General features: G+C 33.6%; 3 protein-coding genes and 1 non-coding gene across 4 annotated transcripts; 1 reads left to right on the forward strand and 3 right to left on the reverse strand.

Moving 5' to 3' along the window:
• Positions 1-10,476: 10,476 nt before the first annotated feature.
• On the reverse strand, positions 10,477-12,129 carry LOC133797740 (anaphase-promoting complex subunit 13). The gene is made up of 4 exons (XM_062235760.1): positions 11,941-12,129; positions 11,344-11,463; positions 11,202-11,255; positions 10,477-10,757 (listed from the first exon to the last, which is right to left on the reverse strand). The coding sequence occupies exons 2-4, from the start codon at positions 11,417-11,419 to the stop codon at positions 10,696-10,698; spliced, it is 192 nt and encodes a 63-aa protein (XP_062091744.1). The 5' UTR covers positions 11,420-11,463; positions 11,941-12,129; the 3' UTR covers positions 10,477-10,695.
• Positions 12,130-29,631: 17,502 nt separating this feature from the next.
• Positions 29,632-29,738, forward strand: LOC133799101 (small nucleolar RNA R71). Its single transcript, XR_009876304.1, has one exon. It is a non-coding gene; the product is annotated as a small nucleolar RNA R71 (small nucleolar RNA).
• Positions 29,739-40,738: 11,000 nt separating this feature from the next.
• LOC133795597 (uncharacterized) lies at positions 40,739-45,682 on the reverse strand. Its single transcript, XM_062233051.1, has 2 exons — positions 45,580-45,682; positions 40,739-41,292 (listed from the first exon to the last, which is right to left on the reverse strand). Exons 1-2 carry the CDS (start codon positions 45,680-45,682, stop codon positions 40,739-40,741), a joined length of 657 nt encoding a protein of 218 aa, XP_062089035.1.
• A 3,797-nt stretch (positions 45,683-49,479) lies between these two features.
• Positions 49,480-49,926, reverse strand: LOC133795599 (uncharacterized). The gene has a single exon (XM_062233052.1). It carries the CDS (start codon positions 49,924-49,926, stop codon positions 49,480-49,482), a length of 447 nt encoding a protein of 148 aa, XP_062089036.1.
• Positions 49,927-72,089: the final 22,163 nt, after the last annotated feature.

Consider the following 72,089-nt stretch of genomic DNA (forward strand, 5'->3'; position numbering starts at 1 on the left):
CCTTTTATCACAAAGTCATTTCAAGATCCTGTCACACGAAAGGTTCTGGGGTATACTCGTGATCATCTTCTTCTCCAATCGATCCCATCTCAACCACTCTCTCACCCACTGTGACCACAGTATACGAAAATATGGGGCTCCATAGTAGTGAATTTAAGAACTTTAAAAAAAAAAAAAAGAATTATTACTATCATGCAAATTGTATATGCCGTCACCAAATTTAAATTTGTGTAATGTAATCTTTCTTTTCTCCAATGTAATATCACATATCATCATCATCATAATCGCTCTGTGTGGTTGTGGGGTACCTACTGCTACTACTAATACTGGCCCAATTGATAAGAATGCCAAAACCGAAAAGACAATGAATGAGACGCCAGGCATGGGTTTCGAACGACGTCGTTTTTGGAGCAGAAACGGTCTCATCTGGTGACGCGGTCCATGGACCCAAGTGGACAATTAACACATTACGCAGTGTGCGCATACCTGTTTATCAAAGCTATTGTAGTGTAGTGTAGTGTAACGTATGTGATAAGTTGTCTAAATAAAAATTTTAAAAAAATCATAAAAGAGATAACACGTGTGTCCCTGGGACGACACGTGGAGAAAACGAGAGGTCTTATAAGATAAGCACGGGATTTGGTGCGGCGGAGAAGGTGGGGGCAAACGACACGTCGCAGGGTGTGAAAAAAGAAAAGAGGGAGAGAGAAAGACACTTTGTGGCGCGAACATCAACGGCTTCAACTCTTTTCTTTTTTATTTTTTATTTTTCGAACAATGAAGGGCTTCAATTCAACTTTTATTATGACCTGACTGAAACTGTCAAAATTGGGTGGAATTTGATTCCAGTGTTTGTGACACCTACGTATTAGTTTGGTCTCTACACTATACAGCTCTCCACTATTTATGCATGTTCTTTTTCTTTACTTTTCTTTTACTATATATTCTGATTTTATTATCTATGCTAGTGGATCGCACCCCTAACTAAAAGAGAAGAAGGAGAATGAAGAAGAAGAAGAAGAGGGTATGTGCTGTTCATTCTATTTCTATTTTATAACAAGTTGGTATACAACCAAGATTGATAAAGCATTTTATAATTTCCTATTCACTCAACTCAAGAAAGCACACTCCCAATCAAGCCCAAAATTAAATTATAAGAATGTTAAAGAAAAAGTGAGAAAGAGAACTCAAATTCAATACTCGACAAGAAAAATAAAAGGACATACAATCTTCTCAATCCATCATATCTTCTGTCTTTTCTAAACTATGTTTAACAGAGTAGAAAAGTGGGGAGGATAGAAAATCTAGGAGAGAGAGTGAAAATAAGCATGTTTTTTTATAGAGGAAAAGTAGAAAAATAAAAAAGAAGAATATGAGACCCTCAAGAATTTATTCTTCCAAAACAGAAGAAAAAACTCTATTAAATTACTAAATTAACATCACTAAATAATGATTAAAATGAAAAATTTATGAACAAAATAGTAATTTAGTATAAGAAGTTCTTTCATTCTTATCTACAAAACAAGATAAAAAAATAGTATTTTCTCTTCTTTACTTTAGTTTTTTTTTCTATATTTTTCTATTCCTCAGGTGGGGTAAATATTTATTTAATATATTATGTTTTATCGAAATACAAAATTATTATCTTTTTCTGATAGTTATCAATTGATATTTTTATATTTTATAATTATTAATTGATATTTTTTTTTTTGTAAAAATTACATAATTCGGTTTAATTTTTTAATATTTACATATTACCCCTCATTTTGATAATTTATTTGCTTTTATTATTTTAAAATATATTTTCTGAATATATCACTTGGTTTCAGTTTTTATCTCATTAATTTTAATCCAAATTTTAATAACTTAAATCTATTTTCTTCCCCATCTTTAGTTCATTTTCATTTTCTTCATCTGGGCATAGAATTGAAGGAGTGCAAGGGGACATCAAAAGGGGCATACGACGAGTTGGACAAAATGCAGATGGATTTGCGACGCGAGTGAGCCTATCATTTTTATGTACTGGGATTGGACAGAAACGGGGAAAACGAAGTTGGGGACGAACTCCAACAGGGACGCGGGGATGAGGTTGACCTGGGCTTAGACAGATCTACATATGGGCAGGCTTTGATGGGTGCTAAGCGAAGGCGACAATAGGTGACTATTGGGTTTCATGGGGTCTGAGGTCTATGATAGAAGGAGAGGAATAACTTCGTTGAGGGTCGTATAATAGGGAGAAATCTTCCACGGGGTGGGGGTTGATTTTCCACATCTGTAATAATTTTTTGTGGTAAGATTTGTGATTTTAACATTTTTATGGTGTAGAGATATGTGTATCTTTTGTATGTATTTTAAAGCACAAGATATCAGAGGTACTAAGTTTGTATTTTGATAAAACAATATACTGTACGGTCATTTAATCTTCTAAGTGTGAATTAAGCTTTTAATAATATTTGGTATGAAAAATACTAATAATATATAACATAAGTTATGAAACATGACATAAATTTTTGTGTGGTTAGTATAGTAACTATTTGTAGGTTAAATTCAGGGGACCTCAATATATCTTCCACAAAACTTCAGCAGAATCGGATCGAAGAAATGTTATGATCAAGATATTAACAAAGTTTGATTGTAAATTAGTTTTTTCCTTAAAAAAAAAAATTGGTCAAAGCACTTATGTTTTGGTATTCATTGTGCTCACACAATATAGTCACTTCAAGGGTTAATCAGATTTGTTGACCCCATTAGAGAACACAATAAAGCTATAAATATATATATATATATATCTATTAGTAAATGGTGGTTGTTTGAAATGACATGAAAATATCTAACATTGAAGATTAGTGCGACTTTTTTTAGAATTTGATCATATTGTTTTTTCTAATTTTGTATTAATTTAGGATAATTTTCCTGTATAGTTTTGCATTATTATGAGATGGATGATGTGTTTAATAGTACTAATCTAGGTCAAATAAAAATGTGTAATAGTTGATTACTATTCCACCAAACGTGTTTAAGATAAGATATCCATGCTAGATGTCAATATTTAAATGGGTCAATCTCAACATTGATATATCTACTTAAACTAATATAAACGTTAATACTTTAACTATCTTGGTAGGCAATGAAAGTTAAGACAATGGGCTAAATAGACACCATATATAATTTTTGTAGGTAATGAGCTGCATTCGATTATTCCAAATTCCAATTATCTTGCTTCTTATCTTTGAGGATCAGAAAATAAATAAATAAATAAATAAAAACCTCCTTGTATACACCTAGATGTATATAAAAAAATAAAATAAAAATAGAAAAGACAACAGTTCACAATCTTTAATTTAAAAAAAAAAAAGAAAAGTATTTTTAGTTTCAACTCCTAACATCTAGTGATGCCACACACACTACAATGATCATACTTAGCCTAATTTCTCACTACTTGTGTGAAAATGCATCATTATCCCTTAGAATAGATAACCACCTTAGAAGGTGTGCCTTTAATTTAAATAAAGAAATAAAAGTTTGATGGTAAAGAATTGAAGTTGTTAGTTAATTCACATATAAGATGAGCTTGCAGTTAGTTAGGTTGTTAGAGATAAAAATGGGCATGTGATATTGGTTTCAAGCGATATATTGGCTTAGAAAACCATTATGCTTAAGGCTATTAACAAGGGTTGGACATTGACGCAATTCTCTACAAAAGAAAAAAGAAAGCTATACATTAATAGTTGTTATCAAAATTTGTGTTTTAATATTATATTTTAACATTAAGCACAAAAACCAATATGATTAGCCACTAAAAAGAGATCAAATAAGATTATGTATGACTTATTTAATGATTTTGGAGTATGGAACTACCGAACCCACCAATAAAAACTGACAGAATATCTTTTGTATAAATGTATGTAAATATATTATTTTGTATGCTTTTTCTATAGCCTTATGCCTTATGAACACATCGATATATTTTATTGTAATTTAATTAGAGAATAAGTTGTTTGACATTGTTAATTGGTTTTAAAGAAAAAGTTATATGGCGTTAATTTATTTAAATATAATACTTTGGTAATATGGCGAATTATGCTCTTTTTTTAAGTTAAATGATCATATATTTGAACTTGAAGGATATTTGAAAAGTTCAAGATTATCGAACTTGAAGTCTACCTTTAATGTGTTTATTTTTTGTTGATTTCAAAATATTTATATACCAACCATATAAAATGTTATTTTATATGATTTGATTTTAAAGCTGATGACATACACCAGTGAAAGAAAAAATCAGAATATTCTTTGTTCTTATTACTCTGGGTCCTACTACACACACACACATATATATATATATATATATACTGTAAATTTTATTAACTTAAAGAACAAAACTCAACAAACAAAACTAAAGATAAGTATAGCAACATGATATGGTGGAAAGAAACACTTACAATTGATTACATTTTTTTAATTATAATCAAAATCTTCTAAAATAGTATATGTGCACTAAAATATGACTGATCTCAAATGTAGATATATATAAATATATATATGTGTGGCTCTGAAATATTCACTAATCCACCACACACCCCATAAGATATATATAATTCCATGATAACATTTATACTAACCAGAACAGAAACACAAGAGGTTCGTTTAGAAAGCAAATAGATTCTCGAGGACATTACAACATCATCATCTTCTTCTTAGTCTGTCTTTTTTACTCTACTTCAGGTTCACAAAGCCCTCTAATTGGCCAAATCTCTTTATTCTCCCATTTTATTTTAACCCTCTCTGTACACTTTTATTATTTTATTTTAATTTTTGGGGGTGTATTTTATGATTGTGTTTGATCAGTCTCCATCGATTCTATCCAAAATGGATAAAATTGTCTGCCAAAGAGCACTGTTCCCACCCATTGTCACTTGTCAGCCCTCTTATTTAGGGCTGCAGCTGCAAGCTAAGCTTAGGCTAAAATGGCTATGGATTTATCAATATATGGCTATTATCAGGCCATGGCATGGGCACAATCTTATCAGTTCACCACCAATTAAAACAAAACAAATATCTTTCATTTTTATTTTTTTTTGGGTTTTTCTTTTTTAAAGATTTGGGTCCACATTTTGCTTCCCCAGAATCTTAAATTGTTTCTTTTTAGGCCCCCAATGCCTGCTGTATCCATCACGTTCATAAAACTAAGTATGATATTAGCACATCAATCCCCCCCTTTTCTGTTTAGTTTCACACAAAAAAAATAAAAAGGCATATCTTTCCCTTTTTGCAGGAATTTGGTGTTTGTATGGAATTGAAAATGGTACAAAATATTCAGCAATATTTTCTTTTGAAGGTCTAAGTCTAAAGAGCCAACCATTTTTCATTAAAATATTATCAAGTTTCGCTTACCTTCCACTTGGTATAAATCCTTTTTATTTTACTGTCGGTTTGTCTATCTAATGTGATAAGAACAAGCAACAACCATTCAAGTTTTAGTGAATGACAGACAAAAAAAAGAAAAAGTAATTGACTAAATATTCAAGTCTCATGGTTATCAGGTCATGGGCAATTATGTTATTGTGAATTTTATCAGTAAAACTCTCTATTCCCTTCTTTTATTTTCACTGCAGTTGTATTAAAAAAGAGAGAGGATAACCACCAAGTCAATATGCTGCTTTTAAATGTCATAAGGGATAATTGTACGTCAAAATGTCAAATCATTAATTTGTCACTGCCATTATAAAAGTGTGCTACAATCACAATAATCAATCAACATAATAACATTGCAACTTTTTATGATATTTTCACAAACGAGATATATATATATATATAAATATATATACCAGATACAAACACGTTAAGCGTTTATTTAATTTTATTTATAAAATTTAAGGTTTATAATTTATTATTCCTTATATTTTTTCCCATTATCTTTTTGGATCATGTGTTTTAACAAAATACTTTTTTGGACACTATATTTTATAAAATAATTAAAATAGAACCATAAATTTGATTTTGATCAATATTTTCTCAACTAAAATAACAAATTATTTACCAAACTAACAATTCAATTCAGAACAAAAATAAAATTATTCTGCTTAAAAACTGTACTGTTATATTCAATTTTTTTTTCATCAAAATTGAGTTTAGAGTTCTATTTTAACCATTTTACAAAACATATGGTCCAAAAAGTAATTTGTTAAAACACATGGTCCAAAAAAGTATAAACCCTAAAATTTATTAATTATTTTTATTAAATTTATATTAATATCATATAAATTTCAAATAAATATCATATTTTAATTAAATAATTTATTTATTTTGATTTAAGTTTATGTTTGTTCTAGTTTTTCAAGTTGAGAATGATAATTATATATTATATGTCTAATGTAATATTAAATATTATATATGTATTTTAAATTTAAGTTTCTTGTTAGTTTTTTTTTTTTTAAATCAATTTGTTACTAATTGACAGTAGATTATATTATATATTTAATATGATATTATTCTAATAAGTGAGTCTAAGTTTAATTAAATTTTATTTAAGTTATAAAATAATGTTATTATTTTTAAATAATTATCATTGTAAAGTATCTCAAAAATATTCTATTTTAATTTGTTTAATTATTTATTATTTTTAAATAATTATCATTGTAAAATATCTAAAAAAATATCATATTTTAATTTGTTTAATTATTTATTATTTTAAAAAAATTATCATTGTAAAATATCTCAAAAATATATTTTTTTAATTATTTTATTTAAATTTAAGTATTTACAAACTACCGTTAAATATAAGAATATTATGTTAAATATATGAATATTATGTTAAAGTTAACATTAAAGAAATAAAAGACCGTTAAAACCAAGAATTTCCGTTCTCTTCTATATAATAAGTGTGTATATAACGGAAATTCTTAGTTTTAACGGTTTTTTATTTTTTTAAGGTTAACTTTGACAGAGTATTCTTATATTTAACGGTAGTTTCTAAATACTTAAACTTAAATAAAATAAAATAAAATAAATAATTAAAATATGATATTTTTGAGATATTTTACAATGATAATTATTTAAAAATAATTAATAATTAAACAAATTAAAAATAGGATATTTTTAAGATATTTTACAATGATAATTATTTTAAAATAATAAATAATTAAATAAATTAAAATATGATATTTTTCTGATGTTTTACAATAATAATTATTTAAAAATAATAAAATCATATGTTTTATAACTTAAATAAACATTTAATTGAACTTAAACTCACCTATTATAATAATATCATATTAAACATATAATATAATCTACCTTGAATTTGCAACAAATTGTTTTTTTTTTAAAACTAGAAAGAATTTTAAATTTAAAATCCAAGTATAATATTTAATATTACATTAAACATATAATATATAATCTCTTGTTATTACTCCAAAATTCATAAACTAGAACAAACATAAACTTAAACAAAAATAAATAAATTATTTAATTAAAATATGATATTTATTTCAAAATATGATATTTAATTAAAATATAATATTTATTTCAAATTTATATGACATTAATATAAATTTAATAAAAATAATTAATAAATTCTATAAATAAAACTAAGCAAACGTGCAATATGATTGCACATTGCTTTAATCTAATATATATATATATAAATATTCACACACGTACGTTCATTGTTTTATGATCCAAACAACTCATCAAAGATTTACACAACAAATTATTTGGCCTGGTTGGAATATCTTTTGGATTTTAGCTTTAGTAAAATCTCTTTTATAAGAAGTTACTCTTTCTTATTATTTTTTATTTTTATTTTTATTTTGTAAAAGTATTTTTAAGTAAAAAATATTTTTGACTAAAACACCCAAATATATCTTCTAAAGTGCTTTTGAATATTAAAAGTTAAAAAAATACTAATAAGTACTTTTGGGAAGTGTTTGGAAACAAAAATTTAATTGTTTAGTCAACTGTCAATAGAGAATTCAACCAAATATCCTACCTAAGACTATTGGATTTATTTTTCTTTCCCTTTATGTAGGTGCAAATTTCATTGTCCAAGTAGCATGAACTAAGAAAATGACAAATGTATTTGAAATCAGCAAAAATAAATCAAAGAGGTCGAATGAAAATTCAAGGCAAACCAACCACACCTGCCAGCAAAAACAAATGTTTTCTAAGAGTCATATGTTTGGTCCTAATCTATGGTTAGACCATCCTTAAGGGACAATCACCCTTACTCGAGTATCCAAACCCAAAGAGAAAGAGACAGAAAATGAAAGAGAGCCATCATTTTCAAATGGTTTTTTTCTTTTCCCCCAAAAAGAAAAAAAAACTTTTTTTTAACTTCTTTTATTAATCTCTATATGCTTGTCACATGGTCTCCATCTATTTTACTATCATTTTTTCGAACCGATATCTAACCTTAGATACTATTTGGATTTTTTAGCATCCAATTTGACCTTTGTCCCTGTTGTTTCTCTCTCTTTATGTTTGCCAAGTGGTTATTTTGACCATTATCTATCATTTATGTTCTGCCCATCTTAAGATTCTGACATAATCTCTTTTCTAAAGCATAAGTTCCACCCCATTATTGATTTCTAATGCGAATTTAAAACTCTTTCTTATAAAATGTCATGTGGTCAAACTACAAAATTAATGGGATTTGCAGATTATGCTTAAACAATGAATCATCCTTATAATAATGGAAGGTAAGATTTTGTATCATTAGGTATCCAAAATTGACCAATTTATGTAAGAATTCTTAGACCATGACCATACTATTACACCAATGTTTGTTTTTTCTGATGAATTCTAAACTTGCACGCCTATGATCACATATGTCATCTCTTGAAAAAAGTTATTTCGCTATTTTTTTTTCTTCCTTAACTTGTAACATTACTACTAGCACTAAGCTAGTTTTCTGAATTTAGTGGTTTGATGGATCAATGTTTTTCGGTCTTTGGGCTTCCATATATAGAAAACATTGGGGGCCGACCTATCAATTTTAGATTCCAAACGAAACAGAGTTAATGAGGTAGGATTTTGCTCGTACTATGATCACATATGTCATCTCTTGAAAAAAGTTATTTCGCTATTTTTTTTTCTTCCTTAACTTGTAACATTACTACTAGCACTAAGCTAGTTTTTTTCTGATGAATTCTAAACTTGCACGCCTATGATCACATATGTCATCTCTTGAAAAAAGTTATTTCGCTATTTTTTTTCTTCCTTAACTTGTAACATTACTACTAGCACTAAGCTAGTTTTCTGAATTTAGTGGTTTGATGGATCAATGTTTTTCGGTCTTTGGGCTTCCATATATAGAAAACATTGGGGGCCGACCTATCAATTTTAGATTCCAAACGAAACAGAGTTAATGAGGTAGGATTTTGCTCGTACTAGTACTTCAAGTCTGATTTTCCACTATCAATGGGTGACTTTATATGATAGCTTGGGCGAGAATCAAAACCATTATCGCCCTACATTTTTCCCCCGAATAAGATAGTGATTGGGATGCCCAATGTTGGTGGTGCTATCGTCTATTCCAGTGTCAACTTTAACTTTTTAAATTCAGAACTTCAAATGGATCAAATATTTTCTCTCGGTGGATATTCAGAGTTTCAATACCAAGTGGACGTTCGGAGCCTATTGCATATCTAAGAATTGAAATTTAATCAAAGAAACAACCTGCTTTATACTTTAATGTTAACGTCTTAAAAGACTTACAAAATAAGAATTAACAAAGCCCATTTAAATCAGTATCATTTTCCCCCTCTCTTATTCTCCTTTTTTTTTCTTTTATTTATTTATTTTTTTTTTATTATTTTTTGTGTGGTGGGGGGAGGGAGGGAGGGAATCTAAATTTTGAAGTTAGTACTCGAGTACAAAATATTGAATGATATCCATCCAATCTGAAGTAATTGATTTATCATTGGAGTTTTCAACTTCACACGTATCTATTTCCTACATTTCATCTTCATTTGTAGTATAGCTAATGACTTACATGACCAAAACTACTCACACATATGCACAATAAACATGCCACAATAGGTGCCTAGTCAATTTCATTTCATCAATAAAAAGGTGATCTTTTATTGATTCCCGATTCTCCAATTGTAAGTTTGGTGAGATCACCTTATGCTAATTTGGGTAATGTGGTAGTAACAATAAGCTTGTACAAAATTGTTCAAGTAGATAACCAGCAGTTAATTTTCTGCAAGTCTAGTCTTTTGCTGGGTGGTAAATATCATGCAATGGGAAAATTGAATAGACTTTTCATTTCTGATTAAGGATCAATCATAAATGCTAATCAGTGGCTAGAGTTTAAAGTTGATACCCCTAACAAATACTTGATGCACATCTTAGTCTAAAGTCATTTAGCTATAGAGTTCTAATGCATTGCATCTTCTCCCCATGCTGCTATTCAATTAGTATATTTATTATTCGAGTAATCTCCAAGCTAGAATCACCTAATAGCGATTTAGAAAAGAAAACACAGAACAAGGTTTCTCTCATTAGGAAATTAAGCAGACCTGTTTAATATAAAGCAACTATATTCTGCCAAATGATCATATTAGAGGGGTACTCATATAAATAAGTACACTCCAAAAGGCAACACTCATATAACAGACAAATACAGGTTCAATTACATTGAAAGAAGCACCACGAATTTGCAACTTACCACCAGATGTTAGACCCCCAAAAGGTTCACTGATTGCCCAGTGCAAGATCATGCCAAGTATCCCCATTAACTTGTCGAGCTTCCGGATCTGTACAATAGACAAAAACAAAAAGGAATAAGAGCAGAGACTTTTTTTCCCCTTAATCAAATAGAGATAAGACTTCAAGAAGATGCCTTCTAAAATTACATAATAGAACTTTTTTAGTGGGAACAGTAGCAAAAGCAGCAAATTACAAAAATACTGATTAGCAAACACAGCTGAATTAATAAATGGATGACATAACAAAATCAACCACAACAAATAAAATTATAAATCATCAAGGCATGCTACTCTCAGCTTTCCACCTTCCAAAGTCACCAATCGAAAGGGAACGGAAAATTTTCTTGGTAAATTTCTCACATTGCCAAACCATCACATGTAAAATAATCTTGAGATAAAAGGAACTGCAAGTCAGCCATGCTAATAAAGAAAGGACACAGTTCTTTGTATGAAATGAAACTAAACAAGTGTTACTGAATCAAAAATTCATACTTGAATCCTCAGTGTCATCAGTTCGGACAACCATAACTGGTGGTAATGGAAGATCTGAAACAGCAGAGCACAAATTTTATAATGTCATGGGAAGAGCAAAAATGAGGAGTAATTCATCAAAATACAAAATAAACGTATATACCATCATCAGGAAGAGTGTCTCTCATCCATCCTTCGTCAACAATATCAATAAGTATACCCAAGCTTAATTCTGCCATTTTCAGTTTAGTATCACAGGCAAAACTCCAAACCCAGAGTTTATCTGAAAGGTAAAAGGGAAAAAAATGGAGCAAGAGGGTCGGTTAATTCACCATTTCAATCTTGTGAACTGAAAAAAGTAGAATGGCCATTAATTAACTACAAACAAAATCAATACAGAAATCAAATTATACACGACGAAATTCATGTCCTAAAACAATCCAGAATTATTTCAAAAGAACACAATGAGGACTAAATTAACGATTACAAAGCTTAACAAAACTGTGTGTGTGTGTGTGAGTGTATATATATATCACAGCATTGAATTAAGAAACAAAATTCGATAATCCAAACATACCAGAAACGAAAAACCCCAAGTTCAATTGTAACTAACACTAGCCCTAGCTTTAATAACCTTGAATTATCCATCACTATAAACTCTTTTCATGGATGCTAAAGGGCCAATTTCGAGAAAGGAAACTGTAGATTTTAATATTTTATGGTAATGTACCAATTACGAGCTAGGGCCATGGAGAGTTACCAGTTTGCGATCGAAATCCCAAAGTTTCGTGAGGCTTTCTCACCAGCGACAAGTTAAAAGGACAGGCCTCAACCTTTCACGAGTTCAATGGAACTGACTCACCGGTTATGGAAGCTCCGGTGGTGACTGTCTGGCAGTGACGATCGGCGATAGTGACGAATAGTTAGGATGATCGGTATCAAATCAACATTAACATTTGTTTCGGGTATTCAACAAGACGGGCTGTGGGCTAGGCCTCAATGTCGTAAGCCCAATTTACTGGATAAACAAGACTAGGTTTATGGGCTTTTCATAGACGTAAAATTCATACCCAAAATGACTTTTTTCAAAAACAATTTAGAAGAAATTACATTTTATATGGCTTTTTTAAGAAAATCTTCAAAAATATGGATTTTTTTTTTACAAGTATTATTTTATGGCTTTTGATACATTTTATTTACTATTATGGGTTTTTTTTCCCATAATTTTGTATTAAGTTATCATTATGCCATATTTTGATTACTAATGATATTTTATAAAAGCAGAAGGGTAATCATGTAATTTACATGTTATTTCAAGTATTTTAAATTGGCTATTTAGTTAAAAAAAAATTCAATGTTCAGTATTTTAACTTTTTAATTGATTTTATATTATTTTATATATTAAAACATTTTGTTTTTATTTACTTTTTACAAAACGGACTCTTTCAGTTCTTGTTTTCATTTACTTTTTACAAAAGCTTCATACCCATATGTGGTGATTTGGGGCTTTCTGCAATATTGGGGCAATCTGGCCACGAGCTTGAAGGCGGGCGACCATCGGAGTTGAGTGCAGGCGAACAAAGGTTGGTGAACGGAGGCGAGCTGTGGTCTTCATAGTCGTCGATCGGAGCCGACTTACTTCGGCATACAGAGTGCTGCAGCTTCAAAGAATGGAGGTTTTGAGAGGCGAATGGCAAATGCCGAGATGCCAAAAGAACTTGATACTCAGTTGCTTCGCCAAGACATTGCTGTTAGCTTGTATTTTCATGGGAAGAAGAAACAAAAAGATGGATATTTGACTAACAATTGAGTTTAGTGAAAAGCTTTTGGATAAGAGGCAGAAGAGAAGGAAGACTACTGCATAGGTTATTTAGGAAGCTTTAGGAAATGATATTAGACTTTTTTTATTTTGTCTATACTCTAGACTATATCAGCTTTTGGAAATGATATTTGACTTTTGGAAATGATGACAAATAGTTAGTTGGATACTAGTATGTGTTAAATTGCTACTATTGTAAGACCTTGGTTACTTAAGACTATTTTATATATCTTTTGATCTTTTTTGTGTTCTTTATCTGTATATATTTAATTAGTTTTCAGGGATATTTTAATGGTAACTAGGTACTTTGTCTGGTCTTCATCTTATATACAAAAGGGTAGCTAGTTACCTTTGATGCTTGATGTTTTTGCTATTTTTTTTGTGGCAATTGTCAGAGAAAAGTATCCAATTTCTTGTTTTTTTTTTTTTTGTATTTCATGTTTAATAACTATATATTATAATATTCCACTTTTTAAAGCAACTGAGATACTTTAATGGTAACCAGGTACTTAGTTTGGTCTTCATCTTATATACAAGGGGTAATTGGTTATCTTTGGTGCTTGATGTTTTTGCTATTTTTTTTTTTTTTGGCAATTGTTAGAGCAAAGTGCCTAGTTTCTTGTTTATTTTGTTTATGTATTTCACGTTTAATAATTATATATAATATATATTTCACTTTTTAAAGCAACTGGGATATATTAAATGTAACCAATTACCCAGACTATTGTGTTTAATTTTTAAAAAACACGTTTTTCAGGTGTTGGTGGCATAAATATATAACAGGCAACAAAAAAACCAACAATTTATTCTAAAATGAATTTTATATGTTTGTGTAATCATTCAATGTATGTGAATTTATAACAGACTTAATATAATACTCAATAACAATTTATGAATATGAAAGTCACTCTTTTAATGAATAAAGTTATGATATGATTGTTTTGTTGTAAAATATCAAGCTATGTCTTTTGCTTTTTCTAATTGTTAAAATATCAAGTTAACATATTTTCATTGATGGAAGCATTGCTTGCTTGCATTAATAATGTCCCCACCTCCATTTCTTTTGTTGTAACTTTCTGATTTGTTAGTAGAATAAGGTTATTTTCATTACTTAATTCTTGATCTATAGTGACACACAATGGTAAGTTTGTTATTTTTGCAGCAACTTTTTTTCTTTATTTCCATGTAGAACAACACTTAATTGTGTGTTTCAACCTTCATTGGTGGTGTTCCTTTGGCTACTTGATAATAAACTTCAATAGTTGATCTTGTTTCCTTTATATCCTCTTTTATCAAATTCACCAAGTTGTCAAGAGAACAATTTGGTGAAATCAACTTCCCAGTCATTGTGTTCCCTTCGTACTCGTTTTTTTCAATCCACTTGCCTTCAAATTGAACCAAAAAAGTAGTACTGTCCATACCTGCAAAATTTGGCAAATTTTTCAAGAGTTAATTGGTTGTAACTGGGGAAGGTAACTGGTTACCTTAGTCTGTAATCACATACCCTACTGAAACATTTAATTGAAAATATTGACTGTTTTTCAAGGTAACTGGTTACCTTGTTGTTACTGAATGTTTTTGCAGTTAAAATTCACACCAATATCGAATGAAATTTTTATTGAAAAGACAAGTTAGAATCTAAAATTTTCATAGTTCTTGTTTTTTGTCTATTTTTTATCAATCAATGTACATATATCAGTAGGACTAAATATTTTTTTTTTTAAATTTAGTTTATAAATTGTTTGTGTTTTTAAAAAGCACATCATGATCATCACTATTATCATTATAGTCAAGATAATAGTTACAAAATAATTTCGAATTTTTATGCAAACAAAATAGATTTATGTAGAACATTTAGGAAACTAATAGTTTTGAAATAGAAGAAGATGATAATAGAATATATTAAGGTAGCTGGTTACCTTAGTCTGTAATCACATAAACTACTGAAACACTTAATTGAAAGTATTGACTGTTTTTCAAGGTAACTGGTTACCTTGTTGTTACTGAATGTTTTGGCAGTTAAAATTCACACCAATATCAAATGATTTTTTTTTATTGAAAAGACAAGTTAGAATCTAAAATTTTCATAGTTCTTGTTTTTTGTCTATTTTTGATCAACCAATCTACATATATCAGTAGGTTTAAATATATATTTTTTAATTTTTTTAGTTTATAAATTGTTTGTGATTTTAGAAAGCACACCATGATCATCACTATTATCATTATATTCAAGATAATAGTTAAAAAATAATTTCGAATTTTTATGCAAACAAAATAGATTTATGTAGAACATTTAGGAAATTAATAGTTATGAAATAGAAGAAGATGACAGTATAATAGAATTGAATATATTAAGGTAGCTGGTTACCTTAATTTGTAATCACGTACCCTACTGAAACACTTAATTGAACATATTGATTGATTTTCAAGGTAACTGGTTACCTTGTTGTTATTGAATGTTTTGGCAGTTAAAATTCATACAAATATCAAATGATTTTTTATTGAAAAGACAAATTAGAATCTAAATTTTGTATAGTTCTTATTTTTTGTCTATTTCTGATCAACCAATGTACATTTATAAGTAGGTTTAGGAAATTAATATTCTAAAATAGAAGCAAATGACAATATAATAGAATTGAGAGAGGTGATGATTTTTGCATACCTTGTTTCTTGATTGTATACCAGAGATGCAAGTTTTTGGAAATGTCAAAGATTGCAGCAGAACTGATTGGAAGATTTCTTGAATTTGAATTGATTTCTGCAGAAGATGATCACCAATTTTCTTACAAAAGTGACCAGATTTTCTTGAAGTGTTTTTGCTTGAGATGAGTTCGAAAATAACTATTGTTGATCAAATGTTGAGGTAGTCGTCAGAGATAGAAGTTTTCGCCGGAGAAGGAAGGTATCGCTGGAGAAGGAAGCCGGAGATGGAAGAAGAAATTGGATAGAGTTACGGTAGAGGAAAGGCAATGTCACACTAATGAGTTTGATTGATTTTCAGGAGTGTTGTGTTATTTATTACGATTCTACCCCTCCATGGGCTGATTTGTCTTTGCTTAAATTTTAATTACCATATGTAGTTAGTTTTCCCATAAATTAACTTTTTGTTGATTAAATTTTTCCATACAAATTAGGGAAAGTTTAATTCTCATATTTTTATACAATAATGGCTAAAAAGCCATATTTATGAAAAAATCCCAACAATTTATATATGATTTTTTTTTACTTTGCAAAATTTTATGAAATTGACATTTTAAAGTCAAATATATTGGAATTGGGATTTGTCTTCCCATATATGTGTAATTTTCTGAAAGAAAATCATATATTTTTTTAAAAGTTTAGAATCAATTAGTTTAAATTTATTTTAAGGGTATTGATATAGTTTTATATATTTTTTTTATAAATTGCGAGTTTTTTTTCCTCCACCTTTTGCACACGTGGTGCTGATGTGGTCAAGACAAGTCAGCAAGTTAAGAGTCAAGTCAGTATTCCATTAACCATATGGAATGAAACTTAACAAAAGTCCTACTTTATAATACTGTGAATATTTTAGGGTTAATTTTTAACGGCCTAAAAAAATTAGGGGCGCAATAATGTATAGATCATAATCTGGTGAGCAAAAATCATAAATAACCTAACATATATTGTGATGTCTTTTCCAAATTTAAAAATTATTTATTTAATTTACTTTTGTTTTATTCAAGTAATAGGTCACCTAAATAAACGAGAAAATTGCTTATTGGTTATTGGGACGTTTTAAAAAAAAAACAAAAAATTATCAACTTCAAAGTTTAATATTTTATAGTTTCTAAGTGTTTTTTTACATGTTGAACAAATAAACAAAAGTATATGAAAGATTTAGCTAATTAAATTAATACTAACGAGAGCAAATAATGGTTGCGTTTGATAAAATTTTTATTTTAAAATTTTTTTAACTCAAAAATAAAAATATATTTTTGTTTTATGATTATTTTTTTTTTATAAAATAAAAATGCGCCAAATAACCATTTTTGTTTTCTTTTTTTTAAATAAAAATAAAAAATATGTTTGGTAATTTTTATTTTTATTTTTATCTTTTGTTTAAAAAATAAAAAACATGTTTGGTTAACATTTTTTTTTTAAATGTTTATTTTTATTTTTATTTTCTAAAATAAAAAATATTTTTTGTGATCACTATTTATTATTTTAAAATAAAAAATAAGAAAATTATTTTAATAATATCCAAGTAATCTCAAATTTCAAAACTTAATATCTATACACGAGATAACACAAAATCAATAAAGTCTATATAATAAAATAAAAACGTATAACCTGATAATTGTCTAAACTTAAAGTAAAGTATTGAACAAGTCATAACAGTTAACTAATGTATTTACATAAAATGAAATTACATTGATAAAATACCAATACCTATTAAAATAAAACAAACATAAAATTCAATTTAAATAATTAATATCTGAATAAGTTTATCCCAAACTTCATCAGTCGCACTAACTTCTCCGATCATTGCATTGTAGTCATGCACAAGACATATAAGCAGCTTCAATATGCATTCATCTAGCCACTACCACAAGGTCAACTTCATAAATTATAATCTATCTAGCTTCAGATTTCACTACATCTTAAGACATCACATTCTTCTTTCCTTTTAAGTATAGTTATCAAATTAATCTATATAATGATCATATTACCTCAAGACCAACAACTTCTACAAAAGAACATCAAATGTATTTAAAATGAAGTTGTAGGTTTCTCCCCTGTGACTAACAGTTGGTCTCACTATTTTAGCAGTTAAGCCTTTGTTTGTAAAAATTATACTCTCTTGGTCACCAGATGAACCTCTACTTCTATTCTCCTCTGGTTTAATTTTTTTTTTAATATATCATACTAATAATGCAACGAAGTATGTAATGTTCTGACATTTTCATGTATTTTGAGATTTTTTAAAGAAGAAGAAAAAATTCACCTGATGTGCTAGGTTATGAATTAGAAGAATACTCTGAGCATCCTTGTAAACTCCATATGGTCTATATTTCGCTACCAATAGCCTAAACCATAATACAAATAATGGTCAACACTCCAGCAAAAGCTAACTATATTGAGGAGTCTCAAATGAATCTTAAGGGTACACAATGCCCCTCGAAACACATTACTTGTGCATTAAAAACAGACATACATTAAGAAAAGGAAGCAGAATAGACAATCCAAACAATGATAAAAAGGAATGTAATCATTTAGCTAACTATTAGTTCTGAACAGGCTGTAAGATAATTGCAAAGTGAACCAAAATTATAAAACCAAATAAGAATACAACTCATCGTTAATGGCGAACAAAACAGTACGCTACTTCATTGATTTTTTCCTACTAAGCTAATAATATAAACAATAAGCATGCCTGGTTATCACCAAAAGCACCATAAATATCTCCATAAGGATTTCCAGGTCTATGGTATGTTGGATGATCCACAAACACTTGTATCAAGGAAACAATTCATCATGATAAAACACAATCTCCCAATTGAAAAGAGTTGCGAAGAACCAAACAAGAATAGCTTTGATAGAAATAAATCAGTAACCTAATATTAGCCTGCAGAGTTCTTACCCAGTCAACACCTTCCTTGTACTCATGGAAGAAGCCAACCTCTAGTTGTAACGATCCGAATTTGCTAATCAGGCTTAGGGCCTTGATTAGTGCGCCTGGAGGGCAATAAATGATTTAATATGCTAATACGTGGGGTTTATGTGTATATATGATAGTGATGCATGTTTAATTGAGTTAAATGTGCATGTGGGCCCCGTCTGGATATAAGGGGCATAAGTGTGATAAATGTTATATATGTGATATGTCTGTGCAGCACGATCCGAGACAGTCCTGGGGAGCGGTTAGCCAGAGAGTCACAACGGGGTTGAGATTCCGACTCGGGGCGAGTCGAGGGGTAATTTGGGTACTAGGTGTGTTATGGGATTATCGGGACATGAAAACAAATATTTGGAGATATATTTGAGGATAGAATGTCTAGGTGGGAATATTGGGGAAATTTACCATTTCGCCCTCGGGGACGTTTTGGGTACCCCGAGCCTTGAGGTAACCACATAGATTTAAGTGAATAAAACAAAAAGGGAGAATTGTTTAGAAGTTTTAGAAACCGACATATATTTCCTCCCAACTGAAGATAGCTCTTATTCCTTTCTCTCTTTCATTCTCTAAGACATAACAAAGGAGAACTTTGGAGGAACTAGTTAGGGAATTGAGGACTTTGGGCTGTGAAATTAAGGAGCTAGGAGCTTGGGGATTAAGGTTCAACTTCAGAGGTTTAACTAAGCAAGAGGTAAGCTTTACCATGGAGTTATGCTTAAATTTCAGTTGTGTTTCTAAGCTATGCATGTGGGTAGAATCTAATTTGTTCTTGGGGGTTTCAGTTGAGTTTTGGAGTAGATTTTGATGGGTTTTGATGTTGTTATTGAGTTGTTATTGAGCTGGAATATATGTGTTAATTATCTGGGTTTGATAGATGAGTTTTGGGTGAATTGGCTTGAGGAAAGGTGTGTAAAAATGGTGAGAAAATCTGGGTTTGGTGTGAGGGCCGCGACCCTAGGAGGGGCGCGCCACGGCCCGTGTGCGCGCGCGGCCGAGGGTGGCCGAGAAGTTCATGCGCGCGCCGCGGCCCGTGTGTGTTGCAGGGATGTGCTAGCCTCTGTTTTGAGGCTAGCCGCGACTCTTGAGGGTGGAGCCGCGACCCTTAGCGCCAGTTTGAGTTTTTAAGGGTGTTTAGGCTTGGGAACTCAATGGGTAAGGCTCGGGATGGATTTTATCACCCGGATTGATAGAATTCAAGGTCCCGGAGGTTAGGGTTATGGCTCGGAGATATTTATTGGATTAGAATTTGATAGATGGATATTGTTAATATGTTGTGACTAGGGATTCGGAGAGGCTCAAGCTAGAGGATTGTGCTCGGGACATTGGTGCTCGGAGAGCTCGGGAATTAGGTAAGAAAACCCTTGTTCCCATAGAGCTTGTGTGCATGGCTGAGCCCAAAGTGTTTGAATAGAATTGGTATGCAAGGCTGAGCCCAATATGTTAGAACAGTGGGGCGTAGCCCTTTAACTGAATGCTAGAATTTTGTACTTGCTTACTATGCTATGTATGTTATGATGTGAATGGTCGGCAAGAGCCGGGAACGGTGTGGGCCGAGAACGGCGAAGGGCCGGGAACGGCGTTAGGCACGTTGAGTGCAAGGCCGAGAACAGCAAGGGGCCAGGAGCAGCGTTGAGCACGTGGAGTGCGAGTTGCCAAGGCGAGTCCCTAAAAGGATACCTGGGATATCCTCACGGCGTGGTCCGCGAACCCAGGGCTTCGTAAACGCCTGGGACAGCTAGGTCGTATGTGTTTAGCCCATTGGTGGCCTGTTTATATGCTTGTTATATATGTTGCATATGTTATCTGTTTGTGGGTTTTCTTGCTGGGCTTCGGCTCACAGATGATCTGTGGTGCAGGTAGGGGTAAAGAGAAGGTCAACCAACCATGAGTACAGCACGCGTGAGGCAGTATGTACATGTTTGGCCAGCCTGGCTGCCACGACCAGAGAGTTTTGGGAGATGTTTGTAAATAAACCTAGATTTTGTCGTTTAGTCGACTTGGTTCAGGTTATGTGTTGTAAATATTTATAAATTGTATTTTGGGATCCCAAGTGTAAAGTTTTTATGATTTTCTATGGAAATGGCTATCTTCTAAAGTTTTTCTTTTGTTTATAGCTTAATCACACTGTTTGATCTAAAACCTCGATTAGCGAGTTGAAAACACGTTTTTAAACTCACTTAGTAACGGCTCTAAGGAAGTAGGGCGTTACACTAGTGCTCCTTCAAAGCAGAATATGCTGGCACGAGAACTAGTATCAACAACACCAGCAAAGTTCTTGTCTGCAGCAGTACCATTTTGATATCTAAGAGAGACAACCATGACACGATGGCCACGGGAAGCAAGTACAATAGTGTTTAGCGCCCAAAATGTGACAACCACTAAGCAGTGGTTGTAGTATAATCGGGTGGTCGATCCACAAGGAGGTAACCTAAAATCAAAAGATTAGTAGGAAATAACACAAAAAGTTAGTAACAAGAGGTAAATAAAATTGTAAATGGATAGATGTTTGAGATTTTGGTATTGTATTTTTGATAAAGTGATGAAATGAGATAAGTGAAATAAAGGTAAGATATAATCAAGAGTTTGAGAAAATGAAAGGTTTCAAGAATCATCCATATACTTGTTTAGTTACTTGGTTATTTGATTTACAAAAATACACAAGTAAATAGTTCACATCCCAACATTTACTTGGAAAATCTAACATTAAAGTCCATAGTTTTTTCTAACAAAAGTTCATTTGAGTTATAAAGTTCTTTACTTTAAAAGCACAATGTTAATCTTATGAAAAATCTAAAAATGACAAAATATCCAAGGGCAATAATGCAATAGAAGATTAGACATAAAAGTATGTATCAATATTACTTTTACTAATTAGAAGCACATAGAAAGAGCATGACTAATCCTATATACTATTAGCATAAGTAAATAAAGATAGAGATGAAAGAACATAAATAACTCAAATATATTACATTAAGAACATAGTAAATCAAAGTAGCAAAATAACATCACTTGCATATGGAATCATCCCTAACCTTCCTAGGAAGATTAGGCCATTATGCTCATGATTCTCACAAAATTCTAAGAAGAAAATATGAGAAGAAAGTGAGTGGAAATTTTGCTATAGTTTCTCTACTCTAAAAATTACATACTAAATGTGAAGAAAGTGTCCCTATTTATAGATGGGGAAAAGAACTAAAAAGAAATTAAACAACAAAATGAGGTTTACAAAATAAATCTGAAATATTAATAATAAAATATGATTTTGAAAAATCAAATCTTATTATTAATATTACCCTAGCTATTTTTGTGTATAGTCAAAATGCTCTTTTTATAAAATACCACAAAAACATGATCTATAAAGCTCAAAATAGCAATTTACAAAGCCCAATACCCACAAAACATGGCTGGTGACACAAGAGGGTTTTGACCCATTTTCAACCAATGAGAGAGTGCCACGTAGGCAGCCTAGGCTGAAGAATTAGGCTGCTTCAAATGGGCCTGCGGGCAGTTGGGCCTTCGTTGGGAGCTTGCTGAAGGAGCTTCTGTTGGGCAGTTGGGTCACGTTGGGCTTGGTGAAACAATACATGCTGGGTCAATGCATTTGGGCCTTTGTTGGCTTTCAGTGCATGCTGGGTCAATTGTTGGATGAACGTGAGGGAAATGCTTGATGGTCACTTGCTTTGGAGGAAAGGAGCGGACACGTGGCGCATTAGAAGGGCGACACCTGGCGGTTGGGGCAAGAGGAAGCTGCTGCTGGGCTTGGGCCGAAAAGTGAGCTTCTTCATTTAAAAAATGCCACATTTCCATTTCTTTCTTCAATTTTATTTATTTATTTTTTCTTTGTTTCCAAGTGCCAAAATACCAATTAATTCGTACAAAATAAAATAAATTAAATCATAATCACATATTTTCATTTGTAAAATAAATCATATTAATTTTATGAAAATATTAATTAAAACTTAATTTATTTTGACCATTAAAATCAATAAATGTGTATTTTTCACCACTAATCACAACCTCCAACTAGCTTATTGCTAGTCCCTAGCAATTCAAGCGAAAAAATAAAATTATCAAGTTGAATATTCAAGTCAAACCAAGCGAAATCATCTAAGCATTTTCAAATTATCAGCAAGAAGTCATAAATTACTATCTAAGCTACTATAGTTGCGATTTCAGAGTTGTGAGTGTGTGCACCAAACTATATTCTTTTTATCACAAGTCATTACACAAATAGTATCGAAAAATCTCAAAAGTATAAAGATCTCAACTCCAAATTCCTCACGAGCATTGAAAGTATTGTATGGGAAGGAGTACACTCTTGGAGTTGGAAATGTAACAGTTTACGCTCAAATGAGAAAAGATAAACTTTTTAGGCCAAGAAATTTGAACAAATATTGATCACAAGATAGGCAAATCAACTTATTGGGATTCAAATGACAAACAACCTTTGGGATTTACATGAGAAAACTCCAAAAACAAAATGACAACTAATTAGAGATAATAAATAAGAAAATGAACTATAATGATAATAATTTTTTTTTAATACAATTACACAAAATAATAGTAATAGAAATATATATACTTTTTTTTTTAACAGCTACAAAATAATAGAAGGAAGTGTTGCTCTTGTTCTCTTTTTTTTCATTTTTTTTCATTTATCTATTATTTTTTTCTTTTTCTTTTTTTTTTAATAAGATTTTTTTTTTGACAAGAGACAACACAAAAATAAAAAAGGAAATTACAAATACAATACAACACAAACTTATTACAAAGACTTTTCTTAAATGAAAAACATCCCTCTAGTAAATGTCATGTTTTAAATTCCAAAGATGTGACTTTACCAACTCAAATGATCAATAAAAGTTCAAAAAGTTGTTTTCTCAACTCTCACAACTCACCAAGAAATGAAAAACTTTAAACTTGAAATTTCTCTCAACTATTTGTGTTAACAACCAATTTATTTATCATATGTTTTGAAAGTGCACAAAAGAACTCTAAAAATCACTTCTTAATAGCTAAACATAGTAAGAACTGACTCAAACCAACAAATTATACTCATGCTTGGATAATTTTGAGAAAATTTGACTTAAAAATTAAACAAGACAATACTGTTTTCCAAATGAATGCTAATGATGTAACAATAAGATTTTCCAAATGAAAGCCAATGACGTAACAATAAGATTTTCCAAATGAAATCCAATGCATGCTCACCACCCCAAACCAAAAATCAGACAGTGTCCTCAATGTCAAAATGAATAAGCAATGACAAAGATAAGGTAAAAGAACACCTGGATGATGACCATGTCCATAAGGCGAGAGCGAAAATAGCCTGGTAACAAAACCCCAAAACAAAATACAAAAATGAAAAGCATACAAAAATAAAAGAAAGACAGAAAAATAAAGATAATGAAAAATGAAAATAAAAAAATAAAAAAACAACAAACCATTGAGAACTTCAGAGAGTATGAATTGGGTCCTTAAGAAGGACCTCCTCAACACGACTCACACTCTCAATGTAATGCTTCAGTCTTTGGTCATTGACTCGAAAAATTCTCCCATCGGTTGGGTCCTCGACCTCTACCGAACCGTTGGGAAATACTTGCTTCACTACAAATGGACCAGTCCATCGCGATCGCAATTTACCGGGATGCAAGTGAAAACGAGAGTCGTACAGATGCACTTTTTGATTTGGCTCAAAGTGTTTGCGCAGGATTTGTTTGTCATGAGCGATTTTCAATTTTTCCTTATAAATCCTAGAATTGTCATATGCATCGTTTCTCAACTCCTCAATTTCGGACAACTAGAGTTTGCGATTGATACCTGCGGCATTCAGATCAAAGTTTAGGGCTTTGATAGCCCAATATGCTTTATGCTCGAGCTCGATAGGTAAATGACAGGCTTTTCCAAAGACAAGCCGATAGGGAGACATCCCAAGAGGGGACTTGAAAGCAGTGCGGTATGCCCAAAGAGCGTCTAGAAGTCGTGTAGATCAATCTTTGCGGTCGGGATTTACCCTCTTTTCCAGAATGTGTTTTATCTCCCTATTGGCTAACTCAGCCTGACCATTGATCTGTGGATGATAGGCATTTGCAACTTTATGAAGTACACCGTACTTGCGCATAAGAGCCTCAAAGGATCGGTTGCAAAAATGAGTGCCTTGATCACTGATGATAGCGCGAGGGGTACCGAACTGGGATAACACATTTTCTTTCAAGAATTTGACAACTGTAGCGTTATCATTGGTTCGACATGGTACAGCCTTGACCCATTTGGAAACATAATCCACAGCGAGGAGAATGTAAAGGTAGCCAAAAGAAGGTGGAAATGGTCCCATAAAGTCTATCCCCCAACAATCAAATATTTCGATAACAAGAATTGGGTTCAAGGGCATCATGTGCCGACGGGATAAGGATCCTAACTTTTGGCACCTTACACAAGAACGACAGAAATCTTTGGTGTCTTTGAACAAGGTGGGCCAGTAAAGGCCGCATTGTAAGATTTTTGCAGCGGTCACAGAGAAGGGACCACCACAAGCATCATTGTGGCAAAAATTCAGCACACTAGACACCTCATCATTGTGGATGCATCTTCGCATGATTTGGTCAGGGCAATACTTGAATAAGTATGGGTCATCCCAAAAGAAATTGCGCACCTCGACCAGAAATTTGCGTTTGTCTTGTGAACTTCATTTGGATGGGAGTTCACTTGTTACTAAGTAGTTTACAATGTGAGCGTACCACGGCAACTTAGCAACATAAAGCAATTGTTCATCGGGGAAATCATCATGAATAGGTGGACAGTCAGCGGGATCGCTGAATTCAAGTCGGGACAAATGGTCCGCGACGAAATTTTCAACACCTTTCTTGTCTTTGATCGTTATGTCAAATTCTTGCAGGAGAAGGATCCACCGTATTAATCGCGCCTTAGCATCCTTTTTGGAAAGGAGATACTTAAGGGCGGAGTGATATGTGAAGATCGTAATAGGCGATCCAATCAAATAAGATCGAAATTTGTCAAGGGCAAAGACAACGACAAGCAACTCTTTTTCAGTAGTGGAATAGTTCATTTGAGCATTATTGAGAGTTCGGCTTGCATAATAGACAACAAAGGGTTTCCCCTCCCTTCGTTGTCCTAGCACAGCTCCCACAGCAAAGTTGCTGGCGTCACACATGATCTTGAAAGGAAGACTCCAATTGGGTGACTGAATGATGGGAGCGGAAGTGAGCGAATTGACAAGCGCTCGGAATGATTCCTCACACTTAGGTGTCCACTCAAAGGTAACATCTTTGGCTAGGAGGTTGCTCAGCAGACGAGCAATCATTGAAAATTTTTGTATGAGCCTCCTATAGAACCCAGCATGACCAAGAAATGACCTAACGTCTTTGACAGTCTTAGGAGTCGGCAGGTTGGAGATAATGTTGACTTTGGATTGATCAACCTCAATTCCTTTTTCAGAAACAATGTGACCTAAGACTATGCCGGAAGATACCATGAAGTGGCATATCCCCCAATTGAGGACAAGTCCTTCTCGATATATCGTTTTAAAACAGCTTAAAGATGAATAAGACATGTCTTGAAGGAGTTTCCAAAAACGGTTAGGTCATCCATGAATACTTCCATTGATTTTTCAATCATGTCACTAAAGATGCTCATCATGCTTCTTTGGAAAGTAGCTGGTGCATTACACAAGCCAAATGGCATACGCCGGAAAGCAAACGTGCCAAAGGGACAAGTGAAAGTGGTCTTATCTTGATCCTCCAATGCAATCTCAATTTGATAATAGCCAGAATAGCCATCAAGAAAACAATAGAAAGGATGACCAGCTACACGTTCAAGGATTTGATCAATGAATGGGAGTGGAAAATGATCTTTGCGGGAGGCGGCATTCAATTTTCTATAATCAATGCACATGCGCCACCCCGTCACCGTTCTTGTGGGGACAAGGACCCCTTTTTTGTTTTGGATAACGGTGACACCAGATTTCTTGGGCACAACTTGAGTTGGACTGACCCATTTGCTATCTGCTACCGGGTAAATAATACCAGCATCTAGCAATTTCAAAACTTCATTTTTTACAACCTCTTTCATCGTGGGGTTCAGTCGCCTTTGAGGGTCTCTTCGAGGGATAGCCTCGTCCTCCAGATTGATTCGATGGGAGAAAATTAACGGGCTAATACCTTTGATATCAGCAAGCGTCCAACCTATCGCAGATTTATGCGTTCGCAGTAGCTCGAGTAACTGCAATTCTTGAGAATTTGGAAGGTTGGATGAGATGATAACTGGAAAGGTTTCACCGTCTCCCAAGAAGGCATGTTTCAAACCCTCGGGAAGTTGGGTCAATTGAACAATTGAACCTCTTCGGCTGAAGTTTTCGGTTGTGCCCTCTCGCGAGGTAGCTCTTCAAAGCAAGGTTGCCAAAACTGAGTCCTTCTATTGCGTGAGGCCATGCGATCTGATATTGCAAGAGTAGACTCAATAGAGTTCGGACTTTAGTTGTTGGACAGAAGGAGGAGTTCATCAAGATTATCAAAGTTGCTGTGCAATTGAACCTCCTCGGGAATTAAAGAGTCAATCATGAATGTTTGATAGCATTCATCATCTTCTCGGGGTTGTTTCCCGATGTGGAAGATATTGACTTCTAGAGTCATGTTTCCAAACGATATCTTCATTAGACCATTCCGACAATTGATCAAAGCATTTGCAGTAGAAAGGAATGGTCTTCCGAGGATAATAGGAATTTTAGACTCCATGTTCACCACAGATTGGGTATCAAGAATAAGAAAATCCACGGGGCAATAGAATTTTTCAATTTGAACCAATACATCCTCAACGATACCCCTAGGCTTTTTGGTGGAACGATCAGCAAGCTGTAGTACAACAGATGTTGGCTTCATTTCTCCAAGACCGAGTTGCGAGTATACAGAATAAGGCATGAGATTGACACTCGCGCCAAGATCAAGTAAGGCTTGGCTGACTTCATGGGTCCCAATTTGGCAAGAAATGGTGGGACAATCGGGATCTTTGTATTTTGGCGGTGCCTTTTGTTCAATCACCGCACTCACTTGCTCGGTCAAGAAGGTAGTCTTCTTGACATGGTGCTTCCTTTTTGCAGTGCAAAGATCCTTGATGATTTTAGCATAAGCGGGCACTTGTTTAATGATGTAAAGCAGAGGAAGATTAATCTTCACTTGTGTCAAGTGCTCAAGGAGTTCAGCTCGGTTATCAAGAAGTTTCCCAACAGGTTTCAAAGCCTGGGGAAATGGTATCTTTGGAGTGGCATTGAGTGGTGGATTTTCGGAAATGACTTTTGGAATACTGGGAGAGTTGGATTTAATGGGTGGGTCTGGAAAAGTTTTACCGCTTTTCATCGTGATGGCATTCACTTCCTTGACGTTTTGATCATTTGAATTTGAAGATTGGGCCATGTGTTGGCCTTGAACATTGAATTTCGGTTGGGAAGGAAGTTTGCCTTTTTCCGGAATGGCCAAGGATTCAGTCAATTTTGAGAATTGACATTTCATTTCCTTGATTTCTTCCATCATTTGGCGATTCAATTTGGATTGTTCCTCCATGAATGCATGAAGAGTATTCTCGAGAGAATTTCGTTGTGGATGAGCATTGTATTGAGGTGCAGAATACGCCTTTGATGGTTGAACTTGTTGCTCATTTCTCCATTGGCCTCCAGACGATTGAGCTTGGTTGGAATCTCTCCAACTGAAATTTGGGTGGTGTTACACCCAGATTTCGAGCCATGAGAGTTGTAACCTCGAAAGCTGGATTCATGATGAATGAACTCATAAAGTCTGGAATATGTCCGAAATCTAAGCATCGAGCTTACGAAGCAGAGATGACTTCGAAGATGATAGCCTTGAAATCCTCACAAGCTCGAAAGATAGACCCCGAAGTACATCCATTCTCGGGATGGCCTCGGATCAGGGCTCCGAGCCTGACGCGCGTATGAGCTCGAAGCCTCGGGAAGATGCTATAGCTCGAAAGTCAATAAGAAACCTGGGTGAACAGGGCCTTGATGATATAGGATAATAACTTTGAATATCCTAATGAGTCATCTATAAGAGACGCGATCTACATTGATTACTATAAATCCCCTATAATCAAGGGATATTATTTGTTCAGTTATACGCCCCCTGATCTTCAGGGGACGTTTCCTTGTATATAGGATTGCTGACTTTTAATGCCATTTAATTTATTTGCATATACAGAATAACTTCCCGAAATATGTGGGATAGTATTCTGAAGTCTTCTCTATAAATAGAGAGGTCATGCACCATTGTAAAGGACCAAATTTTTGTGAACTTGAGAGAAAACTCTGGAGAATTCATCCTTGAAGAATATTCAGAGATCATCTTAAGTTTAATAACAAAGACTCGTGGACTAGGCAGATTTGACTGCTGAACCACGTAAAAAATTTCGTTTGTATTATCATATTTTTATTGGCCATTACTGATTATTGTTTTCGTGCTCTTCTTTCGCTGTGGACGAAAAACGGCGTCAACAGGTGGTTTCTCCAACCAGAGTTGTACGTATGGGAGAATGGCTTTATATATGCCCCTAAGGCATTGCATTGCTCCTCATAAACCCCCCTCATTTCATTCAAAGCTAAGGTGTCCTTAGCTAAGTGCTCCGTCCCTCCACAAACAAAGCAAGGTTCTTGCGGTTCTGCTTGAGCGATCATGTGCGACTTTTGCCCATTTTTCGTCATCGAGACCTCAAACTACTTTTTCAAAGCTTCGAGTTGGGCCTTAATACTATCCTCTTCTCGAAGTTGATAGATCCCAGATGGTTTGTGTCGGTTGGTGCTATCAGTAGCACTTGGACCAGTCCAGGTGTGAGACTTTTTCGCGGTTTCTTCGAGATATTCAAGAGCATCGTCTGGCTCTTTTTCGAGGAATTCACCATTGCATAGCATTTCTACAAACTGGCGCTCACGACTCGTGAGGCCTTCATAGAAGTAACTGACCAAGCGCTAATTCTCATAGCCATGGTGCGGGCACTGATTTAACATATCTTTGAATCTTTCTCAGACTTGATAGAACGTTTCATTGTCCTTTTAGGAGAATGTGGAAATTTGTCGTTTTAGACTGTTGGTCTTATGGCTAGGGAAGTGTTTCAGAAAGAAGGATTTAGTCTTCTCCTCCCATGTTCTAATAGACCTAGGTCTCAAAGAGTATAATCATCTTTTAGCTTTGTCCTTCAAGGAGAAGGGGAAGAACTTCAGTCGCACAGCATCGGCATTTTCGGCTCAGTTATAGAACGTGGCTACCACCTCCTCGAATTCTCTGATATGCACGTATGGGATTTCGTTTTCCATTCCATGAAATGTAGGCAAGAGTTGAATCATGCCAGGTTTAAAGTCTAATGCGGGCATATTAGGAAGGAAGATAATGCATGAAGGCGTGGAAGTATGAGTAGGATGGAGGTAGTCATTGAGAGTTCTTGGTTGGATTTCATCATTGCGAGCCATTGCAAATGGGTTATTATCAGGGAAATTTTGTGGAGAAGCTGGATTGGTGGAAGGAGTTCCAGTAAGAGTGGCAGACGAATTGGAAGAAGTGTCACTGGAAGTTTCGTGATGATTCATCCACTCTCGGAAATCGGAATTAGATTTATTTTATGTCTCTTTTTTTTTTTTGATTGATTTTTTTTTTTGTTAAACTTGTTCCCAGGTAGATTTGGAGGTTTTCGGGTGATCTCCAATGCCTTACTAGAACTCCCCGGGCTTACTGAGTAAGTATGGTGGATCACAAGTCAACCTTTTCGACCAAACAACCTTTAAGCAAAGTGAAATTGCTTATTTTGACAAAACAAGCTTGGTTTTCTTATAGTAATAAGTTCAACAATGTAATAGTGCAAAGATAGATGCTCGAAATGTTCCCAGGCCGATTGGGAAGGTTGCCAAGGTACTGCTTTAGACCCACACTTGCCTAGACAGAACTCCCCGAGGTTCCCAGGTAAGTGTGGAGGGTAACGCTATCACAAACCTTATTTAACAACCAATCTTTCTAGACAAAACAATATCGGTTTCTACCATTTGTAATATTGCATAATTGTTCATAATACTAAGAGTTTTATGATTGAAATTTTATGAACAGTTTTATGCAATTTTATGTTTTTTTTTGTTTTGTTTTGAAAAACCTACATTCTAAGGAAAACTAAGACAAAGAAAAAAAAGAAAAATCCTAAACTAAGCAACAAAATAAACAACACAAGAATAAAATTAAGAAAATAAAATTATAGTGAAGATAGAATAGCAAGCTTAATCCTTTTTTTTTCAATTATGTATTAAACTAAAAAAAATAGAATAGAAATTAAGAAATGAAAGAAAAAAAATGGAGTAAGAATTAGCTAAGAAGAAAAAAAATTAATAATAATTATTATATAAATATATATGGTTTTTTTTTAACCAAAAGAAAGAAAAAATGGAAAAAAAAAAGAAAGAAATAAAGATGGAAATAAGGTAAAAGTCTATATATATATATATATTTTTTAAATTTTTTTTCTTTTATAGATAAGTATATATATATATATATGAATATTTATATATATATTTTTAACCGAAAAAAAAAAGAAAGGAGTAAAAGAAGAGAAGAGAAATAATAATAATAATAATAATAATAAATGTATATATATAAATAAAGATTTTTTTTTTGTGATCTTTTTGTTTTTTTTTTTTGTTATAATAATAATCTAATTAATTAAAAATTAGTAAAAAAAAATTATATTAACACAATATTTATTCAACACAAACACAAATAAAGTTACTAATATTTTTGTAAAAATTTCACTAAACCTTTGAAAATTACCTCCCCGACAACGGCGCCAAAATTTGTTTAACGCCCAAAATGTGACAACCACTAAGTGGTGGTTATAGTATAATCGGGCGGTCGATCCACAAGGAGGTAACCTAAAATCAAAAGATTAGTAGGAAATAACACAAAAAGTTAGTAACAAGAAGTAAATAAAATTGTAAATGGAAAGATATTTGAGATTTTGGTATTGCATTTTTGATAAAGTGATGAAATGAGATAAGTGAAATAAAGGTAAGATGTAATCAAGAGTTTGAGAAAATGAAAGGTTTCAAGAATCATCCATATGCTTGTTTAGTTACTTGGTTATTTGATTTACAAAAATACACAAGTAAATAGTTCACATCCCAACATTTACTTGGAAAATCTAACATTAAAGTCCATAGTTTTTTCTAACAAAAGTTCATTTGAGTTATAAAGTTCTTTACTTTAAAAGCACAATGTTAATCTTATGAAAAATCGAAAAATGACAAAATATCCAAGGGCAATAATGCAATAGAAGATTAGACATAAAAGTATGTATCAATATTACTTTTACTAATTAGAAGCACATAGAAAGAGCATAACTAATCCTATATACTATTAGCATAAGTAAATAAAGATAACAAAATAAAGATAGAGATGAAAGAACATAAATAACTCAAATATATTACATTAAGAACATAGTAAATCAAATTAGCAAAATAACATCACTTGCATATGGAGTCATCCCTAACCTTCCTAGGAAGATTAGGCCATTATACTCATGATTCTCACAAAATTCTAAGAAGAAAATACGAGAAGAAAGTGAGTGGAAATTTTGCTATAGTTTCTCTACTCTAAAAATTACATACCAAATGTGAAGAAAGTGTCCCTATTTATAGACGGGGAAAATGACTAAAAAGAAATTAAACAACAAAATAGGGTTTACAAAATAAATCTGAAATATTAATAATAAAATATGATTTTGAAAAATCAAATCTTATTATTAATATTACCCTAGCTATTTTTGTGTATAGTCAAAATGCTCTTTTTCTAAAATACCACAAAAACATGATCTATAAAGCTCAAAATAGCAATTTACAAAGCCCAATACCCACAAAACATGGCTGGTGACACAAGAGGGTTTTGACCCATTTTCAACCAATGAGAGAGTGCCACGTAGGCATCCTGGGCTGAAGAATTAGGCTGCTTCAAATGGGCCTGCGGGTAGTTGGGCCTTCGTTGGGAGCTTGCTGAAGGAGCTTCTGTTAGGCAGTTGGGTCACGTTGGGCTTGGTGAAACAATGCATGCTGGGTCAATGCATTTGGGGCTTTGTTGGCTTTCAGTGCATGCTGGGTCCATTGTTGGATGAACGTGAGGGAAATGCTTGATGGTCACTTGCTTTGGAGGAAAGGAGCGGACACGTGGCGCATTGGAAGGGCGACACCTGGCGGTTGGGCAAGAGGAAGCTGCTGCTGGGCTTGGGCCGAAAAGTGGGTTCTTCATTTCAAAAATGCCACATTTCCATTTCTTTCTTCAATTTTATTTATTTATTTTTTTTCTTTGTTTCCAAGTGGAAAAATACCAATTAATTCCTACAAAATAAAATAAATTAAATCATAATCACATATTTTCATTTGTAAAATAAATCATATTAATTTTATGAAAATATTAATTAAAACTTAATTTATTTTGACCATTAAAATCAATAAATGTGTATTTTTCACCACTAATCAAATAGGCAAAGAACCACAAACATCTCTTAATCCATCTATCTTTGAATAAGGAGTTGCTTCAACAGTAATAAAAATAATATTGCAGGTTGTTTTGGTATGTGGTTTCTCCACTCCATCAATGTCCTCTGTTTCAGCATATCATATTGTGTAACAAAGTGGCCAAAAGAATAAGTGATGCACCTTATAAGCTCAAGTGATCCAGATATTGGACCATGTATCAATAAATATGTGGGCAACAATAGACATCATCCTAAAAGCTAAAGTTCAAGGTAGACCACATGGAGCACAAATGTTAATTATGATGTATCCTAATGACATTATTGCAAAGAAAGCCTCCAGAATGACGTGTGTCCTTAATTATAATATGTGCCACAACGTAATAATAAATGTTTCTTCTATTGAACATTTTTTTCTTTTGCAATTTAATAATCTAGGTCTGCATACAACATAAAATTATAGGTTTTAACACATAGGCAGAAAAGCAAAACTAGTTCAACAAATCAAAGTATTCAAAGGGTAAGTAAAAGTTGATTGAATCATTATTATCTTTACTAAATCTATTTATAACTTGTCAAATGCCTAGTCTATTCCACAGTTTTTTTCTAATATTTTCTCACATAACAAACTAAAGCAACCCTGACCAGACAAAGAACACTATATTTATCAAACACTTCCCAAAAAAGAAAGTCTTTTTCTTTCTTGAATTTGGAATGTATCATACAAAGTTCCAGACATGTAACCTCAAATGAAATAAACAAACGAACATAGTAACGTACCAGATGGAGGGATCAATTTAAAGCCAACAACAGAGCCAGAATCATCTCTCTCGGCCCCCAAAATGAGACCATTTTCATGATCAATCCTCCGAGTCCTACCACCATCATCATCGTGATGATCTCGTGAAGTACCAACAGCTCCAAAACCCAATCTATATTTATCGCTTCCACCTAAAACCGACCCACTAGGCCTCAAATCGTCCCACTCCAATATATATTATATAAAAAGTAAAGAAGAGCATGAATTGTAGCAATGAGGTAATGTCCATTCAAACAAACAAAGAAAATAAATGCTTCACAAAAGCAATGAATTTGACATTTATTTATACTAATCTCTTGGAGGCATTTTAACAAGCATATTATGTGCAACTAAAAAATATATACATACATATATATAACACTAGTGAAGTAAAACAAATCTAACCACTCTCTAGAACTAAAAGATGTAAAAAGTGCAAATCTAACAACATATATCTTCAAGTGAAATGAAATTTGATGGTGGGGAAAAGAAGAAGGATTTTACCTCATAGACCTACAACTCTCATATACATATATATTGTATAATATCTTTCTTCATTGGAGAGACATGACAACCACTACTGCTCCCAGGAGAGATCGATCCAATCGGCATGAGGAACGACTTTTTTCCATCACTACTTCCTTCATTGTCTCCAGAATCATCACCATTACCACCCAATTCCCTGAAAAGTTTGATGGCCTTTGTTAGTCTCCAATACGGCGTCTTTGGTCCGAGAGCTAGGCTTGGAGAGTGGAAGAAAATACCATTGTTGTGTTGCGTGAGGAAGACGAGAGAAAACGAGAGAGAAAGAGAAATGAAAAAGTGATTTAAAAAAAATCAAAATCAACAAAATTCTGTTTTCAAATTTCATAAAATTTAATTAAAATTTTTTAAAATAAAAATTAAAAATAAACTTACCGAACGTGTTTTCACACTTTGTTTTCATATTTTTAATTAATTAATCAGAAAATGGATTAAAAAAGAGTTACCGAACAAGCCCAATATTATTTACTGTAGAGGTGATTTCCTACAGTTGATTAGATGAGCACCAACAACCTGTCAAGAACAAAGAGAGAGAGACGAGAGTTCAATTGGGAGTTCCGGTGGGGTGTCAGCCAAAGGGACCCCGACGCTCAAGTTAATCGGGTTGTAATGAGAGCTACTTGAAAATGATAAAACAATAATGAAAATAACGATATATTGATGGGTGGATGAGTAGTAGGATGCCAAAATGACGACAGAGACGACGGCGAAATTCAACGATCGGGTCAAGTCTGGTTGGGTCAGACCAGGCTGACTGATTCAACTTGCTCGATTGGATCACCTAAAGAGTTCCGTACTTCGTTTCAGTAAGAGAGTAAAGTAAAGTAAAATGGTTATCTGATCCCCCATTCTCAACCCCTAAGGGTCTTATTTATTTTCCTTCTTTTCGTTCCGTTCTCCTCCGTCTTCCTGATTCGCCTGACTCGCTCCAAGTGGTTTCTTTCCGAAATTATCGGCAAATGTGGTGTGAGCCTTGACTGTTTCAAGGTCCCTGGCTGATTGAGCGTATCCGGATTTGGGTCCGGGTATGGTTTTAGGTATTTGGATGGTACATTGTATATGCGAGCCTATTTACATGGGTTTGTGCCTTATTGGCTTGTTAGGCTAGCTTACTGGGCTGACTGACTGCTTGTTGGACTCTTTTTTATCAAGTAGACAGATTTTTTCCACTACAATTTGTCCCTCACTCTTTGGTATACGCTGTTTACATTGCTCCTCGGACCCATGCCCGACTGTCCGAGTATGTACTTGCAGCCGCGTGATGTGCCCCTGCGCATCCGGCTGTCCGAGTGGTCTGCGATCGCGCGTGGACCTAGTTGGCCGAGTGAGGCGCACCTGCGCATCCGCCTGTCCGAGTGGCCCGTGGACGCGCACGGCCCTAGTTGGCCGAGTGATGCGCACCTGCGCATCCGCCTGTCCGAGTGGCCTGCGGATGTGTGCAGACCTAGTTGGCCGAGTGACGCGCACCTGCGCATCTGACTGTCCGACTGGCCTGCGGACGCGTGCGGGTCTAGTTGGCTGAGTGACGCGCACATGCACATCTGGCTGTTTGAGTGGTCAAGGGGCTTGATGGCACGCGCGGGCCTAATTGGGCGAATGGCTAGTTGGGTCGAACGGCCTACTGGCTGAGTGGTTCATGGTGTGGCTCAAAGGCCTAGCCGAGTGGGTCACATGTTGGCTGACTGAATGGGGTACACGAGCCAAGTGCTCATCTGGGATGGCCAAGTGCTCTGCCGGGGTGGGCGAGTGACTCATGTGCTTGGGCTGAGTGGCCTGCTGGTGGCTGAATGGGCCGAGTGGCCTACTTCTCGTGAACTTGATCTGTCTCTGAGACTTTAGGTGTTCCCTAGGGGAAGTTGAATCCCTTTTGGTAGGGCCACCTGATGGTTGACATTTGACACTCATCTGGTGGAGTTATATGCCTATATAAGGGTAGTTTGTTTTTCACCCTTGCATTCATTTGAGGAAGGCTTGGAGGGGGGTGCAAGGTGTGGAGTGAAAGAGTTCTTCAAGAGGTAAGTTTTTTCCTTTTTGTTTTCCTTCGAATGTTCTTATGCATGTTTTTCGTGTTCTTCGTGCTAGGTTAGGTAATTCAACTGTTATTTTGTTGATCCTGTAGATTTTCCGTTTATGTTTGATCTGATTGCAATGGCGGCAATTGCATTTCTATTGTTTATTCATTTTGGATTTGTGTATGTCTAATTCATGTGTTTTTGCTCCTTTAGCCGAGTGGTCTGCTAACTGATTAGTAAAGACTCATATGCTGACTGACTGCTATCTAACTGATTACCTTATAATTTGATTTGGTATAATAGTCTGTTTGCCTTGTTTCATCGTATGTTTTTTATGTTAGGTCCGTTGATTTCTTATTTTTAATGAGTGTTCCGTCTAACTGATTGATGAGTCGTTCAGTGTTTCTTAATTGCGTATCTAGCTTAATGTTCTTCATGTCTTTTTTGTGTTCCTTTAAGCTTAGCTGTTGTTTTGCTTTAGGTGATCAGCTCATTAAGTAGGTGTGATAGTCATGCTGATTCAGTCAGTCGACTGTCTTGTTCGTTTAGTGAAGAAGATTTTAGTTCTCACTTTCAGAGTTTTGCTGAGATGGTTGATTGCAACCGAATTACAGTAGTAGAATTGGGGGGTCGTCCTTTAGGTGATGTTACTGGAAAGGGAATAGATTCTAACGAACCTATTTATGGCGGTATGCCGGGTTCTAGTAGTATGCTTAGTTCCAATCCTAGGTCTTCGATAATTTTAGGTGAGTTGCCCTATCTTCGTCGTCATTATGAGATTCCTGATACCATCAATCTGCATGCTCCTACTAAGGCGGAGCGGCCTGACTGGCACTTACCTGGTTGGGTGTGTTTGTGTGAACTTCCCTTCAAGGAAGGGTTTCAGTTTCCTATCCCATGATTAGTTGTTGAGTTGTTTGAATACCATGAGATTTCGCCTAGACAACTAATGCCAAATTCATGGCGGATTTTGATGTCTCTTGAAGTCCTTTGTGAAAGACACAACATAACGCTTGGGGTGGCTGGCTTGTTGAGAGCTTACTATTTGAAGGCACATCTATATGACAAGGGTAGGTACCAGTTAACGACCAGGGGGAAGGACCCTCCTCTAATTATTAGTTTGAAGATTGGAGATAAGAGGTGGAAGGACCGTACTTCTTCATCCCTTTCGTCTCGTTGGGGTTACCTTCTGATAGTAGGATACCTTGTTCATGGTCTCCTGCGTGTGAGTCTTTTATGCTTGCCTACTAATCTGTTTCTTTGCATATGCTTGTTTTTTTTTTTTATGTTGATACTTCTATTATTTTGCAGGTAGACTTCGAGTTGAGTACCTTTAGGATTCGATGGAGTCTTCCAGTCGACTCAAGAGTATTCTTGCTATTCCAGAGGCAGAGCGTGAGTGGAGTGATTTGTTGTCTGAATCGAGTCTTCGTCAGAGTTCTTTGTGGCACTCTGTTGAAAAACTCCCTGAAGGTATTCCTCTTCTCCAGAGTCCTGATAATCCTCGTATTGTGTTTATCAAGAGAAGTTTAGAAGTCTTGGGATATACTCCCAATTTGTTGATTGAATTAACGACAAGTGAGCGGTTGTTTGTAGACATAGCTATGTTTCGACCCTTTACACTTCCTCTAACCGGTTCCAATGCCTTGGAACGTTTGCGTCAAGTAAAGAAATCATCCGTTGGGAGCTCAGATGCTGATAAAGAGGTCGTCGCGCCTCCTGCTGATCCTCCTGTTTTGACGCGGAGTCAGACGAGAAAGAAGAAGAAGGTTGTGCAGGCTGATTCTTCCGACCCGTTTAGCGACACCGTTGCCCTTTCATTCCCCTCCAATGCTGCTGCTTATAGTGAGATTGGGCCTCACTTAGGAGAGATTGATAAGTTGTTATGGCCTGAAGATGATCACAGGATGGAGCAAGTTGCTATGGATGGGTCAGTGGACACCATTGTTTCCCATTTGTTCTAGGTACGGAGACTTCATTTAGTTTTGTTTGTGTCGACTATCTGATTTCTCATGTTGTCTTACATTTTTTCAATGTTTCAGGGTTTGCAAGGGGTCATTTGGCTGAAGAAGAAAATCAAGTCCTTAATGGAAACTCTAAAGGAGGTAAGAGGTCAAAGAAATGATCTTCGGGGTGAAATTGGCCGGCTGAAAGATTCCAAGAGGGAGTCTGATCATTTTTTAGCTGACTTAAAGATTCAACTAGAATCCAAGGAAGCTGATACCGAGAAGGTGAGGGTGACTCTTGGTCAAGTTGATGTCCTGAAAGCCAAGGTTGCTTCGTTGGAGAATCGAATGTTAGTGATTGGGCTGGAGGCTGAGATCCAATGTCGTGGCGTAATGGCCAGTGAGTTTCGGGATGGTAAGACTGATAGCTGGGATGTTCCTAAATACACTGCAGATTTTGAGGAATTGGAGAGGATGAGGGCTGAAGAGACGACCGAGGCCGAAGAGTTAGCCACTTCTTTTGGCATCATGACTACTCATGATCTAGTTGCGAATGACTAATTCCTCTTTTGTTCGTGTTCACTATTGGGGGATGACTGAGTTTGTCACATCTTATGTATTTTTAGTTATTGTATGAACTTTTTCTAATGTAGTATTTGTTAGGAAAATTAATATTGCCTCAATGGAAATGGTAAGATATTGTTACAACTCTATGCTAAATATTACAATGGACAAGATTGATTAAATAAAGTGTTACAACTCTATAACTGAAAATACAAATAAAACAAAGGAAATGAAGAAGATGATGAAGAAGAAGAGAATGGTAAAATACAACTCAAAACAAAAAGTTACAAATAAATTAAAGTGTTTTGACCAAATGAAAAGATTACAACTCTTAAACAAAATATACAAGTAAATAGAACAAGAGAATAAGAAGAAGAACAATAGAATAAAAGGAAGAACAAAAACACAAGTAAACTCTCACTTACATAACCTAAGTGAAGAGGGTTGGGGATCACCGACTTGAACAAGGTTTAAAACCTTTGTCCAAAAGCTTATTTCCCCCTAACTCAAGCACTAAGGGATCTCTCTCAGATATTGGAAAAGCTTTCTGGAATTATCAAGCCTCAAGGTGTTTCTAGCCAAGTGCTCTAGTGGATAGAAATGGTGTGTCTTACAAGTGAGCATTAGGCTCCTATTTATAGAGTTTAGAGACACCCTTTGAATTTCAAATTCCACCAACCCCCATGGCTGTTACCAATGATTAATTGGGTGTTTTGTGGAATTAAAATAAAGATTTGGGAGTTACTTGGCTGTTGAAAACGTTCAAATTTGGAAAAAACCAAAGTTTGGAAAATGGTGTCAGCCGCTCAGGCCGCGGCCTGAAAAACACGAGTCGCGGCCCACGGTTTATTTTTTGCCTATTTTTCCACTTGAGCCGCGGCCTGAAAAACTCAGGCCGCGGCCTAAGACGTTTTTTTAGCAACCAATTTTCTAACTTTTCCAAGACGTTCCAAATTCATTCCCACTTGATTTTGTAACTTCCATACACATTATGGGAGTTAAAATCACATCTCTATCAGCCATTTCTCATATGGCTTTAAGAAATTCATCTCAATATTGTGTAACAACAAATCTACACAATAATGGGTGATATTTAGGAGTTACAAATTTGTGATGAATTTGTAACACCAAATATGTTACATGTTTGGATATTTCACATATATCCAAATAATGTAACTCTCTATTATATGTTACAATATGTGACACTCTATGTCACATTTATTTAATCTAAAACATTATATTATAATATAATATAATTTTACATTATATTATAAAATAATATAAGAGTATTGTATCCTGATTTAACTAACCTAGTTTTGTTGTATTCTGACTGGTTGTAGCTTGTGTTAGTGTTCTTTTAAGTTGTTGTATCGAATGCCGGTTGGCTGAATGACTTAAGGAGTATTAGTGTCTTATTCCCCCAATCTAAGTATAAAGTTACTTAGTCAATTTATACTTAGATTTGTTATTGATCTGTTCGTAGTATATGTAAACAAAAATAGTTGTGATAGGGGGCTGCGCTCCGTGGAGATGCCTACATACCTTTTGCAGGGATCAAGCCCAAATGTAGTTCTGACACTTCCTGCATTACAGTGTCAGTATGTTGCTTGAATGAAGATCTCGTGAGATCATTGATGAAAGGAGTCTAGATTGAGTTAAAAGTGATACTGTCTCAAGTGGATAACATTCTAGCTGTTGTTGATGTAGCGTCCTCTTTAGTTTATAGCTTGTATGCTCCATGTCCGACTACCTTTGTGATGAGGTAAGGACCTTCCCATGTCGGGGCGAGCTTACCTGCTCCCGCATCCTTAGTGTTCTGGAAGACTCTTTGTAGTACCCAATCTCCTACTTTGAATGTCCGAGTGCGGATGTTCTTGTTGTAATGTCTGGCTATGCTTCGTTGATAGGCTGAGATTCTTAAGAGTGCTTTGTCCCTTCTTTCGTCGATGGTGTCGAGTTCATGGCACATGTTTTCCCAATTTACTTCGTCTGTCGTCAGCTCATATCTGGCTGTTGTAACTTCACTCTCAGTAGGGATGACTGACTCCATCCCGTAGGCTAATGAGAAAGGTGTTTCTCCCATCGAAGTCCTGGTTGTGGTTCGATAGGACCATAGGACTCCCGGCAACTTATCAGTCCATCTTCCCTTAGCTTTTTCAAGGCACTTCTTGATGTTGTTCATGATAGTCTTGTTGGATGACTCTGCTTGTCCATTTTCTTGGGGATACCTTGGTGTGGAGAAGTTGAGCTTGATGTTCCAGAATTTGCCGAAGTCTTGAAAGTCAAATGATGGACCCAAAACGGGTATGTTTTAAATATTTATAACTCGCAAGCGCACGAATCGTTCATATAGAATAGTGATCGTGTAAGCAAGGATGTCGAACCCAAACGAGTTGTCTAAAATCGAAAAGAAAACTATTTTAAACCAAAATTAATAAATTCTAACCTAGCTCCAAAGATTGATGCAAATTTGTAACAATAAAAATAAAATAAAAGACAATAATAAATATATTAAAGACAATATATATAACATAAATTAATAATAGAAATGAAGATGGTAAAAGAAAGATTATTAAGATAATAGAACCCACAAAATATAAGTTCAATAATATCTAAAAGTACATTGATTCCCAAGTTTTAGTAATAGTTAAAATAAATCAAACTATCATTTTCTAAATAAATTTGTAATTTTAAGCACCAATTACTTCTAAAAAGATAGGATTTTTCTTCACTTTTCAAAATTATAATTTCAAAGAATTTAGTATAAATCAATCTAATGAAATAACAAATAAATCAATGAACATTATTTATAAGGCAAGACATAATATTTTTGTTCTAAGCATGGATGTATACAATTTAATGACACATCTTACACAAAGAATCTTATGTTTTTGCACTAATGAAGAACAAAGTGTAAATATATGCCAACAATCCAAAATACATGAGATTTAAGATGAAATAAGATATTTGAAGAAGAAAATTCCATAAACTTTGTTGCACAAAATGGGAAATAAATATACAAAATAAACATTATCTAGTTACATATTGTTTCATCATCACCTTAATAATCTTAAAAAGATTAGAAACTCATAACTAGAATAGCAAATACAAACTAAAAATTACAACCATAAATAGGAAAATTTGGAAGATGAACCCCCAAATTTTTCCTCTAAAAATGCATAGAAAATAACCAAAAAGAAGAAGAAGATGAAGAGAATAGAGAGGTTTTGAAATATGTAGAATTTTTGGTATGGTAACCTCTTTTTTTTCAAAATGCACACCCAAATCCCTTATTTATAGCCAAAAAATGGGCATTAAAATAATCAATTTAAATTAATTAAATTGATTAAATTAAATTAATTAATTATAATATGGAAAATATGGGTAAATTATAGGGTGTAATAACGATGTTTTGGGGTAAAATGTGTAGAAAATGAGGTAAAAAGTGGCATTTTTGAACATAGGGGGCAATAGTACATTGTGGCATTTTTATGGGCTCAAGAAAAAATTGCTTTGTGGCTGGCAGATGCTGGGCGTGGGTGAGGAGTTAGGCATTGGGCCTAAGGTGTGATGGGTGTGGTGGAGAAGCTTCTGGTGAGTGGGGAGCTGGCTTCTGCATGAGGCTGAGTGAAAGTCGAGTGGTGTACGGCTGGGCAGAGGTGCTGCTGGTGGTCAGCTGGCGTTGGCACATGGAGGCAGGCATCTGGGGGGATTTGGTTGGGCTAGTCTTGGCTGGGAGGAAATGGGCCAGGCTATTAGGCCTGGGGAGCTGGCAGCTGGTGCGGCCCAAGAAGGAGGCCAGGCGGGCCTTGATTGGTGAAGGAGCAGGCGGCTAAGAGAGCTGTTGAGATGTAGCTGGAGGCAACGTGGTGCTTTGGATGAAGAGGACAGCTGGTAGGCGTGAGGTGGCAGTGCATTGGCTGGCTGAGAGATGCTAGCTGGAGTGTGAGGCAAACGGGCCAGGGCCTTGGAGCATGGCTGAAGCAAATATGCATTTGGGCTTGGGCTGGTGAGGGGCCTGTTGGCTTCTTTCCAATCTCAAAAATGCCATTCTTTTCTTCCTTTCTTTCCTTAAAATTGCCATCTTTCCTTTATTTTTCTTTTTTTTTCAAGAGCAAAAGTGTCATAAATTTCCCTACAAAATAAATATAAAATAAATCATAATAAAATATTTTCAACTATAAAATAAATCAATTTAATTCTTTGAAAATATTAATTATAACTTAATTTATATTTAACATTTAATTTCAATAATACAACATTTTTTTACCTCAAACTAACAACAATAATTCAAATAATTAACAATAACATTTTACAACAAAATAACTATAAAAACATACAAAAATATATAAAATCAAAATAAACCTAATAAATTCAAAATTACTTAAAAACTTAATAAATCAATTAAAAACTCAAGACTTAAGCAACAATTAGCACATAAAAAGTGGTAAAATAACTCTATTTTGTAGAGTTATCATCGAAACTGATGAATGGAGAGTCATTGTTCGTTACGATCTCTTTCGGTACTTCATACTTGTAGATTACATTCTTCCAAATGAAGCCCTTTACTTCTTTGTCTCTGACTTGGTGGAACGAGTCTGCTTCGATCCACTTACTGAAGTAGTCGTTTACTGCAAGCATGTACACCTTCTGTCCTGGTGCGGTTGAAAGCTTGCCTACTATGTGTTAGGAAAAAATGTTTTGCCTCAATGGAAATTGATAATAATATTACAACTCTATGCAATAATATTACAAATAAATATAGATTGATTAAATAAGGTTACAACTCTATAACTGAAAGTACAAATAAACAAAATAGAAGAAGAAGAATGGAATAGTGAAAAATACAACTCAAAGCAAAAGATTACAAATAAAGTAAAAGTGTTTGGAACAAAAGAAAAGATGATTACAACTCTAAACAAAATTACAAGTAAATAAAACAAGAGGAATGAGAAGAAAAGCAATAGAGGAAATTGTAAGAACAAAACAAAGAAAACTCTCACTTACACAACCAAAGTGAAGAGTGTTGGGGATCACCAACTTGAACAATGTTTAAAACCTTTGTCCAAAGATTATTTCCCCCTAACTCAAGCACTAAGGGATCTCTCTCAGATATTGGAAAAGCTTTATGGAATTATCAAGCCTCAAGGTGTTTCTAGCCAAGTGCTCTAATGGATAGAAATGTTGTGTCTTACAAGTGAGCTATAGGCTTCTATTTATAGAGTTTAGAGACACCCTTTGAATTTCAAATTCCACCAACCCCCATGGCTGTTACCAATGTTTAATTGGATTAATATGGAATTAAAAATGAGATTTGGGAGTTATTTGGGTTTTTTGAGCCGTTCAACAAAGATTGAAAAAACTGAAAAAATGGTCAGTTTTTGGCCTGTGGCCGTGGCCAGAGACATTAGTGGCCACGGCCACTAGCCTCTGTCCCACAGGCCGCGGCCACCGACCATTTTCAGCACTAAAAAATGTGTTGTTTTTCCAAACGGTTCCAAACCCTCCCAAATGATTTTGTAACTCCCAAAACACATTATTGGGGTTAAAATCATATCTCTAACAGTCATATCACATATGGCTTTATGAAATTCTTCTCAATATTGTGTAACAACAATTTTACACAATAAAGGGTAATATTTGGAAGTTACAAATTTGTAACACCAAATATGTTACATTATTTGGATATATCTCATATATCTAAATATTGTAACTCTCTATTATATGTTACAATATGTGACACATTTTGTCACATTTATTTAATCTAAAACATTATATTATAATATAATATAATATTACATTATATTATAAAATAATATAACACTATGTCCATCCCCCATTTCATGAATGGCCATGGGGATGTGATTGAGATGAGACACTCCGGAGGTAGGTGGGATATTTTAGTGAACCGTTGGCATTTGTCGCATCGTCTTGGATAGTTAGAGGAGTCAGCTCGCATAGTCAGAGGAGTCAGCTCGCATAGTGGGCCCATAGTAGCCTTGTGTTAGGGCACGGTGCGCCAAGCTTCGTCCTCCAGAGTGGTTGTCGCACTCTCCTTCACGCAACTCAGCCAGTACGTATTTGGCCTCTGCAGGGTTAATGCTAGGGGTGGCAATTTGGGTCACGACACGATGACACGACACGACATGATTAAGGCAAACACGAACATGACACGTTTAATAATCGTGTCGTGTTCGTGTTTACCTTAATCATGTCGTGTCATAATCGTGTTGACCCGTTTAATAATCGTGTCGTGTCATAATCATGTCAGACACGATTCACGAATAATTTGCATTGGTTTTATGATTTTTTTCATATAGTTATGATTAATCGTATCATAATCGTGTTATCGTGTTTGTGTCGTGTTGACCCGTTTAATAATCGTGTCGTGTTCACGTTCGTATTTTTGACACGTTTAATAAACGTGTCAATGTTCGTGTTTACCTTAATCGTGTCGTGTCATAATCGTGTCGACACGAATTTGACACGTTTACACGAATTGCCCGCCCTAGTTGATGCATTTCAAATATGGACCAGAAAATTAACGTTTATAGAGTTTACCTCGTATAATAGTGAAGCGGGCTGATTGAGCCTTGACCCGACGTACTTCGTTCTTATCTTCGGGAAGCATGTCCTGCTCCAAGTACTCGACTATTGGAGTCATCCATGTTCAGTTGTTGGAGATGTCACTAACTTGCTCTTCTTCATCTTTCCAGACAGCTGGCCATTGGAGATATACTACAGGTATTATCTTGGGGTCGGTTGTCTGGATGGAGGATCCAAGGTTTGCTAATGCATCCGCATGACTGTTCTCCCCTCTTGGTACTTGGTTGATAGTGAACTCATCGAAGAACGATTGCAACTCTTTAGTCTTGTTGAGGTAGGTTGTCATCGTGTTATCCTGGGCCTAATAGCTACCTTGTATTTGGTTGACTACCAATTGAGAATCATTGAAGAGCACAATCTTTTTGTTAAAGTCTTTATCCAAAAAACCATTTAACAATAAAGACTTGTAATTCATATCATAACTGATGATCATTTATAAATCAACCTAAATCCTGAGTGTTCATGAACTCCTGTTCATGTTTATTAAATCTTTTAATTCATTCGTTAAGGTCTCTTCAAAGAATGAGGCTAATGACTTTTGTTTTGGAGATTTAATATCATGGATGGCTGGGAACATGTATCAACAATAAGGAATCTAATCTTTCCTAACGGATCGTATATTAGTTCCCTTAAGGGTTAATTCTGGAACTGAATGATTTTGAGCTCAAATCTATAATTAGATTATAGATTAATTATTCACTAGTGAATTAATGGTACTTAAGGAATAAGAAGTAAATTAGAAAGGTAAAATGGTAATTCTTCTATTCTAATTTATGAACTAATTAATTAGAGGGTTGAACTATTGTAAGATGGTTATATCAATGGACGACTTAAGAAAAGATTTCTGTAAAAGTATATCTATAACATAAAGAGTGCAATTCTGAATTTATAGTGGAGTAATATCAGAATTAATAAATTAACTATTATAATTAAAGAGTTTGATTATTTAGTTTATTTATTGGAGCTTAATGTTATAGGTCCATGGTCCCCAAAATGCCTCAAACAAACACTGACAAAGATAAATACAAAAATGGGCAAAATGACTTATGTGATAAGTAAAATATTTTTCTATGTATCAAACATAATTATTGTTTAATTATGTGTAATTAATTAATTATTTGATTTAACAAAAATATAATTAATTTTGAATTAATTTATTTTTTGGGATTTTTGGTATTTAAATAATAATAAAAATTGGGAAAAATCACATGCCATCACTGGCATGTGGTACACGTGTGGCACAGTGCACAGTCACTGTGCTACATGCATAAGAGACTGTGTTCAGTTTCTTGGTTCCACAATTTTAGTTATTTAAATATTAAATAAATAATGAGATATTTTAATATGATTAAAATATTATTATTTAAACAAAAATCTGATAACTGATCAGTTATTTTAAATTGTTTGAAATAACAAATATTTTAATATATTAGATATATTAAATATAGGATATCAGTTTTACAAAACGTAACTTTTCAGGGATAGAAAAATATCTAGAAATCTCTCTCAGAGAAAGAGAACAGTGACACAAACAAAAGTCACTATTCTTCACAAAACCTAGGTCCAAACTTTATCATATCTCATGTGTTGAGAACATCTGATAAATAGTTTTTTGCCTATTTTTTGTATAGCGAGCTCACACTTGTTCTTTGTGTGCTGAGAACATTTTGGAAGATCTTGGTGTGAGATCTCAAGGATTTAGCCATACAAAAAGATAGCAGCAAGGAAGGACCTGAGGTAATTTTTCTATTCTTGTCTTTGATTCAATATATATATATGCATGTGAAGAAGTAGATCTAGAAATCTTTTGGGATTAAACTAACAATTTAATTGTGTTTCCGCTATGTATAATCTTTGATTTGATCAATAAAAACCAACAGATTGTCCCTCAGTCAGACAACAAATTTCTTTTTCTGCCTGCACATGCATGTTAGGTGTAAAATCTGCAATGAAGTCAGCTAATACGTGTGATTTGAGGGAAGTTCGTGGCTTGTATGTTACTTCGTACTCGCTGAGCTCTACTGCCCACTTGGTCAGTCTGCCTGATAATTCTGGTTTATGGAGGATTGTTTTGAGTGGGAAGGTTGTCAAGACCGTTATTGGATGGCACTGGAAGTATGGGCGCAGCTTCCTTGCTGCGTGGATGAGTGCTAGTGCAAGCTTCTCCAACTGGCTATATCGGGTTTCTGCATCTAGCAAAGCTTTGCTTACATAGTAGACTGGGGATTGCTTGCCTTCCTCTTCCCGGACTAAGATCGCGCTAACTGCCGTCTCGGATACTGCTAGATATATGAATAATGTCTCATTGTCTTTTGGCTTTGAGAGGAGAGGCAGGCTGGTCAGGTATTGTTTTAGTTAGGCTAGTGCCTCTTCATATTCAGCTGTCCACTCGAAGGTTTTTGATTTCCTTAGTGTGTTGAAGAAGAGGTGACATCATTTTAATGACTTTGAGATGAATCGGTTGAGTTCTGCGATGCGTCCAGTTAACTTCTGTACGTCTTTTATGCATGTTGGGGAAGGAATCCTTTGGATTGATTCTATCTGCGTTGGATTAGCCTCAATTCCCCTTTGAGTTACTAGGTACCCAAGGAACTTTCCTGCAGTCACACCAAAAGAACATTTAGTTGGATTTAGTTTCATATTATATTTCCTAAGAATGTCAAAAGATTGTTTTAAATGGCTCATATGGTCCTTTGCAATGAGGGATTTGACGAGCATGTCGTCAATGTAGACTTCCATCGTCTTCCCCAGCAAGCCGACAAACATCTTGTTGACTAATCTCTAGTAAGTTGCTCCCGCGTTCTTCAATCTGAATGGCATGACCTTGTAGCAGAATATGCCTAAGTTGGTCATGAAGGCTATCTTTTCCTGGTCGTTTGGATGCATCAGGATCTGGATGTATCCTCAGTATGCATCCATGACTCTTAGGAGTTCGTGACCGACTGTGGCGTCTACTATCATGTCTATGTGTGGTAATGGGAATGAGTCCTTTGGACACGCCTTGTTGAGGTCTGTGAAGTCGATGCAAACTCTCCATTTGCCATTCTTCTTCTTCACAATTACTACGTTGGCCAACCAGTCGGGATAATGCACCTCTTTCACGAACCCATTATCAATGAGCTTCTGAACTTCTTCGTTGATGGCCTTGTTTCTTTCAGGGGCAAATTTTCTTCTTTTTTGCTTCCTTGGTGGGTAGTCTGGATCAACCTACAATTTATGGACAATTACTTCGGGGTCAATTCCAGTCATGTTCGCATGGGACCAAGCAAAACAATCATAATGGACAGATAGAAAATCAATGAGTTTAGTTCTGATGTCAGGGTCCAATCGTGATCCGATTTGGACTTTGTGATCTGGGAAGTCCGGATGTATCTGGACTTTGTCCAACTCCTCCATGTCTGGTTGGTTCATCTGGGAGTCAGTCAGTCTGTCTTCCTGTAATTGCTATAACTGAGCGGGTTTGGCCTTCATGGTAGTCTGGTAACATGCTCTCGAGTCTTTCTGTTGGCCTTTAATTTCTTTTACTCCCCATTTAGTTGGGAACCTTAGAACTTGGTGATATGTTGAAGGGACTGCCTCCATTTCATGTATCCATGGTCGACCTAGTATCACGTTGTAAGCAGATGGAGAGTCTACTATCAAGAATCTTGTGCACAGATTGACTCCTTCGGCATAAACAGGTAGCTCGATCTCTCCTAGTGTGTTCTTTTGCTCTCCATTAAAACCGATGAGGATTGTAGTCTTATTTATGATCTTTGATTCATCTATCCCCATTTCCCTGAGAGTACTTAAAAATAAAATGTTAGCTGAACTGCCATTATCAATAAGTATACGTTTAGTAAGACAATTAGCAATTTAAAGTGCAATGACAAGAGCATCATGATGTGGGTTGAGGAGTCTGGTTGACTCTGTTGTTGAGAAACTGATGGTTTGAGCTGGTAGGTTGATGGTATTCTTCTCTGTCTCGCTAGACTCTCCTTTGATCGAGTTGGTCTTCCTGGCATGTCTTTTGGCTGCTGAATGAGTGACTCCGCTTACCTCAGAGCCACCAGTTATTACGTTAACTGTCCGTTCATGAGTAGGTGGCTTCGGCGGGGTTACTTCTCTTCGGATGACTGACCTGTCGACCTCCTGTTGGAATGTTCTTTTGCCTTTGTCTGTGAGTAAGTTAGTCAGGTGACCACGTCTTAATAGGTTGGATACTTCGAGTCTCAAGGCAATGCACTCATATGTTCGGTGACCGTGGTCATTGTGGAACTCACACCATTTTGCTTTGTCTCGCTGGTCCGACGGAGTCCTCATCCTTTCCGGCCATTTTACTTTGTCTCTAAGTCCTTTCAGTACGCCAACGCCTTCAACTGGTGAGATTGAAAGATTGTATTCTATTATCTTTGGCCCATCTCGGAGATGTGTCTCGGACGTCCAGTTGTACTCCCTCCTTTTGTTCTCTGATTTGTTGGGATATGGGTATGGCTCGGATCATCTATCACTCTGCCGTCTGCTTGCCCTTGAGTCTCTTCGAGTGTCTTTCCTTGGAGAAGAGTGATAATAGTTAGCTTCATCCTCCTCCCATTTGATCCATGCCCAGGCTTTGGCAAGAACGTCTTCCATCGTCTTGCAAGGATACTTGGTAAATTCTTTGTATAGGTCTGAGTCGTAGCGGAGTCCTTTGCGGAAGGCTGAGATGGATGTGTCCCGATTACAATGGGTTATAGAAACCTTCTCTTTGTTGAAGCGACCTACGTACTCTCGTAAAGGCTCACCCCGTCGTTGAACTATGATGTAGAGGTCTTCTGCAGACTTTTCAAGTTTCCTGCTACTAGCAAATTGCTCAAGAAAAGTGTCAGTCAATTATACAAAGTAGAAGAAGTAGAATTATTAGGTAAATTAGTATACCACTGGAGGGCTAGTCCAATCAGACTAGAACCAAACCCCTTACACATGCATGCTTCTCTCATGTCGCGTGGGATGGCAACGGTGAACATCCTCTGGCTATATTGTGCGATGTGATCATCTGGATCAGACATCCCGTCAAACATCTTCATATTTGGGAAGTTGAACTTTTTTGGCATTTCCACTAGTTCAATGTCATCTACGAATGGAGAGTCTGCATAACAACTTGCTGCACTCTTCTTAATTGGAGTTAGCATCCCAGGAATCCGTTGGATGAGCGCCTCCATCTCAGCTAAATTTCGAGCCAACTCGGGATCTTGGATTGGAAATGAGCTTGTGGTTGCTTGGCGGACTGGCTCGCTCATGACTGGGTGATTCAACCCGATTGTCTGCTGCTCAGGTATATTCTGACCAGCTCCAATGATGGTCTGGCTGGCTCCAACGGTAAGCTGACTAGCACTTGGAACCTGCTGATGTCCGGGTCCAGTGGTTGGCTGACTGGCTCCTGGAATCTGTTGTTGTCCAGCTGCACCGGCTGGCTGGCTGACTCTTGGAATCTGCTGTGATCTGGGCGCAGATGAATGTCCATGTTCAGTCGTGGTTACCTGTTCACCTGTATTGATAGTAGAATTTTGAATGGTAGACATGGTGGGTGGAGTTTGATAATTCCTTACCGAGGGTGATGGAACTGTCTGATTGGTTCCATCACTGTTAGAGATAGGAGTGAGGTCACCCAAAGTTTGCATAGGGCTGACTGGGCCTCAGAAGCGGGATGGCTGAACCTCGGTGGCTTGAGAGGACATGGCCTCCATTCATACGAGCAAGTCAGCATTCTCAGCTTCGAGCCTCCTCATTTTCTCGCGTTCTTCATTCATCTGGGCAGTAAGAACAGCGAGTTGAGCAGACAGATCGGGCGTCTCAATCACGTCTGACATGGCTCTCAAGTGAACTTCTTGATCTCTTTGTCGATCGTCTGATTGCTAGGGCCCCACGGTGGATGCCAAATTGTAGATGTGATTTCCTACAATTGATTAGATGGGCACCAGCAACCCGTCAAGAACAAAGAGAGAGAGAGATGAGAGTTCAATTGGGAGCACCGGTGGGGTCTCAGCCAATGGGACTCTGACGCTCAAGTTAGTCGGGTTGTAATGAAAGTTAATTGAAAATAATAAATCTATAATGAAAATAACGATATATTGATGGATGGATGAGTAGTAGGATGGTCAAAGTGACGACAGAGACGATGACATAATTCAATGATCGGGTCAAGTTCGGTTAGGTCAGACCAGGCTGACTGATTCAACTTACTCGATTGGATCGCCTAGAGAGAGTAGTACTTCGTTTCAGTCAAAGAGTAAAGTAAAGTAAAAAATGGCTATCTGATCCCCCATTCTCAACCCCTGAGGGTCTTATTTATTGTCCTTCTTTTCGTTCTGTTCTTCTTCGTCTTCCTGATTCGTCTGACTCGCTCCAAGTGGTTTCTTTCCGAAATTCTCGGCAAATGTGGTGTGAGCCTTGACTGTTTCAAGGTCCCTGACTAATTGAGCGTATCCGGATTCGGGTCCGAGTATGGTTTTGGGCATCTGGACGGTACATTGTATATGCGAGTCTATTTACATGAGTTTGTGCCTTATTGGCTAGTTAGGCTGCTAGCTTATTGGGTTGACTGACTGCTTGTTGGACTCTTTTTTATCAAGTAGACAGATTTTGTCCACTACATTTCTATACAAATAACCAACCAAATACCAGTTTCAAAATTTCAAAATTTTGTCATGTTTTCAATTATAGTAACAAGTAACTAGTTACTATGTAGGGTTTGTCATATTTATGAAGAATTCAAAATTCAAAATTTAATTTAGTTTTCGTGTTTTCCATACTTCAAAATTTCCATATTAAATTAATATATATTATTTTCATACATTAAGGTTTCTCATATTTAAGAATAAGAAGATTTAAAGTTATATTAGATTCTATAGTTTCTCATATACAAGAAGAAGAAGAAGAAGATTGTCAGCTATGATTTATGATCGCAATCAAGAGATTGTAGTTGAAATCATGATATGGAAAATATCACAATCTTGCTTAGAATCCAAGAATGTCATGATTGGAGGAGAATGATAATTTTGGTGGTATCCGTTTTGGAGTTTTGAGTGATTTATTGGTTGGAATATGCGTATGGAAGTATTTTTTTTTTAAATCCCATGTATATTTAAATCAAATCTAGAAAAGCCATAATGATCAAAATTTTCCTTTAAATCAAAATTTTCCGATTATGGTTTCCCTTATAAGAGGAATTCATATGGAATATGTACTGTTTACTTGTGAAATTGTTATAAGATTGAAATAAAATTTGTGAAAAATAAATCAAGTACATATAAATTTATAGTAGTTCAACTATAATCTCGAGGCTATGTCCACTATTTTCACTATAGAGAAAAGTGATTACAAATTGAGAGAGTTTGTTTTCTCGAGAATTAGAAATCAAGTCTTATTTACAAATGAACTACAACTCTATTTATAGTAAATCATAAGATATACCTGTTAATTTGGGAGATGATATATTATAAATATATTATCATTTATTACAATATAATAATTATTTAAATTCAAATATAAATTTATTTAAATTATCGTATTTTGGGTAATTTCTCAAATATGGGGTTTTTTCATTAATATACCTATAACAATGTTTTTTTTCATTTATACGGTGATTTAAAATTTATTTCATTAATATATATATTTAAGATTTTCTTTCAAGATTACGTCTTAGCTAAAAAAGCTTCTTTGCTACTATATCTTATTTTTCACTTATGTATTAATTACTCTATAGGATATATATATATTAATATCAAATTATACCTATTTTCAATAATTTCCTGGTTCAAGCAAAGATGATTGCCTTATGCATTGTTTTAGTCATATATATTTATAGAAAATATTAGATACTAGGTTGTATTGTACTTGATAAATTCTACTGCATTTGTTAACCCCAGATTCAATTATATATACCAAATTCATCTATTTTGCTCTTATATATATATATAGTTCAAACTATATATACAGTAATTGTAAAAACATATAAACAAATACTTTATGTAGAAAAAAAAAAGAAACTCGTCACTTCATTAAAAAATAACTTTCATTATTTATATAAAAAAAAAAACTTTGTTTTGAGAGGCTAAAACAGAGAAGTTTTATGGGTTGCTTAACAAGTTGCTTAATGTAGAGTCCAAGAACTTTACTTAGCTAATTGTTTAGTAGTATTATAGTATGTTTAGTGTTATCATTGTTACTTTGGATTTTTGGTTCAGACCGGGAGTTATTTGGACACTCATAGTAGTACTTATAGATTTTCTAAGTTTAACCTATAGTTTAAGAATATTAAGTATAACCTAAGGTTTGATTAATGTGTCTGATATTAAGGATTATATTATTATATTATAAGGTTTAGACATCAACCAATAGGATTTTAAGCACATGTTTTGAATGGTAATTAAGGATTAAGTATTTTTGAGGATTAAATTAAATAAGGGTAAAAGTTTGAATGTATAGGGTCAGTCAGCAGCTTTGAGCACGTTGAGGGCTTAGTCAAGGCTGTTTACTCCATTCAAACTCAGCTAAAAATGTGTAAATTCGTGTTTAAATATTCAGCGTATGCCGATATATCGCAGCTATAGGGGGCGATATATCGCAGCACGTAGATACGGAAAACACGAATCGATGCACGGTCGCCTCGGGAACAAAGGTCCAGGCGATATATCGCCTATAGGGGGCGATATATCGCCTCCACCAGCATGAATTCAAATACATTTGAATTCTTTTCCCTTCAGCCATTCAAACTCCTTCAACAGTCCAGCATCTTCTGAACGAGTCTTCAGCCTCTGCTGAACGATTATTCAAATGATTTTCACTTAAAAGGCCATTATTTTTATTCAAGTAAAATCAAGATATTTTCATTCCCAAACTCTATAAATAGGACCTAGTACCCAGCCATTATTCACCATTTGCTCTAAGTTCAGAGGCTGCTAGTGTTAAGTGAGTGTGAGAGTGTAAACACTTGGTTTGGGGAAAAACTATAAGCTTAAACATCATAAGCTTATCAAACACTTTGGGAAGTAAGTGAGTGCTATAGTATTTCGGTGGATGTTAGATTGATCTTGCAATCTTTGAGGTAAACCCAAAACTCTAGTTCTTTTCTGTATTTTTATGTTATTTCCTTTCTCAAAACCTTCTACTCAGTCCCCTAACCTTATTCTTATTTTGGTTAGGGAATCCAAGCTTTTAAGCATATAAGTTGGTAAGTATGTTTTCTATGGTTTAGTCTTTCCATCTCTTTCATTTCATCTCCTTTCTTTAGACTTACTCTTTTTTTATGGTTTTAGGAGTGTTCCAACAATCCCAACTCAGTCCATAATCTCGGTAACTTTGGTAAGGAAATAGGCTAGAATCAACATGTTATGTGATTATGTTATTTATATGTTTTATGTTATTAAAAGTGTTATGATATGTATATGTGTATGTTTGTAGGCTTGGGCATATGACCCATATGACTAACAAGACCCCAAATGGGTTATGGGCATATGACCTACTTAGCTAGTAGGACCCCACTAATCCCATGGGCATATGCTTGTTTAGTCTATGGGACCCCAAGTAATAATGGCCATTATAATAAGTGTATGTTATATGTATTATGTTAAGTCTTTATGTTTTCTTATGAAATTATGTATGTGACTTTGTGTTAGATTTTCCTTACTGGGCATTAGGCTCACTCCTTTCTGTTTATGTGCAGGAAAATAAGTTTAGAGGCGGAAAGATTCGTGACGCTTGGAGAATGTGTATCGATGATGAATGGAGTCAAGGGGCCGAGCGTTATTCGATTCGAGGATATAGTCTCCTTTTATGTTTTTATGGTTTTTATGTGTATTTTCCGCATTATTATGTAATGTCTTTTATTTTAAATCTTGTTTTGTTTTAAAGACAATGGGATCCCAAAATCCTTCTTAGTATTCTGTTTATTTGTAAATAACTCTTATTTTCAAGTTACTTAATAAATTATGGTATTTTCGTAAAAATGTAAGTTTTATGTATAGTTTCGATAATGGTCCAATTAGTCTAGATTAGTGGGTCATTACACTTAAATAATTTTATGAGTTGCTAAAGTAGTTTTATAAGTTGCTTGACAAGTTGTTTTATGGGTTGCTTAAGGAGTTTTATAAGGTGTTTAACATGTTACTTAAGAAGTTTTATAGGTTGCTTAAGGAGTTTTACGGGTTGCTTAAGCAATTTCATAAGTTGCATAACATGCTGTTTTATTGGGTTGTTCATAACGGGTTTTATGGATTGCTTACGTAGTTTTATAAGTTACTTAACATATTGCTTTATAGGTTGCTTAACAAGTTGCTTATTAACAGATTGTTTAAGAAGTTTTATAGGTTGTTTAAGAAGTTTTATGGGTTGCTTAAGCAATTTTATAAGTTGCTTAAAATGTTGCTTTATTTGGTTGCTCAATGAGTTGCTTAAAAAGTTTTATGAGTTGCTTAATATGTTGTTTTATGGGTTGCTTACGGAGTTTTACGAGTTGCTTAAGAAATTTTATAAGATGCTTAACATGTTGCTTTATTGGGTTGCTTAAGGAGTTTCATGGGTTGCTGGAGAGCTTGTTTATATGTTTCTAATCTTTCATTTGTGTTTTTTTATTGGTGTTTGGTTTGTTGCATGTATTTTAGTTTATGCTTTAGTATTCTATAACTTTTTATGTGGCTCTGTTTTTGTTAAACTACTCTACTATAGTCATATAGCATTTTTTATTGCTACCTGATAGTTATACTAGAGTGACATTTGATATTTTTTTTTCAATTAATGTTGGTTGTTAGTCATTGTTGGACTCTTTAGCTATGTGGTTATTTTTCAATTGATGTTGGTTGTTAGTAATTGTTGGACTCTTTTCCATGTGGCTGAATTACTAATTTAGTTACCTTCACTTTTTTTGGTGAGATATATTTGTTGTGAAATTGGCTGAATGGAAGATTATGGCAGTGCTTATGTCGGTTTACTATTTGTTTCATGAAACTTTTTTTCAGGACTGCTTATATGTTGTTTATGAGTATATGTAGCTATATAGGATTTTTTAACATGTTGATTTATAGGTTGCTCAAGCATTGTTTAACATGTTGCTTTAAGAGTTATAGTTTTAATATGGTTGAATAATGAGATTAATTTAATTGTTTTTATAAGATTGGTTATGTTTCTAAACACATTGATTTACTTATTTTACCATATTAATAACAGAATATATACTTGATTTAACAAGTTTAAAATGGATCAACTTCATTGTGCCTACACAATTGTTGTGTTGTAAAGACATGAATCAAGATCCTTATCAATATTATTCTCCATTATACAAAAAGGAAGTCATGGTTGCTACCTACAAAGAAATTATATACCCTATAGGCAATGAAGACACTTGGGAAATACATGAACATATCAAAGTTGTGAAAGTACACCCTCCAGAATGAAGAATAAGAGTAGGCAGACCAAATAAAAGAAGATATAAAGATGCATGGGAGAGAAACAAAAAACCAAAAACGAAAAATAAATGCATGAATTGCAGTCAAAGTGGACATAACAAAATGATTTGCAGAAATCGAAAGAAATATTAGATATTGACTTACAAAATCATACATTATTACTTCATTTTTTTTCAAAAAAATATGAAAAGTTAAATTGTTTGATCTATATAATGATTTTGGTTCATTTCCTTTATGTTTTAAATAAAATCATAAGTATATAAATATATATATATATAAATTAATATTGGGAAAAAGATTAAAAAAAAATTGGCAGAAATCAGCTTTTTGACCTTGAGAGTAAGCAAAATTGTCATTGCAAGAAAAATGTTTACAATGATCTATTTAGAACAAGTACTCATAGAACTGAAAGTTAGGTAATAACAAAATGTTCTTTTTCTATAATATATAAATATGATAAAAGAAAATAACAAAATATTTTTATCAGGAACACGTAAATGTAAAAACAATGGGTGAGAGAGACAACAAAGAAGAAAACATAAAAGTAAAACTAATAAATTATTTTTAATGTAATCTTGAAAAGATTTACGTATAGAAATGAAAAGATATAAAATATATCGTAAAAATAAAAAATAAAGATATTTCTCAAATATTAATAATTTAATAAAAGGAATGTTCTAAGAGAATTTTATAACTCATTATGTCACATGTGTAAATGTAATTTTTTATCACGTAACATATTCTTTTTTTCATTATTTTGAAATATGAAAATTTTTAACTGTGGCAAATTTTTGTGGGATTGGTATTTTTTAATTAAATATATTTTGCCATATATGTAATTTTATACAATAAAATACCACAAATTATGATAAATTAATTGTTAATTATTTATTTTCTCACAAAGTAGAGGTCTCAAGTTCAAATCCCCTAATATATATATATATATATATTTGTGATCATTTTTAAGAATATTGATATAATTTTATATGTTTTATTAATTTAATTTTTAATTTTTAATATTTTTTTAGTTTCTTTTTCCTTTTCATGTTCTACTTATTCTTCTTGTTCTTAACCTAAATGTGTATTATAAAAATTTCCACTTAAGTCAGCCACTACAATCCACACAAAGATCTATTCTCATCTTCTTGTTTGCCTTTTTCTTCTTTTGATCTTTATTTATTTTTAGTTATAGAAGGGACTTTTTAATTTTTTGTGTTATTGATTATTGTTATTTTGATCACTTATTCATGTTTTGAAGTTTTTTCATTATCATTTTTGTGTTTAATTTTCAGATCTAAGATTTAGGGGAATTCTCCTATAGGAGATTCACTTTAAGCTCTACCGATGGGACTCTCATGATTCTCGACCCGTGAATAGTTTTTGGCACGAATTTTTTTATGAACGTGTATATTGTAACTATTTAGAGCATTCTGCAAATTTTCAGAAAATCACGAATAGTTTACAGTACTGAAAACTAAGTTCAAACATATTGTTGCACGCGTGACTAATTTTTTTATGCGTGTGGAAAGCAATATGTTTGAACCTAGTTTTCGGTACTGTAAACTATTCGGAATTTTCTGAATATTTGAAAAATGCTCTAAATAGCTCAATATAAACGGTCATAAAAAAATCGCGCTGAAAACTGTTCATAGGTCGAGAACACTGAGAGTCCCACCGATAAGGTTTAAAGTGAAGCCTCTATAGAAGAATTGTCCTAAATACATATGTATTTGATCATTAATAAAATATATATGTATTTGATCATTAATAAAGAGAAAGAAGAATTAAATATTAAAAATTTAAGAAAAGAAGGAAAATATAACATTTTTAAGGTCTAAAACCTAACAGAACCGCCCAAAAGACCACGGGCCCGCTAAGCTTTCTCTCTCCCCAGCGTGCCACTTGGCGCAACCTCCACCTAACACGCGTCCCACAGCCTCAGCTGACCCGCATGAGAACCGCGTGAACCACCCAACCCGACCACGCTCGCTTGCTCCTTCGTCCTAGTCTGCCTATCAGCTCCTTCTGCACCTAGCCAACGCGCCACATGGCAATTTTTCATTGGCTCTGCATGGCCACTACTATTTATAATGAAGGCCCACGCCCATTAGCTCAATTTTCATTATTTTCTTACACTCTAGCTTCATTGTGCAATGAGATAAGACCGAAAATAGACATGATAACACTATAAATAATAATATAATTTGATTTTAAATAATTAGATTTTATTATTTATATTTTATTTATTTGCAAACCCAATTATATTTCTATTTTGCATTTTAATCATTTTTTTAGACTCTATATAGGAGTTCATTTTATCTATTTCACATGTAATTTTTAGTGTAGAGATAGCAAAACTTCATCACTTTTCTTCTCATATTTCTCTATAGAATTTTTGTGAGAATCATATACACAATGACCTAATCTTCCTAGGGATGATCACATTTGCGAAGTGGTGTTATTTATATTTTTGATTCAATATATATGTCTTTAAAGTTTATATATTTGAGTAATTTATGTTCTTCTATCATCTTCTTTATCTATATTTATTTTTGCTAATATTATATATAGAATTAGTCAATTTTTTATTTATTTATTTTAAGTTAGTATAAATAATATTGTTGTTTAGTTTTATGTTCAATCTTTTATTGCATTATGGCCTAATTATAAAGTGTCATTCTCAGATTTTTCATAAGATTAATATATTGCATCCAAAATAGAACATAAGTACTCAAATATATTTTTGTGAAACATGCATGCATTTTAATGTTAAATCCTCCAAATAAGTAGTTGGGATGTGAACAATTTGTTTGTATAATGTTGAGAATAAAAATCTAAATAACTAAAAAAAGCATATTGGTGACTCTTGATACCTTTATATTCTCTAATCTTTGATTGCCTCTTATTTTTATTTGCTTTATTTTACCATCAAATTCTTAAAACAAAAATCATAAATCCATAACAATTTCCATTGCTTTTCACTAACTTTTTGTGTTTATTTTTCTACTTATCTTTTTATTCTTAGTTACCTCCTTGTGGAATCGACAGGCTATCTATGCTATAATTAACGCTAGTGAATGTCACATTTTGGGCGTTAAACAATATCACATTTTTTAGTTGGCTTGAGTAGACTGGTATGATGAGATGGGTGAATAGGATATCTGAGCTAGGCCTATCTTGACACTGTTGGAAAAATTTATACAGGATCTTTATTTATTTTCATGTAGATCTAATATTAAACAAATTAATATGAGATAACCTATAACGTGTTTCTAAAATTGAATTCAAAGAGAAACAAAGATAATAATACTTACAGTATACGCAGTGGAATGAAAGAGTCATTCCTTCAGTTTCTCTAACTCTTGTATCATTTCTGTCGCAGAGTATTATCAAGAAACTGAACCATTCTTCTAATTTCTTCATAATCTTCCAATGTGTCCTTAGAATCACCTAGACTAGTATGGGCAATTCTCAACACATGAGATAGATACAGAGAGAATACGATAAAAGAATAATAAGAGGCTTAGAAAATGACTTGTGTTTAGAGAGAATCTAAAACTATCAGAAAACCAGTGATTAAACTTATGTTTTCAACTCTCTCTGAGCACTCATTTTATAGACTCAATTAGGTCATTTAATTTAATTAAAAAATCAATAAAATAATAGTCAATTTGAAGCCATAAGTCAAAATTATCATGGACTTTAGGCCCGTGAAATTTCTCATTTGATTATAAGCCCATTGGACTTAAAATCAAGGCCTGTATTATTTTCTATTGATTTAATTAATTAAATAATTATGTAAATCCTTTATCAAATTAATTATTTATAATTTGAACCTTGATTTAAACTTATTTATTAATTTAAATACCAATTTATCTTAATTAATAAATCTGCCATAATTTCTCTTTTCCTTTCAAAATTACATAACTCTGTGAAACTATCCAAAATTAACCTGGTCAACTTTTATAATTCCAATTGATAATTAAATCAATTAATTGAGACTATCTAGATGATTTTATTCAAGGTACAATGGGGACCACAGGCCTATGAAATCAAGCTCCAATAAGTTATCATAAATCTAACAAATAAATTTATTAACTTATTAATTCCTCGTGACTCCACTGTAGACTCGGAATTGCACTCTTGAATTCATAGAACGCTCTATAACAAATACAGATACGTTATTAATTATCCATTGTTACAACCACAATTGTCACTCAATCCTCTATAGATGATTTACAATGAGATAGGACTAAAATATCGTTTTACCCCTCATTGCATTTTATCCTTAAAACACTTAGTTCCTTGTAGATGATATTTTAGTAAACTAATTTAATTACTGAAATGAGATCTCTATCATTTAACACATTGAACCAAACTAAAAGGAAACTATCGTTTCACTTCTTCATTAGAAGCTATAGATGTTCATATCTATGACTAACACTCCCACTCAATTATACTACCGAGTTCCCAAGATGTAAGTATGGGCTTGTCCGTAGGGTAAGATGGTAACGAACAAGTCAAATAACTCAAATAATACAATTAGTTAGAACACTAATCACTCAGAATTGAGATTGAATTGACCTATGGTCAACTATATGATATAACTAGAATAGATAATAACAGTATGTTTACTTATCTTATCAACTGTCAATATCGGTCCTGCCCGATGTAACAAATACATCCGATCTTATCTACTTTGCTAATATTCTGGAAAGAACATAACACTACAATGCATAAGTAGATCATATCGTAGATTGGCAAGTCAGTATAAATCATATGCACTGACTAATCTTAGAACTAACTTTTTTTGAACATATAATCATATTTATATTCCACTATGATTACGTCACTATAAATAAGATTAGCTATATGCTCGGGATTTCATAGAAGTTTATATTAAACAAATAATCATGAAAATAAAACATGTGAGCAAAGTGATTGACCAAGTCAAAAAATGATTTCTATTCTTTTATTAATAATAAAATGAGATTACAAAGAATTTGGATTTTAATTAGGGCATAAAACCCCAACAGACACACCCCTAACCACTTTATCTCCCCAGTTACAAAATGTGTGTTGACCATGTTTTACTAACTTGCCCCACAAGCATTATTGGTCGACATGTGGATTGTTCATCTAAACAGACTATCTTACATCATATTTGGCTAAGGTATTCCTCTTTGAAGCTTATGGGTCGCCATTTGAATCTCCTAGGCTTGGGCTTCTTCCGTTATGATTGGGTTGGTACTTTCCAACCCATAACCCGTCCAATTAAAAAAATTTAAACTTCAACCCAACCATCCCACCCAAATCGCCAATTTTTTTTTAATATTTTTCACTAATTTTTTTATTATTATTCTTATTTTTAATTTGTATTTGTAACTTAAAAAATTGTTACTTTAAAATATAGGGTTTTTTTTTAAAAAAAAAATTAATTTGAATTTAGTTTTATATAATGTATAATTAATAATTATATGAATATAAAATTTTAAAAAAGGTTAGACAAATTCTTAATTAGGCGGGTCAGGTTACATTGTGCGGGTTGCAAAAAACTTCAACATGCCCAATATAATAATTAGGTTGTTTGAAATGAAGGTTGAGTTTTTCGGATTGCGTTTTTTGTCAGTTTTTCCAAGTTGGTTTAAGCGGGTTATTCGGGTTGCAAAATTTTTTGCAGAGCCTTAAACTAGTTAATATGACTTAGTTTTAGTTTTTTTTTTTTTAAATATTAATTTTATATTTAAAATTTAATCTACATTTTTTTTAGTTTTGCTGCAGACAAGTAACGAATTTCTTAGTAATTAAAACTTGAGAAATTTGGTAAATGGTTCCAATGATGTTTTTTCAAGATTTAATAAAAATTTAATTTCACACAAAATATAACTTGCATTTTTTATAAGTTTTATTGGAGATAAGTAGCCAGATAACAAGTAACTATTAAATGATTAATTCGACGTTTCTACATATTAAAAAAAGCAATTTTATATTTAGATTTAAATCTTCTTTTTTTTTTTAAAAAAAGAAGAAGTTTTATTACAAATAAGTTATTGGTTACCGAGTAACTAATTACTGAAAAAAATGGTAAGAGTGATTGTGACGTCTTTTTCATATTTCAAAATTTTGTGTTGTGTTTTAAGCTGTAGTCACTGGTTGTTGTGTAGTACTTGAAAGATTTCTAAATTTCCAGATTTTTTTAATGAAAATTACTCCATGGTTTTTCAAATTTAAGAAGAAGAAGAACTATGAATTCAGTTTTTTGTAAGTGGTATATAAAAAAAATAGCTAAAATGGTAACTAGTCCTAAAATATTAAATATATATGTGCATGTAAAATTTGTGTAAAAATCCAATTGCTTTGAGAACTTGCTAAATTAATTATGGTGTTTTGGCAAAATTGGTATTTTTGCAAATATTCTCTGATATGGTACTTTTAAAACTAACTTAAAAATTGTTGTTTTTTAATGTATTGACCATTCATATATATATATATATCTATATTAAAATATTAATACTTTGAAATAAATTGTCACCAATATTTTCTAGAGGAAATTAAATTTTATATGAGATTTTTAATAGAGTTTGCAAAAATATGGTTTTTTTTTTAAAAAACAAAAGTTAATCCATCGTTTTTTTTAAGAATTTTCACTTTTATGGGTTTATTTTTCTATATTTTTTTTATAAAAGTTGGGTTATGCCATGGTTTTACTCTTAATCAAGTTTTATTAATTGGAAGGGTATGTTTGTAATTTGATTATTTTTTTTTAGTTTATTTGATTTTTTATATTAATTTCATATAACTATTTTTATATTAATTTTTTTGTGGTTGTTTTGCAATTTTTTTTGTAATATGAATTGTGTTTATCATTTTTGTATTTATTATAACATTTTTTTTCCTTTTTTTTTAGATTTGTATTTTTTTTTCAAAGCATGAGTAAGATAACCAGTTACTTGATTGATTTTTCACAGTTATGTAAAAAAAAATCCTAGAGCTAAGTTAAATAACATGTATCAGGAGAGGTAACCAGTTACCCTGAGAGGAGTAACCTTCTGCCATAAGAGGGGTAACCAGTTACGATACGAGGGGTGACAAGTTACTTATATTAAATATGAAAGAAACGTTGAATTTGATGGGGAAAAAAAGACATGATGTGATCTTATGACCCAAAAATATACACACATATCAGAACGTGGAGGTAACCGGTTACCATAAAGAACCCAGAAATATACACTCATACCAGAACGTGAAGGTATTCGGTTACCATAAAGAACCAAAAAATATACACATATCATAACGTTAAGGTAACCAGTTACATATTGCATATATGAAGATAGAAAGAAAAAAAACTCAGAAATATATACACATACCAGAACGTGAAGATAACCGGTTACCATAAAGAACCTAGAAATATACACATAACAAAACTTGATCGACTCAAGTTTTAGCAAAGGAGTTTTTGCTATGTTAATTACCATAGTACCCCTCATTTTGTTGATGTGTTTTTGTTTAATTTTGAGTTCTTATATGTGATTAATTTTCTCATTAACTGAGTTTTTGTCAATTAAATTTTTCTATACAAATTAGGGAAAGTTTAATTCCCATATTTTTGCAAAGTAATGGCTTAAAAGCCATATTTATGAAAAATTCAATACTTTCTAACACTAAGTTTTTGTGAAACTATTTAATAAACTTTTGACAATGTGTTTTTATTACTATTCATATTTATCAAAACTAGTCAAGTTTGGTTATAATTTAAGATATTATAATGTGATTATGGTAAGGTGGGTGATTGTTTTACCATTTTGGTGGAATATGATTATGTAAAAATAAAATAGACAAAAAATACTATCATTAATTTCTTTGTACTTATATCTGATATTCTTCTACGAAAATGACATCTTCCACATTGAAGTCTTACTTGTTGACTCAGGGACCACTACCCTTTACTATAACTAAGCTAAGTAGTCATGAATGAGACAAAAAAAAAGGACTATCATAATATCATTTATTAACTTCTTCCATGCAACCCAATACTGCTTGACAATGGAGAGCATTGGGATCGACTCTTGTCAAAACCTTCCAACCACCATGACACCCATACAAAATAGATAAAAAAGTTCTGAAAAGCTCATTCAAAATTTGAATCTCAATATCATCATGCTGTTATTAAATTATGTCTCAAAATCTCTATATATTCTTAGTTGGAGGGGTGTGGAATTTTGAAAAAAATAAAAACATAAAATGTAGTGGTATTTTTCAAAATATGATTCCAACTTGTAGTACTTTTGGATTTAAAAAGATAAATAAAATTGTATTTTTCGATATAGCCATTAAATTGGCTGCACAGTGGATTACTATAACCTACAATAACTAAATTTATAATTTTATCATAAGCTCGTGCCCCTCCATCAATCATTATTAATTTAAGGGAATATACTCTTTTGGTACCTTGCGTTTTTGCAAAGAATCATTTTGGTACCCTCTATTTTCAATAATGCTCATATGGTACCCTGTATTTTAAAATCGTACATATTTGGTACCCTAAATTCAGATTTAATAGATAAAATCTTGTCAATATGATCAAACTGTAATCAGTTATATGTAATTATGTAATTAAATTTAAATTTGTAACTTACATAATTGACAGCAGTTTGATTAAATTGACAAAATTTTATCTATCAAATCTGAGTTTAGGGTACCAAATATGTACGATTTTAAAATACAGGGTACCATATGAGCATTATTGAAAACAGAGGGTACCAAAATGATATTTTGCAAAAACATAGGATATCAAATGAGTATATTCCCTTAATTTAAAGTAACCAAGTTAATATTTCGTAGAAATTAGACTAGGTGCCCACTTTTAGATAACTATTTTAATTTTTACCTATTTATTAATCATCTTACTTTTATACTTATATTTATAATGAATATCCCATTATACCCTTTCTCTACACAAGTGTTAGGCGTACTATAAAAAAATATATATTAATTATAGTTGTCAAGAGTCAAACACATGCCCTTTAAGATAGCATAAGAAGCCACCTAACCATTATATCCAATTTTTTTTACTATTAGTTAATAGCTTTGAATAATATTTAATAACAAATAAACACAACAAATACATATTTAAATTAATAGCTAAAAATCTATACATTTTATTTTGTTAAGCCTTGTGATTTATATTTTAAAGAATCGTGATTTAAATTTTAAGTCTTGTGGTTTAAATTTTAAAAAAATGTGGTTTAAATTTTAAGTCTTATAGTTTAAATTTTAAATACTAGTGATTTAAATTTTAAGGAGTCATAGTTTAGATTTTAAAGAATCATGGTTTATATTTTATATGGTCGCGGTTTAGATTTTAATCGCGTGGTTTAACTTTTAAACCTTTTGGTTTAAGTTTTAAGCCTTGTGGTTTAAATTTTAAGGAGTCGTGATTTAAATTTTTAGTCTTGTGGTTTAAATTTTAAAAAGTTGTGGTTTAAATTTTAAAGATCCGTGGTTTAGATTTTAAAGGATCATGGTTTATATTTTATATGGTCGCGATTTAGATTTTAATCGCGTGATTTAACTGTTAAGCCTTGTGGTTTAAATTTTAAAGAGTCGTAGTTTAAATTTTAAGTCTTATGATTTAAATTTTAAAGACTAATGATTTAAATTTTAAAGAGTTGTGGTTTAGATTTTTAAGGACCATGGCTTATATTTTATATGGTCGTGACTTAGATTTTAAGCCTAGTGGTTTAACTTTTAAGCATTGTGGTTTAAATTTTAAAGAGTTGTAGTTTAAATTTTAAGCCTTGTGTTTTAAAATTTTAAGTCTTGTGGTTTAAATTTTCAAGAGTCGTGGTTTAAATTTTAAAGACTAGTGATTTAAATTTTAAAGAGTCATGATTTAGCTTTTAAATGATCATGATTTATATTTTATATGGTCGTGGTTTAGATTTTAAGCTAAGTAGTTTAACTTTTAAGCATCGTGGTTTAAATTTTAAAGAGTTGTTATTTAAATTTTAAGTCTTGTGGTTTAAATTTTAAAGAGACGTTTAAATTTTAAGAATTATGGTTTACATTTTAAGCCTTGATTTTTACATTATAAAGAATAATTTTTCATAGATTGAATACTGTAACACTCTGGATAGCCAAGACCGTTACCCTGTGTGTTTACAAATGTGCGAGACTTGCTAATCAAGTCATTTAGTTAAAAGTGTCTTACTGAAACTATAATTGAACTAGGGTAAAAAGAGTTTGGCCACAAAAGTTACTTTTCACACGTTTGAATATTTTAGTACATGGGATCACAAAAGTAATAACGTTCGAAAGACAGTTTACAAAATTCAGAACAAAAGTACGACTATTAGCCACTCTAAGGGCAAAACAGACATTTAGGCTTTTCCCGTCCTGTGTCACTCCTCGACCGTGGCGGCCGATCAGCTGACTATGTACATTCAGCCCCAAAGCTATCCAACTCAGGATAGGTCCACTTTGCTCTTGTCTTTACATGCACCATGTAGCACCCGTGAGCCAAAGCCCAGCAAGAAAACTGTAATGACCCAACTACTCTAAACTTTGGACCATTAATGACTACTATACATAGAGACTAATTTTTAATAAAACTTACAAATGAAATAATCATAACTTCATTAAAAACTTGTAAAACAAATGTTAAACTACATAAAATTTAAAGTAGGATATGGGATCCCATTGTTTTTAAAAGAAAAACATAACATAAGTTTTAAAAAAATGGATTACATAATAAAGTGCGGAAAATACATATAAAATTTAAAGAGACTTCATCCTCGAATTGAACACTCAGTCCATCGATTCTATCCCGCCTCAATACATATCCCCAAGCTACCAAGAACCTTTCCCGCCACCAAAGCTATTTTCCTGCATATATAAACATAAATGAGTGAGCCTAATGCCCAGCAAGGAAAATCTAACACATAACTCATATACATAAAAATTCATATCAACATATACTAAAACATATCATAACATATGTCATATATACTATAATGGCCATTATTACTTGGGGTCCCATAAACTAAACAAGTCATATGACCATTAGATTTGTGGGGCTTGCTAGCTGAGCAAGTCATATGCCCATAAATTTATTGGGGCTTGTTAGTGTACAGGTCATATGCCCAAGTCTACAAACATACATAACACACAAATCATAAGTTAACATAACACATAAATCATAAGATAACATATGATATAACACATAATATCCTTTCCTATTTTCCTTACCAATATACCGGGATGATGAGAACAAATTCGGGATTTTGGAACACTCCTAAAAACCATAATATAGAGGTGAGTATTCTAAAAGAAATCGATGAATGAACTAAAAACCACCGAGAATATTCTTACCGACAAGAAACCTCAAGTTTGAAGAACTTAGATGCCTAACCAAGAATAAAGAAGACTGAGTTAGGACTATAAAACTAATGAAACAATACTGAAAGGAACTAAGAATAGGAATACCTTTGAAATTGCTATGATCGAACTACACCTCGAAACCAAAATACACTCTATGAACCTTACTTCCCAAGTGTTTATTAAGCTTATAACCCCAACCCAAGTGTTTATCACTCTGTAGTCTCACTAGCACTTGGAAGGCTCTGATCAATGCTTGAAGAATGAATGAAAATGCTTGGTGCTAGGTCCTATTTATAGAGTTCTAGGAATAAAAATCTTCATTTTGGCTTTGAATAAAAATAATAGATTTAATTGAAAATATTTGAATATCCTTCAGCCAAAGGCTTAGGAATTGGTCAAATTGTTCAGAGATATTTAAGGATTCAAAACTTGATTTTTAAAACAAAAATAATAAAAACAAATAGAATCCTAACTTCTAACTCCCTAATTCTCGTAACTCTAAACTCCCTTGCAGTAAAATCAACATGTCTGGAGTTGTAGAACTTCGATTCATAATCTCTTTATACCGTTAGAAAGATAATTAAATTATCTACAACCTTTTAGAAATACTATTTTTCAAAATTCATAACATAACTAGGTCAAAAATAGGTCGGAAGTTACAGTACCCTAAAGTTACGAAAAATCTATTTAATTATCTAAATATCAACCTAATCCACAAATAAATAAAATTGTGATAAATGTCATGCTTCTAACAGATTCTGTTGAAGACTAAATCTTATATTTCCTTTATTTTATCATTAAAATAATAATTTCTTAATAATCATGCATATGAGAAGTGTTACTATCTTATTGAGCCTATCTAAACCTTATAATATAATAAATATCACCATCAATATCAGTCATATTAATCAAACCTTAGGTTAAAATTAATATTCTTAAACTATAGGTTAAACTTAGAAAATCTACAAGTGTTACTATGAGTGTCCAATTAAATCCCGGTCTGAACCAAAATCCACAGTCATAAAAATACTACTACTAGCTATTACTATTACTATTACTACTACTATCTAATTAGCTAAGTAAAATTCTTGGACTCTACAAAAACACAATTACAGAGCATAATCATCAAACAAACAACCAGATAACCCATACAATATACTCATATACTCAACATTCCAGATATTCACATTAATCAAGTATTCAACATACTAAGTACATCATTTCATATCAATAATCAAATCACATATGATAACCAGGGTTAACGCCCTTAGCCCGCACCCTCTGTTTATCCCACTGACTCCGACCCGCTTAAACCGAGCTCAGTGAATATTAAGTTGTCCTCAACTACCAGTGGCTGAGCCGCGCCCTGTGCGCAAATATTGGTTGCGTCACTCTTAGGCTGTTTATAACATGTCCCATGGAATAATACCATCTATCATAATACAGATTTAGGAAGCAATTAGTCCCAACACAATCACACAACCGGGTGCAGTTTTCTTACCTTTGATTTCGCTAGATTGTTCAATTCGATCCTCAAGCACGATCCAGTCCGAGCCCTAGCGCATACCTCCTATGGAGAATTTTGACCTTAAGTTATCTCTAGCATCCAACCAGCCTCAAGTCCTTCCACTCCTCAAACTTATTTCCCTTTATTCCATCCAAAACTCAAGCTTAGAAACCATCTCAATAAAACTCAGAATAACACATTAGGAAATCTTGAAACTTACCTCAATTAAGTGGCTAACCCTTGCTAGCTCTTTTAGCCTCACCAAGGTCTTTAGCCCTAAGCTCCAGCCTGAGCTTACTCTGACGTTCCAGCTCCAAAATTCACAAAGAATGGTGAAAAATGGCCTAACCGACAGAGAGAGAGAGAGACCCTTGTTTTTCCTTCTTTCTTTCCTTCTCTTCTCTTTCTTTCAGCTTCCACTTCATTCCCTACCCATTCCACTAAATCCATAAAGACCGAGTAACACTTATCCCTTATTAAGCCAAACGACAATATTGCCCATCCCAATAATAACTAAACCTTTAAATCACTCTAAGGGAATTTTGGTCATTACTTTCAATTCCCGCTAATTCCTCGAGTGTCTTTAATATTTAACGCTTGCTTCCCGATACCTAACTAATCATCAATTATATTTCTCAATATCAAATAATCTCCAATGTACTTCTCAAATTCCCAGAAATACCCCCAGACTCACCCCGAGCCGGGTATAAATCCCCGCTGTGAGTTCTCCGCTAAACCGCTCACTAGGATCGCCTTGAATTACAAGTTGTAGATATATCCACATAATAATGTGGTCTCAATAATTTATCACAAACATCTACATTTATGCCCTCAACGGGCCAAAATTACAAATATGCCCTTATAACCTAATCAGGGCCTACATTCATACCAATACACATAGTCATGCATCACATATATCCAAATAATCATATAAGCATGCTTGTCACATAACCATGCATTTTTTACCATTAATTCACATAACTTCCAACTGTGCCCTCCCGACAAACTAATCAAGCCTTTTAAGCCTTAACTGTAATTTTGGGTCCCTACAACTATCCCCTCCTTATAATAATTTCGTCCTCAAAATTTACTCAAGCACGTCAGATAATAAACCTCTTACCTCTGACCATAACTCCCAAGGTCCAACGCCTTTTACTTTACTCCTTGATAACATTCCTATGAGAGTAGCAACCTTGTTCCACAAAATCTTGTCTAATAGCCATATTTTCGTTAACCCCTGCCAGCACCACAAACCTGCTGAAACTTCAGGGTCTGCTTACTTCACAACGATCACTTCATTGTCTTATTCTTGATACCGGTAATTTCAATGAGTCATCACCCTTACTAGGGTGAGATTAATCTATAGGCCCCTGGCCTAACCCTTGATACAACTTCAGAATTTATGTTAAATCAGGGGTCAGAACTCTCCCTTTCTTTCTCCAATTATCATACTTTTCCTTGTCTACACTTACTTGGATAGATACAAATCTCTCATCCTGGAACTTTGTATTCCAAAATTAACAATTTACAATTCCTATGTCCTTCCAGATAGGTAGACATTCCCGCCTTAAGAATTCCAACAACCTCTTTGGTTTTCCCCCTGAACCAATACCAAACTGCAGCATTCGCTATCTTTCACTTCTTTACTTCACATGGTACTCCTTGCTTTTTCCTTGTCTACACTTACTTGGATAGATACAAATCTCTCATCCTGGAACTTTGTATTCCAAAATTAACAATTTACAATTCCTATGTCCTTCCAGATAGGTAGACATTCCCGCCTTAAGAATTCCAACAACCTCTTTGGTTTTCCCCCTGAACCAATACCAAACCGTAGCATTCGCTATCTTTCACTTCTTTACTTCACATGGTACTCCTTGCTTTTTATCTTACCATGACCTGTGTCGTGTCACCTTCACCGTACTCTAGTATTCATCACCATGACTATCTCACCAAGGATTACATTTTCCTTGATATCTCAAGTATTCACATATTCAATGCTTAATTCCTTAAGATAATTGTTAAGCTTTCAGACTGCTATTCCATCTGCAATCAACCGATAATTCCAGATCCCCACTCTGTTCCCTTCATTCTCTAGTTCCTTTCCAAAACTTGGAATACTATAGGGTCGCAATTCAACACCATTAACGTTCTACCCC

This window comes from Humulus lupulus, chromosome 8, assembly GCF_963169125.1.
Source record: "Humulus lupulus chromosome 8, drHumLupu1.1, whole genome shotgun sequence".
Taxonomy (NCBI): Eukaryota; Viridiplantae; Streptophyta; class Magnoliopsida; order Rosales; family Cannabaceae; genus Humulus; species Humulus lupulus.

Excerpts from the sequence above, each read along its gene's own strand:
- LOC133797740 (XM_062235760.1), bottom strand. The coding sequence starts at position 11,419 with ATGGCAGAATTAAGCTTGGGTATACTTATTGATATTGTTGACGAAGGA. Across the intron at positions 11,256-11,343 it reads AGACACTCTTCCTGATGATG|ATCTTCCATTACCACCAGTT; the intron begins GTATATACGTTT and ends CTGCTGTTTCAG. Across the intron at positions 10,758-11,201 it reads TGATGACACTGAGGATTCAA|ATCCGGAAGCTCGACAAGTT; the intron begins GTATGAATTTTT and ends TCTATTGTACAG.
- LOC133795597 (XM_062233051.1), bottom strand. The coding sequence starts at position 45,682 with ATGACTCCAATAGTCGAGTACTTGGAGCAGGACATGCTTCCCGAAGAT. Across the intron at positions 41,293-45,579 it reads CCGCTTCACTATTATACGAG|ACTTCGGCAAATTCTGGAAC; the intron begins GTAAACTCTATA and ends TTGACTTTCAAG.
- LOC133795599 (XM_062233052.1), bottom strand. The coding sequence starts at position 49,926 with ATGAGGACTCCGTCGGACCAGCGAGACAAAGCAAAATGGTGTGAGTTC.